General features: G+C 42.1%; 5 protein-coding genes and 1 non-coding gene across 7 annotated transcripts; 4 read left to right on the forward strand and 2 right to left on the reverse strand.

Moving 5' to 3' along the window:
- The first annotated feature begins 1,103 nt into the window (after positions 1-1,103).
- On the forward strand, positions 1,104-1,236 carry LOC125006012. The gene has a single exon (XR_007112515.1). It is a non-coding gene; the product is annotated as a small nucleolar RNA SNORA31 (small nucleolar RNA).
- A 1,730-nt stretch (positions 1,237-2,966) lies between these two features.
- On the reverse strand, positions 2,967-8,957 carry gtf2f2a (general transcription factor IIF, polypeptide 2a). Of its 2 annotated transcripts, XM_047581037.1 has the most exons (9): positions 8,802-8,957; positions 7,853-7,926; positions 7,698-7,722; positions 7,039-7,177; positions 5,885-5,938; positions 4,573-4,654; positions 4,374-4,473; positions 4,021-4,164; positions 2,967-3,684 (listed from the first exon to the last, which is right to left on the reverse strand). In XM_047581037.1, the coding sequence occupies exons 1-9, from the start codon at positions 8,865-8,867 to the stop codon at positions 3,562-3,564; spliced, it is 807 nt and encodes a 268-aa protein (XP_047436993.1). In that variant the 5' UTR covers positions 8,868-8,957; the 3' UTR covers positions 2,967-3,561. The 2 variants fall into 2 exon arrangements, with proteins under 2 accessions (XP_047436993.1, XP_047436994.1); XM_047581038.1 differs by lacking the exon at positions 5,885-5,938.
- Positions 8,958-9,243: 286 nt separating this feature from the next.
- On the reverse strand, positions 9,244-11,577 carry gpalpp1 (GPALPP motifs containing 1). The gene is made up of 7 exons (XM_047580619.1): positions 11,372-11,577; positions 11,148-11,277; positions 10,984-11,067; positions 10,636-10,891; positions 10,347-10,511; positions 10,157-10,258; positions 9,244-10,058 (listed from the first exon to the last, which is right to left on the reverse strand). Exons 1-7 carry the CDS (start codon positions 11,454-11,456, stop codon positions 9,840-9,842), a joined length of 1,041 nt encoding a protein of 346 aa, XP_047436575.1. The 5' UTR covers positions 11,457-11,577; the 3' UTR covers positions 9,244-9,839.
- A 559-nt stretch (positions 11,578-12,136) lies between these two features.
- ercc3 (excision repair cross-complementation group 3) lies at positions 12,137-21,258 on the forward strand. Its single transcript, XM_047581569.1, has 15 exons — positions 12,137-12,300; positions 12,727-12,926; positions 13,019-13,255; positions 13,369-13,418; positions 13,510-13,645; positions 13,990-14,160; positions 14,478-14,682; positions 15,615-15,929; positions 16,039-16,223; positions 16,544-16,746; positions 16,839-16,935; positions 18,107-18,224; positions 18,370-18,488; positions 20,341-20,490; positions 20,579-21,258. The coding sequence occupies exons 1-15, from the start codon at positions 12,273-12,275 to the stop codon at positions 20,714-20,716; spliced, it is 2,352 nt and encodes a 783-aa protein (XP_047437525.1). The 5' UTR covers positions 12,137-12,272; the 3' UTR covers positions 20,717-21,258.
- Positions 21,259-22,640: 1,382 nt separating this feature from the next.
- Positions 22,641-30,462, forward strand: LOC125005862 (cytochrome P450 27C1). Its single transcript, XM_047581500.1, has 9 exons — positions 22,641-23,083; positions 23,894-24,084; positions 24,370-24,569; positions 24,813-25,022; positions 25,587-25,750; positions 28,050-28,216; positions 28,490-28,568; positions 28,777-28,980; positions 29,286-30,462. The coding sequence occupies exons 1-9, from the start codon at positions 22,793-22,795 to the stop codon at positions 29,424-29,426; spliced, it is 1,647 nt and encodes a 548-aa protein (XP_047437456.1). The 5' UTR covers positions 22,641-22,792; the 3' UTR covers positions 29,427-30,462.
- A 1,825-nt stretch (positions 30,463-32,287) lies between these two features.
- rbm26 (RNA binding motif protein 26) lies at positions 32,288-43,674 on the forward strand. Its single transcript, XM_047581113.1, has 22 exons — positions 32,288-32,704; positions 32,862-32,980; positions 33,085-33,203; positions 33,311-33,402; positions 33,488-33,759; positions 34,051-34,329; positions 34,431-34,670; positions 35,830-35,970; positions 36,049-36,189; positions 36,363-36,471; positions 36,596-36,752; positions 37,430-37,615; positions 38,896-38,994; positions 39,117-39,185; positions 39,274-39,372; positions 39,464-39,538; positions 39,677-39,844; positions 39,951-40,055; positions 40,173-40,376; positions 41,321-41,407; positions 41,510-41,623; positions 42,582-43,674. The coding sequence occupies exons 1-22, from the start codon at positions 32,646-32,648 to the stop codon at positions 42,669-42,671; spliced, it is 3,024 nt and encodes a 1,007-aa protein (XP_047437069.1). The 5' UTR covers positions 32,288-32,645; the 3' UTR covers positions 42,672-43,674.
- The last annotated feature ends 26,777 nt before the right edge of the window (positions 43,675-70,451 follow it).

The raw sequence follows: 70,451 nt of genomic DNA on the forward strand, positions 1-70,451 counted from the left end.
ACATCAGTCTACACTTTAAAGAGGTATGGAAGCGAATTGGCTGATTACACAAGGCACAAAAACCAGTAGATGTAGTTTTCGGGGATGTTGGCATAGCACCGGATGGGCCTCATTGCTATTAGATGCTAATGCTGCCAATGCTAGCCTGAGTTTAATTTGTTAATCGTAAACTTATCATCCAAAATTTTACAGTTTAACTATTAGTTTAGAGTTTGAGGTTTGTGATTTATTTAACACCATACCAGTCGGCTGAAATAACTTGTGTAAATTTTGTTATCTTGCAGTTTGCTTTAGCACTACTTTTGCCTCATTATCTTTAAATTAGGAAATCAGTTGGTGTTGGGTTTTGTTTTGAGTTGAACGACAGTTTTCTGGCTTGTCTTTCATTGATGTAGTGTTTTTTGTTGAGCAACACGTGCCATGTAAAACTTTTTATAAAGTGCACAGTGTCTCTATATTGAATGGAATTGAATTCAATGTGGTTTACACAGATGTTTATGTTAACGAAACTTTCTTCTGCACTGTTTTTTAGTGGATCATGGACCATTTGGTGGACACCTGTCCTAACCAGATGGGGGCGGATGGCTGCGTTTGAGCCTCAAAGACTCCATAACGCCACATGCTGCTATAGCGGCACCATTACTTGAGGGGAAATACCCCGTGAGATGGGTGATCCGTTAACAGGACGGCTATCATATGTACGTATATAGTTTACCTTGTGGACACATGATGTGATTAAATCTGTTTTTACTCATCTTAGTTGCATCTTTGACAGCCTGGGCTCTCTGATGTGAGATATCCTGGGTTTTAATATTTCAGATGCAATATTAAATGTCCCCGCGCTTTCTGCTCGCCCTTCTCCCATGGCGTCTCGGATTGAAGAGGGGAGGATAATTATGTAAACCAGAAAGTCTGTCTGTACGCGTGCTTAGAAGGAGTCTGAATTTTTTTTATATTATTATTCATTTTAGTCTCATGGTTTAAGCTCCGAGATGAAACCAGAGGATTTTTGAACAGCAGTTCTGAGGTCCTGTCGGAGAGGCTTGGTCGATGCATAACCGTCAAGGTGAGCATTTGAAAATCTGTTTGCGTTTAACTTCAATTTGCATCCACTGATAGACCTGAAGCAGGCTCCATTGGCTTCTGGGTTTGCATAGAGATGCTAAACTGAGGCTTCCTCGCGCTTTCTAACTGCTCCATTTCATAGCAGCACAGATTGAATTGAGGAATACATGAGAACATGTTTGGCATAGCTGGATTAGCAGGGGAATGCTCAATGAGATTTAGTGTATTTCAGCGACTAATCACGCCTATTCCTGCACATAAAAATTAGACCAATTTGTATACAATATTCACAGCATTTTTTTTTTAAAATAAATATGGTCATTGTGTTGCCAAGTTCTGGACTGAATGTTTTAATTTTCTTGCAGGTATTGATCATGACACTACAATCCCTGATGAAGCCTGGGCCTGTTTTTCTTCAGAGATTTCTCCAATTGTCCTATTTAGTTTGCCTTATTGGTACATAAGCTACATTGCAAAAACAAAAATCACTCATCCATCCAAATAATTAAATTTAGATGTTCCAGTAACTTCAATGGCCACATGTGTATAAAATCAAACATTGGTGAAAGAATGGGTCGTTCTCAGGAGCTCAGTGAATTCCAGCGTGGTACTGTGATAGGATGCCACCTGGCCGACAAGTCCAGTCGTGAAATTTCCTCGCTACTAAATATTCCACGGTCAACTGTCAGTTGTATTATAACAAAGTGGAAGCGATTGGGAACGACAGCAACTCAGCCACGAAGTGGCAGGCCACGTAAAATGACAGAGCGGATCCAGCAGATGCTGAAACGCATGATTAGTGGAGGCTGCCAACTTTCTGCAGAGTCTATCGCTACAGAGCTCCAAACTTCATGTGGCCTTCAGATTAGCTCAAGAACACTGCGTAGAGAGCTTCAGGGAATGGATTACCATGGCCCAGCAGCTGCATCCAAATGCAATGCAAAGCATCGGATGCAGTGGTGCAAAGCACGCCGCCACTGGACTCTAGAGCAGTGGAGACGCGTTCTCTGGAGTGGCGAATCATGCTTTTCTATCCGGCAATCTGATAGACGAATCCTGTCTGACTGCATTGAACCAAATGTGAAGTTTGGTGGAGGGGGAATCTTGGTGTGGGGTTGTTTTTCAGGAGCTGGGCTTGGCCCCTTAGTTCCAGTGGAAGGAACTCTGAATGCTTCAGCATACCAAGAGATTTTGGACAATTCCATGCTCCCAACTTTGTGGCAGCAGTTTGGGGAGGGCCCCTTCCTGTTCCAACATGACTATACATCAGTGCACAAAGCAGGGTCCATAAAGGCATGGATGAGCGAGTTTGATGTGGAAGAACTTGACTGGCCTGCCCAGAGTCCTGACCTCAACCCGATAGAACACCTTTGGGATGAATTAGAGCGAAGACTGCGAGCCAGGCCGTCTCAACCAACATCAGTGTCTGACCTCACAAACGCGCTTCTCGAAGAATGGTCAAAAATCCCCATAAGCACATTCCTAAACCTTGTGGAAAGCCTTCCCAGAAGAGTTGAAGCTGTTATAAATGTAGAGGGTGGACTGACATCATATTGAGCCGTACAGATTAAGAATGGGATGTCACTGAAGTTCATATGTGCGTAAAGACGAGCAGCACTACATTCTATGTTTTTATACATATTTGTGAATATAAATTCCTTTTGTATGTAATTTAAGATTCTATTAGATTATGTTTGATCACACAGCTGCCTTTTTAAAATGTACTCTTATTAGATAAGCAAACATGTACTGAAGGAATAAATGATTGAGTCAAAATGGAAATAAAACCAGCTGAGTCTTAAGATCAACCTTTGACTGTGTGGCTTCTTATTACTGACTTGTTGATACCACTGTTGAGTCGTACATATTGGGCGTGTTGCTTTTCAAATACCAAGAGAAAATGGTTATTGAAACACATTTATTGCATAAGTCAATGTAAAATCCAATATTCCACATGCATTTGATCATACAAAACAAAGGTTGTACTGTCCTAAGGCCAAAGTTATCATGGTCCTTGAAAATTTCCAAATTCAATTTAAAAAAGAGGGAAAAAAATGAACAGGAAAAAATACATTTGGATAAAGGAGTCATTACTCGTGTCAGAGTCCTTACATAGGTTGTTCCTTCTGAACATCAAACCTCTACTGATAATACTAGTAACAGAACATTAAAAAATACTATTGTGAACACAATTCATCCATACACTTGCCACACCATCAGGGTGAGCAGGAGCTCTGAAGAAAGGAAAAAGAAGGATCAGGAAAAAGAAGGCATTTTCTAAAGTGTCAAAGCTCAGTGTGTTTCATGTCGCTCCGACAATATAAGATCAACTACACAAACATCCTCTCCCAGTGAAACTCCACGTGTGCTTGACTTCTTCCAGTGCAACTCTGATGGAGGATATCAGGAGAGAACCCCAAGGTCCAACCAAGTCCTGGTCTGGTAGGGACCTCCTCTAATGAGAAGGTGGTCATGGTCCCTTGGGAGGGTCAAAAACTATTCGTCAGTCTTTTCCTCGCCCTGGTAATGTCTGTACTCTGGCCTGAGCTCCCACGTGTTTTTGTGCGTTCCCTTTACGTTGTAGATGCCGATGTCACGCAAGATCTCCTTCAAGTAAATCTGGGAATAAAAAGACAAATGTAAAACTAGCTATAGCACCAAAAGACATCTACCGAACTAATACATGAAGTAGTAATACAGTAAATGACAGTTACTATTCCAATATATAACCCTAAGACTGGCACATTTACTGTAGCCAGAGACAAGTTTTTCCTTTGAATGGGAAATGTGAGTCCCAGTCAAGAAACAAGTCTGAGTCTAAATTATTTAATTGCTTTTTTTGGTGTGTAACAAACACCGTCTATCAAATGTTCTGCCCTTCATCGTCATAAATGCAGTTTCCTACGCTGTCACTATAAACAGAGCCAAAGCCCTCATGCTGCCCTCCTCTCTTACCACAGGCTGCTTGGTGATGTCCACCAGGTCTTTGATGTTGTAGTACTGGTGCTTCTCGAAAGCCGAAAACAGCATGTCCAGCACCTGCTGTTTGTCGGCTCTCGCTCTCTTGCCCTCCTCCTTCTTTTTCCTTTCATACTCGCGCTGCAGCAAAAGATAAACAAAAAAAAAAGATGTGCTGTATTTCATATATAGGCCTACAGCTTCCAGAGCAATAGACATGACAGTATAAAACATCTGTAGTACAAATATAAGCTACACATTTAGAGTTGCACAGGCTTGAGGACACTTGGCCCCAAACAACAGTTCACTGAGGCAGGATGCTCAAAAATGAATGAATTAGGATTTCTTACGTTATTTTCATGGTCGGTCCTAGGTTTGAAGTTGGTTGTGACAGCTTTGTCCAGCTGTTGTGACAACCTGGCTGGCTTGGAGGACTCTTCAATCTGTAGCCTGTGTAACACACACATGAAACGTGATGTCAACATTGCAAATAAAATGCCGATATCTTAATATACTAAACTGTGTATGCACATTTTTCAAAACACTTACCTCTTCAGCCTCATGTAGCTCTCACTAACCGCAGGCCTGCACTCTGCTCTCTGCACCACCACTCCCTCCAAGGCTATTTTATCTGTAAAAAGATGCGAGTTCATCAAAAACCTCAATAAAATATTCAAGTCCATGTGACTAGATGTATTTTAGTGCATGCTTTCACAAATGTGGAGCGTCGAGAGAAGGGATGAAAGCAGACGATGTAAGTGAACAACTGGGAAATGTGTTTAGCTGTAAAAAAAAAAAAAAAAAAAAAAAACTTTGGCTAGTTAAGAGAATCTAGTTCAGTGCAGACTCTCCTCTGAAGTTTCAAGATGTTAGAAAAATCAGTGGAAAAGTTTTTCTGCATGATTTTGCATGTGCCTTTTGAGGACTTGTCTTTTTTAGTCACTTAGATGCTGTAACTGAGTGCAGGCATCATAATGTGATTCACTGCAAGAGAGCAAACACACACACTTTCCGCAGTTAATTCAGATCCCGTTAACACATTTCTCTTTCTTGCAACAATCCCCTTTCTTTCTAACATTTTCCAAAGCAGTCAATATAACCGGCTTCTGGCACAGAATGTAAGTCACACAGCTTTGATGCTTGTCATCTACCTAGGTCATCTGTACCACGTTGGACTTATTATTCGAGTCAACGAACAAGTTTATGGCAAATTACACTGCACTATACTGTAAGTATGCATTTAAGTATCATGGCCAATAACTAAAAACTATTTTAACATTTCTGCATTTTCTTTTCTCATTTTCTCATTTACATGTACAATGTGCAGGTATTTAAGATTTAATATTATAAACTAGGATTCAATTATAGGATAAAACCAAAAAAAAAGCTTTATTAGTTTCACCAAATGAAAAGAAAATCATGAATCACTGGTTGGAAAAAAATGAAATAAAGCAGAACCTCCATTTTTCAAACTCATTGTTGAAAGAGACACTTTTTCAAGCCAGTGGAATTATGTACATCATAGATATACAACCGAGATCACGGTCAGATATAAACTGTCTTCACCAACAATGTCACAGCCGCACTGATGTAACAACCACAACCACTTGTGGTCAGCACTCGGTCGCATCACACAAACTCATCTCCAGGCTCTGGTCAAAAACACAAACTGTACAGAACCATACAATCCGTGTGTCCACTTCAAAACTGAGCGTTACATGGGAAGATTGTGTCTGCGGTTATATGGCGCATTGTTGTGACGCCACAGGTGGTGTTGATTAAAACAAAACAAACTGTCACTCATTGTGTCCGATTCCCACTGAAGCAACTTTGTCACTTGCCGACAAAATGGAGGACTCACCTGGACCTGCCCCCGAACCTGAGCAGCTGCCATCAGATCTCTCTTCTGACTGGCCTACAGGGAAGTAGGGAGGGATGGATGGTGAACATGAAAATACAGGGGATGGAAGACGGAGGAAGGAGGGGGATCGAACAATAAAAACCACACCCAGGGTTTAGTTGCACACGAAAAAACCTTAACTCAAAGAGAGCTTCTTGGCATCATCTCTGACAAGAACACACGCAAAGCAAAGCAAGCATGGCCTTATAACAAGCGAGCACAGAGAACCTGTCCCACCACTGATACACATCCACAACAGGGCTGCACAAATACTTACTATGTGAAACTGGTGAATAAATAATAACAAAAAAAAAACTCCTCCATGCCACCAAAGTATTTCATAGAAAAAAAAACATCCTCCATTTTTCTGTTGGTACTTCAAATTTTATATTTTGTGAAAATGCAGATCATAAAAAAATATATATGCACCCTTTTAACTGTGCAGCCCTAACACACACACACACGAAATATGGTGTTAAGCGCTGCAGCACAAGATCACCACCAACCGTATAAAAATAATAATAATAATAATACATTCAATGTCAGACATTCAACCTGTTAAGGTTCAAACTATACCAAAGAAACCCATGCAGAAATTAAATCAACTCCAAATTCAGCACTGATTTGTGTTGACACTCATCTACTCTATGTTAAGTGAATCTCCAAATGGGGCCATTGAGCCTGATCATGTACCCAATCAGCTGTGGTGATTGGCGGTGGACTGAAAAGGTCGACCCGCAACAAATAACTGACAGACAATCAAACACCTAAGCTGAAATGTTCTTACGTGTAGAGACAGAAGCAGACGTTTTTCTACTGAGCGTTCACTTATCCACTAATGCACTGTACATTAATGGATGAAGTGGAAAAACCTCACGCTCTCGGAAAAGTCAGTGAAGGGTCCATAAAAACACGCAGAGACAAGCAGGGCAGGCAGATGAGAGCAAGCTGTGAAACTTACCCAGGAGCTAGTAAAAAAAACAGGCATTTCACATCACAGAAAACTGACGATGCAATTTATGGACTGTTACGAGCACCTCGTCTTGCAGCAGAGGCTTTCAAAGCGGATGCTCGGTGTCCTCTGGCTGGGCTCAGAGACGAAAACCGGAACTCACCTGACGACGTCTCCGTGAAGACCGCCAACATCTGTCCTCCCACCGACTGCATGGTGAATGGGTGATCGCGGGGTGCACATATTGTCTTATCTTCAATACCTTCAATCACAGTCAGCTCTTCATTCAAAGTGAAAGACACCTGAAGAGAATAAAGCCGGTCACATTTTATCTTTTCAGTAGCGTTATAAAAGGAGATTTTATAGTGGATAGATTCACACAATGACAATTTCTACACTCGGACAAAATGGAAATAAATGGAAATAAATGTAGTGTTATATATATGGTGTATGATGCGATTATGGACACAAGTTCTTGGAAAAGAAAGTCTAAAATTAGCACAATGCACAGTTAAAATAAACTTCTGATTGTAAACATTCTGCAGGTATGGGAGATTTTTTTATTTTTTATTTTTTTTACACATCCCATGTGTATTACAACATAAGGACCAAAAAATATGTGTGACCCTTACTTACATGGAAATAAAGTGTAATGCAATCCATTGAGCAAAGTCCCAATAACCATAATCCAAATAATCATGATACACTGGCTCAAAATCCATCTCAATGTAAATAGAGAATAATGAGCAAAGGGGACCTGACACACAGACTCGTTTTCATATGAAACATACTGTAAGAATGCGTAATGCATATATTGCTTACCTCTGGTTTTCCCTGGTTTCCTTTCCTTATAAATAAAAATAAGAAAAATTATCAAGACTGGCATGAACAACGAGGTATTTAATAGCGTAACATACTCTCATATCACAAAACATAAGGTACACTTGTGAAAACTGATGATCAGTCAATCCACATACTTGCAAATTCGAAGTTTTCCAACTTCTCCTCTGCCACCGGCTTTTGCCCATTGCTGAGAGACGTATTTGGGCACCTGGAAGAGGAAGAAGTTAACTTTTTAAGAAGTCTGCTTTCACATCTTGACAAAGACTGCTGTGGTATCAGCTGTATGATACGTATTTTGTATATCGCCTAATTTATCATCTGCCACTTCGTCTAGTGTGTTTGTATGATATCTGTATAATATGTTCATAGTACCTTAATCAATCATTGTTTATATGTCCTTACCTGTACTATGGACTTTCATCTATACATATTGTCCATGTGCTGCAAAAACAGCCTGCACTATACCGCTTATATACAACACTACCTATGCTACATGCTCTTACTGCTTCTTGCACTTCTGGTTAGATGCTAAAATGCATTTCGTTGCTCTGTGCCTGTACATGTACAATGACAATAAAGTTGAATAGAATTTAATCTAGTGTATGTGTATGGAGTCATATTTATTTATTCATTCATTCATCACAATGCTGCAAATGCTGGCACAATGACTTAACTTTCAACTCTACCAACATAGGAAAATTAATGTTGCACTGACTAGTTAGGCTGTGCAGACGCTTAACAGTTATTGGGCTACATGTTTTACAGTTTAGATTTGCTGCCCCAGTGGCTTTCTGAGTTATTACTCTGTTACTTAATGTACCCAGATTGGCTATATCGCCACATTATTATAGTCTTAAATTAGGTTCATTGTTTGCTGGGTGTTGTGCATCATAAATATTTTTACCACGTGCAGTTGTGACCAGTTTACCAAAGCCTGCTAACAGTTAATGAACTTCGCTAACGTTAGTTCATTCGACTACATCGTCTATGCTAAGCTACATCGCTGTTAGCTTTAGCTATATTTGAATAGTAACAGGTCATACATCGCGTTAAACAACGATGTTATTAGAGTGGTATACTCACCTTAACAAGCCACACGCCCGTGTTCTGTTTGGCACCAGTTAAATCAACCTCTCCTTTCTCTGACATTTTAAAATCTTTTAAACGTTTCTGCTAAAATATCAACGCAACTACCACCACACGCATGCGCACAGGATATAAGCAAGTACGGCGACTCCGGAGGTCCATACTAGTGAAATTACTCTCCACCGAGATTTGAACTTTTCACACCTTCATCTCTCAAGCGCTCAGACAACAACGCAGACATACTATTTTATTTTAATCTTATCTATTTCATTTTTACTTTTTTTGTTTTTGAGTGTTTCTTTCATGTGCAACTGGGCTACTGTCACCAAGCAATTCCCCTTGTGGATCATTAAAGTGTAAAAGGACTATATTAAAACAAATACGTGGATAGACATTAATGGACACATGCATTTCACATCAATCTGCACAGAATGGTAAATGTTTTTAAAAGGTTTTACTGGAGCACACAGTTTTATGTAATTGATTGATAGTCGGATAAGGAGCAGTCAGGTTTAAGAAAAGAACAAAGGTTTTACTCAGTAAATGCAAACATACAAAAGTATACCATATAGCTAAATCAAGAACCACAGTCGACACTCTGACTGTCAAATATTGGCAAAATTATCTTATAATGAAAAAAATAAAAATAAAAGAGATGGAAAGGTGCAGCATTGAACCAGTCAGCATTACACAACTGCCATTCATTTATTTACACATTGTAACTGTGATGTGGGACTAACAAAACTAGCCAAGTGTTTTCCCTGAATTATTTCAGCATATTGAATAAAAATAATTTCATTACATCAGTTTCAATGTGGCTGTAACACTATCGACATAAATTTAAATCTAACAGATCTTGGGTTGGTGATCTGGATGGTAGCCACAGAAACATCATCCAGTCTGGAAAGATAACCCGGTGTACTGTACACGAGTGAAAAAATATTCATATACTACAAACCATGGAGGAGCATCTTTTCCCCACATAGAAGTGGTGGTCTGCACTTCCAAATACTTTGATTACGGTTTGAGAATATGCTACAGGAACATCCGGTCCTTGCTGTGCGAGAACCGCGTGTTCAGCTCTTGAGACTTCTTCAGCAGCCGCTGCTTCTGTGCTTCATCGAAGCGGTTCACCTGCAGGTCTGCATCGCGATCGAATGGTCTCCTCTCCACTGGCATGTCAGCTTTCTCCTTTGCCTTCTCCTTAATCGTCTTTGTGTGCAAACTCATCAGAGACTCGGCACGTTTAGTCTCCTGATAACAATGAGAAAGTACAGAGATTTTAGTTCACTGTGAACATTTGGAAAATGTGGACGTTTAGGAGGACGGAATAAAGAAGGCGATCCACTTACATTATACTTGGACACTTTCTCTGCCATTTCCAAGTCTTTCCGGGGAACTTGTGGAGCGCTGTCTTTCTCAGCCTCTTCCTTCCCCTTTCCCTCAAGGCGTTCCTATTGATGAGACACAAGGATGTAGTATGAAGACAACAAGGAGTTTGATAAGAATTATCAGAAAGTACAAATATACTTGAATAACTACCCTGGCCTTGCGCTCCCTGTCTGCTGGTGTGTCTGTCCAAATTGAGCGATCCTTCTTCTCTGGACCTGATCTCTTCTTAAAAGTTCGAGCCCCTAAGCCAATGTGCTGCAGTACTGGTGGGAGCTCCATCATCCACGTTTCTCTGGCCAGCACCTCTGGAGTGTCCTGTCCATGAGACACAAACCGAAAGAAGCGGAAAAAAAATTAAAAGGCACAGAAAAGAAGACAACCTACCGTCTGGACATATATCGTTAGAAATGCGGTATGTGGGTGGGAGGGTGGGACTCACATCTGTTGTCAGTTTCTCTTTCATCTTCCGTGCTCTGCGCTCAATGTCGTCAGTCACAGAGTCCTGAATAGGCCCTTTGGCCGGCATGGGTCCAATCACGTCCTCGTCCTCTCCCTCGCTGCTGGAAGACTCGGCCTGGTAGCCCGGGGGGAGGGCAGGCCCTGGGAAATCCTCTCCATCTTCACCATCGTCATCATCGTTTTCATACGCTGCTCTGCGAAATCCAGGAGGCAGAGCCGGTCCCAGAACAGGTGGTCTGAGGGGACACTATGAAGTTACATCTTCTGTACTTAACTGTGTGCCCACACTGTTACCCCCCAAAAAACTATGAGGGTTTCATTTGTTCACCTCTCTGGTGAACTCTGTTGTTTCTTAAATCCTGGTGGCAAGGCTGGTCCAAAGAAACCATCATCATCATCATCTTTGTTCGCCCTGTTCAGAAGACACGTGTTAAAATTGTTTTCACCACTTGTTTAATCCATTAAACAAACGGACCGTGAACGTGAACCCACTCAGCGTGATGTCCATCTCCAGGTGAATGTCCTGTCTTGGCTCTTTTGACCGTCACCTCCGGTTCACTCTCATCTGAGGAGCTCGAGGGTCCCCCCCGTTTATAACCGGGAGGCAAAGCAGGACCAGCAACTACACGGTTTAAGAAGAAAAATATTAACTTCCACAAAATATAAATACAACAACATTTACATCGCAAAAAAATATATATAGATGATTGTCTTACAGCCTTCTTCATCATCGGAGTCTTCGGGGCTCTCCTTTCGGAACGTGGGTGGCAAAGCTGGGCCAATTATTTTATCAGACGACATACTAGATACTAATTAATTTATCAATTCTGACAGTTTTAGCGATTTTTTAGTAAACCAAAGTAAGAAAACAGCTTCAGAAAAACAAAAAGGGACGGATTTGACCTCTCACACAGGAAGTAACTCTGACGTTATCTGACAAGTTAGCTAAACTAAAGCACTGAAACCGGACGTAGACTATCTATGCTCCTCAAGAATAAAAGTTTTTTTTTGATAACGTCATCACATTTTTTTAAAGGACCATTTATGAGTGTTGATTGTTTACTCAGACCATATGTTATTTGGGAGTTGTACAACCTGAGATTTCTAATTAAATATTATACCCAGTAATGAAATATCAATTAACACATTTGAATGTTGTATTGCTATGTCCCCAAATTTTAAACGGAGATCCAGGCCCCACCTGCAACCTATAACCATCAATGAGTGTAGAAGTGTGTGTGTATAAGTGGCTGGGTCCACATCTGGATCACACACTGGACTGGTCTTCAAACGTAGACTCAGTATATAAAAATCTATCTAAGATTTATGGCTTGAATGAATAAATTGACATGCATAAAAAAAACAATGGTCGCGCTTTCTCAAATGAATCATCCACTGGCGAAAATCTTATTCTAAACGTATCTTATTCTGAAAGTGTAAACAGGAAGTTATTCTCCGTGTTAGTTTATCTGTTTTGACGGCGATCCTCTGCCTCTGTGCTGTGTCGTAGTTTCCTCTACACCACCAGTCAGTTTACGGTTGTGGGATATCAGGAAGACATCTAGCTGTTATGACGACATGTTATTTTGAGATATTACCCATTTAGACGCGTTGAAAATGGGTAAAAGGGATAAAGGAGACCGGGGTAAGTTGCTAATGCTAACTTTTATCCTACTAGGCTAGCCGTTAAGTTTGCTAACTCAGCTGGAAGACAATGATGCTTCTGACAACAGTTCAGTTTATACCCACGAGTCTTTAAACAGAATCACTAAATACTCTATGCATGTGTAAATGTCAGTAGTTCCACTAAAGCGGTTGTACCACAAAGAGTGAAAAGGTTTCCTCTTATTGAAATATTCACCACATGCTAACGCGTCACGATGTCCTGCCACATTCTGTGCTTTGTAGCATCATTCACATGTAGAAATTATACATGAGAAGCACTCAGAGGTGTGTATGCCAGCCACAAGTACTTTCACCTCCTAAGAAATAAGATTTCTGACTGACATTTCTCCTACCCCATCACTGAGAATGTTTTCTGACTTGTGTGTGTGTGTCTCTTGGATTTTAGAGAAGAAGTCCAGCAAGCGTTTCCATGAGGAGGATGAGTATGAAGAAGAGGCCACGGGCAGTGAGTCTCAGGAGGCCATACCCGCTGCTGCAGGAAAACAAGTGGATGAGTCCAGCACAAAACAGGACGAGTATGGAGCCAAAGACTACCGCTCTCAGATGCTGCTCAAGAACGACCACACTTCACGTCCACTTTGGGTGGTAAGAGGCAAATCACCTCGATTTGCGTTTGAGCTCGCAGCGTGTATGGGTCGCTACAGCTCTCTCTTTTTCTGTTTTTTATTCCCCTCCAGGCTCCAGACGGACACATCTTTCTGGAGGCTTTCTCCCCCGTGTATAAGTACGCCCAGGATTTCTTGGTGGCCATTGCGGAGCCAGTGTGCAGACCTAACCATGTCCATGAGTACAAGCTGACTGCCTACTCCTTGTATGCCGCTGTCAGCGTGGGGCTACAGACTTCTGATATTGTGGAGTACCTCCAGAAACTCAGCAAGACCTCTGTACCTGATGGCATTGTGCAGTTCATTAAGGTACGATTGAGAGCAAATCTGGTGGTTATTGCAATATTTCCATGTGTATTCTTTATGTGTTGTGCTCATTTTGGTTATTTAATCACTGCATTTGATCCCTCCTCTTCTCTCAGCTCTGCACCGTGAGTTATGGCAAAGTCAAGCTGGTGCTCAAACATAACAGGTAGAATTGCTTTAAAAAGTTTTTTCCTTCTGTTGCATGATTAATCAACCCTTCGGCATCGTCTTCAACTGACCTTCCCGTCCCAACACAGGTATTTTGTTGAGAGCGCCTTCCCGGATGTGATCCAGCGCCTTTTGCAGGACAACATTATTCGTGAATGCCGTCTCCGTACCGCAGATGGAGCAGACACCGAGCTTATTACTGAAGTCATCCACAGCAAGTCAGCCGTATGTCAACCAACATGGGATTTTTATTTAAAATTGAATGCTAATGTGTAAAATAATAGTATTGTTTTTCATCAGTACTACCCAACACTGAGTGAAGTCATGATATATTTAAAGAACGACTAGAAGTGTGTTGTCTAAAATAACCTGCATTCTCTATGTGGAAACGTGTCTTACACTTTTACCGATACCCAGTATGTATTACTTCATCATGACAGGCCTTGGGAAAATGGTTAACTACCATATCCATGTGTTGTGGAGCATTGCACTACAGGGCATTGTGATAGGTTAAAGACAACTCATGCAACTACTGCTGGATGGCCAATATATGTTCTTCTTCTTCACAGATCTCCAAGTCTCTTCCGGAGAAGGGGGACACTTCCACCTCACAGCAACCCACCGATGGACAGACTTCTACCCAGCAGGTCCCTGAGGACATTTTCAGCTACTATGAGCAAATGGACAAAGAAGAAGAAGAGGAGGAGGAGACTCAGACAGTGTCCTTTGAAATTCGCCAGGTACACAACTTATTTTGCTATATTTCACGTTCAGTATTGCTGGCCATTTTTCAAGCATATTACATTAAAACAGCATCTGTTTTTTTTACTTTGATGATCACTAACGTGAATGATCAAAAAATAACCAAAACATTTCCAAGTGTCCATGGTCTTTAGCACGATAGTTTTAATCCAATTAGTAGCCAAACAAAAGTGAAAGATATTCACATTACATGGGAATAAAACAGAAGAAAGGTGGAAAATCTTCACAGTTTGTGTCAGTAGCAAGATTTAAAATGAAATGTTTAACCCCTTCTTGGAAATCTTGTCTGTCACAGGAGATGATAGAAGAGCTGCAAAAGCGTTGCATCCAGCTGGAGTACCCCCTGCTAGCGGAGTACGACTTTCGCAATGACACAGTCAACCCGGACATCAACATAGACCTGAAACCCACGGCCGTGTTGCGGCCCTACCAGGAAAAGAGTCTGCGCAAGATGTTTGGAAACGGACGTGCTCGTTCTGGGGTCATCGTGCTGCCCTGCGGTGAGACAGCTGGTTTATTGCAGTGGAGGGAGGATGGATGTTAAGTGGCGAAACATAAAGGACGCCCCAAAAGCATTTCATTACAGTTGTCATTACAGATATTGCAGAATGGTGGAAGATAAAATGTAATGTTAATAACATACAAGTAAAAAAATTACTTAGTCAGTTCTCCAAAGCTATTGAAAATATTTTAGTTAGTGTAATGATTGTACAGGAAGATCATTTTTGATTTTCTAAACAACCTTCACCCATGATGCAACACATACCTCTACCAGAACATGGACAAACATACAAACACTGCAAAAAAGGACAGAATAACAGTTATAAAAAAATCTATTTATATATAAATATATTATTGTTGTACGTTTCTCATAAAATACCAAGAAGGGGTGCCATATTTTGTCGAATTATTTCTCTGATACCCGCATAGTGTATCTGATCTTTTCTAGATCTATGCAGGACATCATGTCTTTGAGCCAGTATGAATAGGAAGCAGGATCCGGTGAGTTAGTAAAGAAGCAAAAGTCAGAAAGCTGAGTTTAGCTTTAGGAAAACCCAAATCTGGAGCAATGCCAAAAATACCAGTCAAGGGACTGGGCTCAATTCAACAATGTTACCTATAGAGTGACACGTCCAATACATGTGATGGAGTGAGGCTGGTGCGCTTTTACATTTATCACATGTAGGGTCGACATCTGGGTACATTTGCGGTAATTCAGTTTTTGATGTGTGAATTTGATGCGCTACTTTAAATTGCAAGAACGCATGTCAAGAACACATAGAAGAGGAGTGTATCCGTTCAAGCCCCATGTATCCTCTGTAAAGGTATATAGGTCTTGTTCAGAAGCAGTTCTCATCGCTGCCTTTTAAGAGCTGTGCAGTTTGTAAATAAGATTGTCTTTTAATTTCTTTATCCCTCCTGTGCTTTGAAGGAGCCGGTAAATCACTGGTGGGAGTGACGGCGGCGTGCACGGTGCGTAAACGCTGCCTGGTGTTGGGGAACTCCTCTGTGTCGGTGGAGCAGTGGAAGGCGCAGTTCAAGATGTGGTCTACTATCGATGACTCCCAGATCTGCCGCTTCACCTCCGACGCCAAAGACAAACCCATCGGCTGCTCGGTGGCCATAAGCACCTACTCTATGCTGGGCCACACCACCAAACGCTCCTGGGAGGCTGAAAGGGTCATGGAGTGGATGCGGACCCAGGAGTGGGGGCTCATCATCCTGGATGAGGTGCACACTATCCCTGGTGAGCTTTTACATTATTTCAGGTTGTTCGCCACTAGATGGAGACGTGGATGCTTTCTTTGTGAGACTAGTTTACATCCTAACAATGATAATTCTGTTTTTCTCCACAGCTAAGATGTTTCGTCGGGTTCTGACCATTGTTCAGGCCCACTGCAAACTCGGACTCACAGCCACGCTGGTCAGGGAAGATGACAAGATTGTGGACCTCAACTTCCTGATCGGACCAAAGCTGTATGAGGCCAACTGGATGGAATTGCAGAACAATGGCTATATTGCCAAAGTCCAGTGTGCAGAGGTTAGTCCTGCAGACATCTGAAAATGAGATAGTTGAACAGAAACTTTAATTAAACTGATACTTGATCAGTTGACTTCTGTTTATTGAAGGTCAACACTGAAGCTTAATGGGCAGATTGTGTCTTTTCTTTTTTCTTATCTTCATTGCAACTGTACTAATAATTTCTCAGTTGTAATTGATATTTGGCTATTTTTGGTTTATCCCTTATAAAGAACCGTTCCCCCCGCTAATGTAAATCATATTGGGTACCTTGAAATTTGCTATAGATATTCAAGTTCTTCTTCTTAAAGGTAAAAGACTTAACCATGTGTGTTTTTCAGGTGTGGTGCCCGATGTCTCCGGAGTTTTACAGAGAGTATGTGGCCATCAAGACAAAGAAGCGCATCCTTTTTTATACAATGAACCCCAACAAGTTTCGTGCTTGCCAGTTCCTCATCCGCTTCCACGAGCGACGCAACGACAAGATCATCGTCTTTGCTGACAACGTGTTTGCCTTGAAGGAATATGCCATTCGTCTCAACAAGTAGGTCGTCTATTAAAAAAAGCAGCCGTTTACATTCTGTCCTTAGCCTTTTGAGATAAATCTGCTCTTTACTTTTTATTTTTCCTCTCAAGGCCTTACATCTACGGTCCAACTTCACAAGGGGAGCGGATGCAGATTTTGCAGAACTTTAAACACAACCCCAAGATCAACACAATTTTTATCTCCAAGGTAACACACTATAATATGTGATATGGACTGCGCTCGTTCAGCCAGCATGTACCACTTAGTCACCAGTAGGAGGCACTCCAGTGTTCCTTCTCTCTGACTGCTGAACTGAGATGGAGGCTTTTTCGTTTGTCAGTGTGTTTATCAAGATTCTACTAACAGGAGGACAGGGACAAAAGGTTTAGTGGTCACACAAAGCCGGTTTCACGGTCCTCCTTGCAGAACAGCCTGACACTGTTTGGGAATTCATCTTTTTCTCTAATGCTGTGGTCAAACCTTTGTTCATAATTCAGCCTGCAAAGCTTTCAGTATCTATCCACAGTTTCTTTTTTTCTCCATTGCCTGATTTGTTTCTGCTTGCACCCCCACACTTTGACACTCTTCAGGTTCTCCGTTGATCTTTGAGGAGATCTTTGCTGCTTGTTTTGCCTAAATTCACTTCAGTCTGCTCGTGTTCTTTCTGGGTTTTCCTGTGGTGCCTCTGGTCTCAGTCACATGTCTTTTATTACTGATAGACACTAAACCCCACAAATAGATGGCAGAGGACTGAAATTGTTCAAATAACAACATTTGAGTTTACCTCACTTGTTTTTTTGTTTGTTTGTTTGTTTTTTCCATTTTTACAGTTGCTTCTAATTTACCTGGGACTTGCCCAAAGTAATTAATGGCAAATGTACGATGTCTGTTTCTCCACAGTAACAAGAAAACAGTATATGTGTAATTGGCAACCTGAGTAATTTATTTACGCGTATTTACAGTCTGTCGAGGATTCAGACCTTTATATACACACCAAGCCAACAGTCGGTTGTTGGCATCGCAGGTGTTGGGCAGTCGGTAAGCGTTTGTAATCCTATTTTTGGCCACTTTTACCGCTCGCATGACCTCTGTTACCCACATTTCAACAAATTTGACGTCACAAAAGCTGCAGACATACTGATCAGTGGGGATCTGGAGAGGCCACCTTGGTACAACGCGTTGGAGCTCTTAATAGCCTCCAAGCTAATTCCGTCTCTTCCTGCTTCTCATTTCGAATTCTGAGTCATCCTCGTCCTGACACAAAACCATATGTGCCGGCTGGGCGTTTGGCTGCAGAGTTTGCAGAGTTTTCATGTGCAACTTTTCGGTCCAGACACAGAAAAAACATTGCATGTCTGTGAATCCTTCCACCCAATAGGTTGGAGACACCTCCTTTGACTTGCCAGAAGCCAACGTACTGATCCAGATCTCTTCACATGGTGGATCACGCAGACAGGAGGCCCAGAGGCTTGGCAGAGTCCTGCGAGCCAAGAAAGGTCGGTCGGTCTGTTTGAGTGGAGAAAACACTTGCACAAGCATTTGTTTGTGTGTGTGTGTGTGGCACATGCTTACTTAACTGTCTCATTCACCGCCATCTGTGAACAGAAAAAGTTATTCTCCCTCCCCTGTCTGCCCGTTTAGGAATGGTGGCCGAGGAGTACAATGCATACTTCTATTCACTGGTGTCCCAGGACACCCAGGAGATGGCTTACTCCACCAAGAGGCAGAGGTTCCTCGTGGACCAGGGATACAGCTTTAAGGTGCACTCATCCCTGCAGCATCTCATCATCTCAACACAGTCTCACATTGTTTATTTATGCCCCTTCACAGACCTGCACCACTATTCCCAGCCTGTGCATATTGTAGATTTCATTGGCTTGTATAAATCACCCCGGACACAGAATCTAAATGTGATAAAAGTTTATTTTTCTTAGGTTTAAAACAACATTCAAATATAGAGGGCCAAATTATGTTGCCTTGCCTCTGCTCCACTGGGTATTATAACTTTAATAACTCTCTTATTCAACATTTAGTTCATTAAAATTTCTGAAACAAATAAAGCTTGTTCTCGGGGTTTATCTTCCTTGATCTAATATAAATTGAAAGCCAACCTGGCAAAGCATCAGCACTGGCTTTTCAAGCACACTTAAAACTCCGACTCATGTCTTTGTAGTTTGATTTTGTTCTTCTTTTGAGTACAACTCACCATTCGTTCCAAAATCCATTTTATTTGTATTTCTGATGTCCAGAACCTTCTATAGTTTTGGTTCCTCTATGTTTTTCTCTTATTGCAGACGCTCTTCCACATGCTCATAGACTTTTCTCCTCTTTTAGGATTTTGGGAAATGGTTTAGTTTGGAAGCTGCTAAATGAAGTCATTATGAGAGAGATTAAGATTAAGAAAACAATTGTTGTGATTGGGACATGTGAAGCAAACCACGTAACATACTGGTGAGAACAGGTTTTCTCCAAGACTTTTTTTTATAGTTATTTGTTTATTTAAAATGTGAATGGGATTTTAATTAAGGGTTTCTCATTCTTGAAAATGAAGGAGCATGTTGTCCTCTCCCTGGCCCTGGCACTTCCTGTCACGTTTCACTCACAACTATCCTATAAAGGCACAAAGAGGCCATAAAAACAAAAAAGTCTTTTTTTTTTTCCCTTAATCCATTGAATAAATAAGTATTTTTACAATTTAAATGTGTTTGAGCCAAATTCCTCTGGACGTAATCATATTTAAATCAAAACTCCTTGTAGTCCCAGTTACCTCAGCCACCCTTTTGGTAGGCTACAGGGCACGATTCACCCTGAAAGGCCTCATCAGTCTAATCGCTGTTTTGTGTACTCTGGGGCTTAAGGGTTATTGGCTTGGAGGGAGTAAAAGTAAGTAGGTAGGTTTGCCAGTTACCTGAAGTACACCTTTGACACATTGGAGAAATGAAGAAAAAAAAATGCACACATTTTATAACATTTTTAATCATTTTGGTCTTCATTAATGAGGCACTGGTTCCATATATCATTAGCCTAATAGCAAAACTACCTAAGTCAGGGGTCTTTGATGTTTTTCAGACCTAGGACCCCCCAAACTGATTGAAAATTAAGTAGGGACCCCCTACGTACTCCATGTGTTCCATATTAAATTCAGCCTAGCGCTGTTTATAAATATACATTGTTATTATTATCATTTAATAATTTAAAATCATTAATTTCAATATTAAGCTATTTAAATAATACAAAGCTTCAAATATTCATTTGTTTTATTTCAAACATGTGCAACAATAGGATGCAAATAATTGACAGATTCGAGTTTTAACTTTAAACACAGAGGAATGTAGTAGGGACGGTGCCATTTTGGCCTCAGTTGGCTGAGAAAAATTAAAAAAATTATATGTGACGAAATGTCTAATCAACGGAAGATTTTGCAGCCCCCCTGCAGTACCTCCGCGGACCCCCTGTTGAAGACCTATGACCTACGTCACGCTTGAATGTTTTGGGGAAAAAAGAAAAAACGCAGTTTTTAGAAAATAAATTGTCATTTTTAATGATATTGTAACAGGAAACTATGGTTTTAGACTAAAAACCATGACTAAGTTTTCATGTTCCTCCTCTTAGGTGATCACAAAGTTGGCAGGTATGGATGAAGAGGACTTAATGTTTTCCACGAGAGAAGAACAACAGCAACTGCTTCAAAAAGTCCTGTCCGCTTCCGATCTGGATGCCGAGGAAGAGCTGGTAGCCGGAGAGGTGGGCTCACGACCACAGGTGAGGACGAATTTTTGGAGTTTGAGCACCTCGTAACACGTTTCGTAAATTTCTCACCATGTTCCCCTTTTCTCTGCTGCTTCATCAGGTCTCGAGGCGACCAGGCACCATGAGCTCCATGTCGGGCGCGGATGACACCATCTACATGGAGTACCAGAGCCGCGGCAGCAAAGCCTCCGCTGCGGGCAAGAACATTCATCCACTGTTCAAGCGCTTCAGAAAATAGATCCACGGACTTGAACGCTGACATCTGAAGACTTACTCTGTCGTAACAGGGCAATAGGATGACGTTTTCTTGGGGGCAGTTGAGTGTATTGAGCTGCAGGTTCAGGGAGTCCATCTGGTCTGGTGATCAGAGGAATGATTGGAGATAGCCTGCAGCAGCATATGAAGGCCTCTGACAGACACATGTCATGTACATGGGATAAGTATGAACAGCTGCTTCAATACGTCAGACAGGTTATGTATGCCTCTTCAGTAGCTAAATATAAGTTCAGTTCTTTTGAAGTGAGAGGAATAACATGCAGACCAGTCCCCCCCTCTGTATGTTCTACTGTTAGTGGTAGTTTGATTGGAAACTGTAAACAAACACATGTATGTTGGATGTAATGTAATAGCAGATTTTTTTTTTTTTTTTTTAATGTGGCTACATTGGACATTTGCTAGTTTCTGAAAGCCACATCGGTGTTATTTTTTTACTCATGTGTTCTGTTACAAAACATCCCATATACAGAAAATGCTCTGTAAAATAAATGGTTTTGTAATTTCCCTTTTCTAATTCACTATTTCGTTACACTTCAAAATGTTTCACGCAACAAGAAAATGCCAAGTTTCTCAAGATGTCATGATGTAAGAATGAAAGCTCTATTTTTGTTGGCCTTTTGGGAAAACTGCTTATGTCACCATTACCGTATGAATGTCATCCTCCTACGAAAGAGTAAGATGACACTCACGACTGGCTACTTTTGTTCTGGTAAAGCACATGTAGCATAATGCAGAAGAACTCCTTTACTTGACTGAAAGGAGGGAAAACATAGAGCCTTATTTGGACTTGGCATGAGTAAAAGCAAGGGCTGTGAGGGGCGACGAGGGGTTTACTTCCTTTGCCTCTTGGCTACATGAAGATATTCCAAAAGGAACATCTATAGCCTGCTGAGACTGCAGCCTAGTGCAAGCTGCAGTAAGGGCCGAGTGTGGGAACATACCCACCTCTGCCCAGCCACCCTTTTGAGCGAGGTTTCAGGGCATGGTTCACCCTGAAAGGCCCCATCAGCTTAATTGCTATTTTGTATCCTCTTGGGGCTTAAGGGTTATTGGCTTGGAAGGAGTAAAAGTAACTAATTAGGTTTTGAATTCACGTGTCTGTTGAGAAAAGAGAGATTGGGCCAGTTGCCCTAAGTACCCTTCAGAAGCATTCGTGGAAAAGGAAATAAGTGCGCACACACCAGAAAGTCAAAAAAAGAAGGATACTCATTTACGTCCTTACAAATGACGCCTGGGTGGTGCGCGGTGGTTATTCGTTTATTCATTTATTTTTTTTAAAAGTCACAGTTATAGAGTAATGAAGGCAATTATGGATTTAAAAATAGAGGTGAGTTAAGGGCGTGAAATCCATTTCAGTTAGTGAAAATGTACCATACCATGTAGTGCTCAAACTTCTGGAAGGAAAAAAAAACTTAAAACTTTTACCGTCTGTCTCCACAAACTGTATAAAATCTGTGGGCATTCAACATTTAAATTAAACCTGTAACATACTGGGAACATGCATACGGTCTGTTTGCAATCTCACCTGGAAATACGGACCACGCGCTTCCGTAAGCTGTGTCCTGTGATTCTCTTTTAAGCTTCGTGTAACGTCCCTGAAGTTATTGTTTATTTAGTGTTTGTGTGTGTGTGTGTGTGTGTGTGTGTGTGTGTGTGTGTGTATTTGCTGGGGGTGGTGGTGTGTGCGCGTAAATAGGGTGATTGATTGCCGTGATGTAACTGAATTTTCGCACGTTGCACTGCGCCCATTTTCCAATAAAAGAATGGCTCCAGCAGTTTTGTGAGAAACGCCCACACCCAAATACAGAGTCATCCCTCCCTAACTTTGAGGCGCTCACCCAATCCTCTTCCACCGAGGTTGTACAAGCAACTATTTAAAAGCGGTCCATAACGCAGTCTCATCTAGCATTATTGGTAGGGTGGTTTCTACTTGCAAGGAAGATGCATTTGCAGGTGTGAACCATACGCTTCAGTACTTTGCAAAAGATTCAGTTATACGTCGTCCTTGTTCACTGAAACAGCGGAAGGCATCTCAATAATGGCAATCCTGAATAATTTCTCAAAAACATGCTGGAAGGGGTTCCACGCCGACCGGACAAATAGGCAGCTGCTCTACGTTTTACGCGCCTTGCACAAGTCCGCAGCCAGCGAGGCTCTGGGGATCTCCGCAACCGCAGATGAGGCCATGTCTGACAGAATGATCACACCGGCAGATGTCGGCGATAAAACGAAGATCAAGACTCTGCAGGAAATGCCCGGACCCAACACCCTATCCAACTTGATCGAGTTTTTCTGGAGGGACGGGTTTAGCCGTATCCACGAAATTCAGGTAATCCCATCAATACACTTGCTTTTGTTCTTACACTCGTTTTATTTCGCAGATCAAATTAGTTCCTGGTGCTCCAATCAACGGCGAAGAGCCCCCCGTATTCTCAGCGTCAGCCGAATCTGCCACCTATGCGTAAAATGGCACAGGCTATTGCGTAAAAGCGCACCAGCAGCTCTGTTGCTGCTCAGCTTTTTTACTCCAAGGCAAAAGTTTTGTAACAGTCCCAGTCACATGAAGAAAATGAAAGCGTTTTCTTCAATAGGCGTTGAGAATGCAGCAGAAAAAAAAAATGTTACAGACAAGAGCGGATAAAACTACTGTTGTTGAAGTATTTCTTGTGTGTGTCTTGTCGCTCCTTGGTCGAGGAGAAACAGCGTTTAACACCTCTGCATATTTCCTTTGACATACTGTGGAAGTGACAATTAACACGACTTGAACCTTCAGTGTTTACAGTCCTTTCATCTTCAAAGCCAAAATGTGGGAAATGTGCAAATTAGATGCATTTAGTGTCATCACCATCAAGGCTTTTGTTATCTTTCTCACAAGTACAAAACAGATGTGATTTTCTAAATTAAGTGGTTGTGACTGGTGCTGTCAGTCAAGCGGGTGATTAGCCTTTTCTCCAAATCACATTTATCTTAACTACTCTAGTTTAATTAGATTTCCTTTTTTAATTTAATTTACAGATTAGTGATATAAATTGGATATGTGCCTCATGCGTTTTAAGCCGTCTTCATGTCTGCATCTTCAGTCTTTATTCTTTAAGTGAAACGAATGAAGAACTGTTAATTAATTATCTTTGTTTTACAGATGGAGCACAGGAAGAAATACGGGAAAATCTTCAAGTCTCGTTTTGGACCCCAGCTGGTGGTCTCAATTGCAGACCGTGATCTGGTGGCCCAGGTGCTGAGGGCAGAGGGTGTGGCCCCTCAGAGAGCCAACATGGACTCCTGGCAGGAGTACAGAGACCTGAGAGGCCGTTCCACAGGCCTCATCTCAGCGTGAGTCCCCCCTCTTTCAGCTTTGCTCTTCGAACCCTGACCACACCCTCCTGAACATATCTCCTCTAGAAATAACCGTTTGATAATTTACTTTACCGCGGGTAGATTCGCACAGCTAGATGCTTGTTTTATCTGTTCCAGAATCAGATCACATCTAGTGTACAGGCCTGTACTCATAGTGCACACTGCACTTAACAATTCTTCATTAAAAACAAAGCTCTCTCCTCTATGTGCAAATAACTCATTGGCCAAAAAAATAAAAAACATTTATTCCCTGTTTCCCAGTGAGGGAGAAGAGTGGCTGAAGATGCGGAGTGTGCTCAGGCAACTCATCATGCGCCCCCGGGACGTAGCAGTCTTCTCCGACGATGTTAACAATGTGGTCGATGACCTGATCAAGAGGGTGATCACTTTGCGCTCCCAGCATTCTGATGGCACAACTGTCTTCAACGTGAATGAGCTCTTCTTCAAATATGCCATGGAAGGTTAGTACGGATCCTTTCTTCACACTGGCTGTGAAGAAAGTCAAAGTTTGGGGTTGAGAGGGAGAAAAGAAGTATTTGAGTTATTTATTTTTCAACTTTAGACATTCAATGGAAAACTACTAAAGCTATTGTGCGCACGCTTTTGTTCGAATCAAGGAACACTTGCATCAACAAAAAAAAGCGATACTGGATCCTTGCCACAGCTGAAAATATGATTGTTCCTCTTCGCCTTTGTCTTCGCAGGTGTGGCTGCGATTTTGTACGAGTGCAGGCTGGGGTGTTTACAAAATGAGATTCCCCAGGAAACCCAAAACTACATCGGCGCACTGAACCTCATGTTCAGCTCCTTCAAGACCACCATGTATGCCGGAGCAATTCCCAAGTGGCTCCGAACCTTCATCCCCAAACCGTGGGAGGAGTTCTGCCAATCGTGGGACGGCCTGTTCAAATTCAGTAAGTGGATAACGGCTCGTAAATATGAACCACGAGTGACGAATAAATAGCTTTTACTGTAACGTACTTGTTTGCTCCGAAGAACTGTCAAATTATATTCCAGCTATTTAGTGATGCACTTCAGAAGACTTGTTAAAAGGAGCGACCTTTTATTCCGACGTTTTCTTTTATTTCACACACTCAAATGTGATACTTTGTATCGTTTCTAGATGTCTTTAGTTTGCTGGGTTGATGCCAGATCTTTTTTCTTTTAATGAGTTGTTAGCTCTTTACTACTTTCTGTAGTATTTTTTTTTTAAAAACAGTAATGTACTTGCAAACCCTTTTGAATAAATTACCTGACATCAATAGTAAGGAATGTTGATTTGCATATAAATCTCTACTGCTGTAGCGTGGTCTTGTGGGAGTATGAGGTCCCTCTCTTACATAACATGCTCTCTCTTTCTATTTTCCTTTTCTCCCCTCAACCCACTCCCACCCCCCTTTTCTTTTTTCCCTTTTTTTTTCTTCTTTTTTTTACATTCATCCCAACTTCTGTCTTTCTGTCTGTTTGTTTAATTCCAGGCCTTATTCACGTTGATAAGAGGTTCTCGGAGATTAAGGACCAGCTGCAGCGGGGAGAGGAGGTGAAGGGGGGGCTGCTCACCCACATGCTCGTCACCAAGGAGCTGAGCGTGGAGGAGATCTACGCCAACGTTACGGAGATGCTGCTGGCCGGAGTCGACACGGTGTGTGTTTGCGTGCTCGTGGAGAAATGTTGAGCAAAATGCGCAGACAGGGGGGTTTAAGGTGTGTGTGTGTGTGTGTGGAGCTGCAGAGAGTTTAGCACAAGGTGGAGGGGCAGGGAGTCGTATGTGTTGAGTTTCAAGGGTTGGGTTTCTGGCGCCACATTTGTGCCTGTGTAGCTGTGCCAGCGTCAGGTCAAAGCAGTGAATCGGGGGGGTTACACAATATCCCACTGACAAACTTGTTCTCACTCAGATTCAGTTTCTTGTCGTTTGTTAGATCTACGCAGGGGGGTCTTTTGTCTTTTTTTTTTTTTTTTTTCTCCCCTCTGCCAGACATCTTTGTTGTGCGTTCATGTATTTCCACAATAGAACTTAATGAGATGAACTTGCAAATAAGCATAGCTGGGGATTTGATGTCAGCGACGGACCATTTCTCTGGGAATTGTTTAACCGGCACATTAAGAAAAAGAAATAATGGGAAATAATGGAAAGGAAGCAGGGCGGAACGACGTACGACAAAGATCTTGGGTTAGTTTTTGCCTTGGGAAGAAAATTTTCCTCATTTTAGTGCATTCACCAAGCGGAGTCATCCCCTAAATATGTCGCCAGATGCCCACTGAGTACGATTTCCGTAGATTTGTCGAGGACATGTGAGCGTGCTTGTGCAGTGGCGTGCATCGTGCACATGTACGTAGTTACTTCTAATTTGTTTGGGGTACTGTCAGATTAATAAGAATTATGTGGGTAGAGTGGATTGTGCTCAGATTGGGGCCACGGGATAAAAGGGTGTGTGTGTTTTACTTGAACTTGTTGAATCGGCCACATCCTGGTAGGAGGTGGACTTAGCTGAGCCATTACCTGACCCCATGGTGCATTTGCCTTTAGTCGGCATACACAAGAGCTGTCAAGACACATTAGCCACAGCCAGAGTTATAGCACAGTCTGGGCAGAGGTGAGGTGGGGGTGGTGTGCGGTGGGGGAGGATAAAAAGCGCTGGGAATGAAGAGTGGTAAATTGGCATATTAAGGTGGGAGAAGGATAAAAAAGAAGAACTGGGGGTAGGATGGATGTTACGAGAGAAGTTTTCTGGAATGTGAGGGAGAGGCCTGCGAGGGCTTGGACGAGCTATTGTCATATGATTCCTCTCTGGCAATGTCTGAGATGTTGCCAGGAACTGTGCCAGCTGGGGTTGATTAGGGGCAAGTTGGTTGCACGGGGAGGGAATAATGAATGGCAGGGTGGGAGGGACAATCTGAGGAAGAGTAGGGAGAGAGCTGGGTGGAAGACAGTGAAAAGGATCGCGGAGCGTATATGAGGATAGATGCTCTTTGGAACATTAATAACTCCACCGGGAGAGTCTGACCTTAGACGGACCTCGGGCTCTGTTAACTTTGAGGGTGGCCCCCCAATAACCGCACATGTCATGAAATGCACTGCTAGGAAAAGGGATGGGGGTGGATGGAAGGGATGCCAGGAATAGAAGTAAGATGTTTGCTGGAGCAACAAGGCACAGGAGAGGCTTTGAATACAGGGAAGATAAAAACCCATTTTCATATCGTAAGGTCATCTGCCCGCCTCCCTGGAAGGAAAATGTCAGTGAAAGTGTGACGCAGACAAAGGACAATTGAGAAAGAGGAGATTCTGATTTCAATAAAGGAAGTGGAGATAAAAAAAACAAAGGTCAACTTGTGTCTGATGCAAACGGGGAAGCAGGAGAAGTCTGGATTGTGTTAGTGGTGTGGTGGAAAGGTGGGGTGGAGAGGGGCATCGTGAAGACAAAAGAAGCAACTGGATTGGGCAATAAAAGAATGGATGTATTAGAAATAGAGTGACAGTGTACAGTAGTACAGTAGTTTATGTAATGCCATTCCTCTTCATACAAGTGATTGGCTAATTAATCAGAACTATTTCCCTGTTTGTTCATTAAATTTAAACTGTTGACATAAACCACTGATGTGTGAAACAAGTCGATCAATCAAGGTACAGTTGGATGGGAAAGGATGTGGAGGGTCGGTGATGTAAGACGGGGCCCAGAGTGCAGCTGGTGGACTGAATTTGAGCGTCTGCCCAGCATGTGGAATTAGCTTCCTCTCTCCCTCAAACCCCCCTTTGCTATTTCCCAACGCTTGCGTAACATTATAGAAACTCTTATATCAGCTTGTATTGCAGTTCATCATGTGGGAGAACGTCAGCCTCAGCAGAGTTTTAAGAGAAGAGCTAATAAACTACCCAAACATAACATATTCCCAAAGGTCAATGTATGGAATCTTGATTTTTATCTTATTTTTTTCCTCTCTAGACGTCCTTCACTCTGACTTGGGCCTGTTACATGTTAGCACGACACCCCGATATACAGCAGCAGATCCATGCTGAAGTTGTAAACACCCTGGGGCCCGGGACAATCGCCACAGCTGACGATGTTCCTCGTCTGCCTCTCATCAGAGGCCTGGTCAAAGAGACTCTCAGGTACAGGCTGCACACATTTTTACGTTTCCATCGTGCTGTCGATGTTTTCCCGTTTGGTTTGCTCTCGCTTACAGAGTTTGAAACTAATCCCCAACAGCTCGATAGATTTTAATTACTCACCTTTGTCTAATACGCGCACATGAATGTATTGAATTTGTCGCCTCGGCGCGTCGCCTTCACTCATTTGATTATCTCGGAATCAGACTCTGTGAAAAGATTCTCGCATTGTGCAGTTGAATAGCAGTCTTTGTGTGTGTCTCTCCTCGGGGGCAGGCTTTTTCCAGTTCTCCCAGGCAACGGACGGATTACTCAAGATGACTTGGTGGTCGGAGAATACTTCATCCCCAAAGGGGTAAGACACTCCTACAGTGTGCATGTGCTGAAAATAAAGTGTGACTGTAAGAGTTCGCCAAACGCATTACAGTGGAACCAGATGTAACATGATACTGCATTACTCACATGTCACTCTGTGTTGCTTTATGATGTATGGATGAACAAAAGCCCAGCTGTTTTCATTTCAAAAATAACAGTTTTGTCTTCTTCTTGTTTTTTTTGATCAGACACAGTTGGCCTTGTGTCACTACTCCACATCTATGGACGAAGAGAATTTCCCCGACGCTTCCGAGTTCCGACCGGATCGCTGGATACGGAAAGATGCCACGGATCGCGTTGACAACTTTGGCTCTGTTCCTTTTGGCTACGGCATCAGAAGCTGCATTGGCAGGAGAATAGCAGAGTTGGAGATGCATCTGGCTCTCACAAGGGTAGGAGACGCAATGAAAGAAACAAAAAACAGTTAATAACACTTACAAAACTACATGATACTTTTTTGTCTGACACTGCATTGAACAACAGTATTTTCACAATAGTAATTTTGTCACAACTGAATCGGCAATTATCCATCAGCTCTGCCTCAGTTTCCTCACTCGGATGACTCACAAGGCTCTCACAATATTTGAATTTGTCAGCCAGAGAAAGCTTTCCTGATAAACACCCTCAGAAATCTGGTCATAGGGCGACAAGTCACCGTTGAAATGAGACATCTTTTTTTTTTTCTCTCCCTGTGCAGCTCATCCAGCACTTCTACATTGGCTGGTCTCCTCTCACTGAGAACATCAAGGCCAAAACCCACGGCCTGCTCTGCCCCGGCGCTCCCGTTAACCTGCAGTTCATCGATAGAGAAAAACTAAGCAAAAACTCCTCTCCTTAAGGTTAATGTACTGGAGGCTTTTAAATGGCCGATTCATTTGGAGTATTTCTTCTTCTTCTTTTTTTTTAATGCACTACTTTCAGTACAACTCCCACTGTTTTAGATACCAGACTGAGACTGAAGTTCTACTCAGGCAGGAAATGTGTCTCATGTGTTTATTAGTGATAAATTGATACAAATATTGTAAGCTGTAAAAACTCTTTGCTATATATATATATATATATATATATATATATAGATATATATATATTGTTTAAACTCTGACTTTTATTGCTTCCATTCTTGCTATTAAAAATAGTGAGGGAACCAATCTAAAGACCCTAACTTTATATTCTTATGTTTATGCGCATGTATAGAGTGTAATAATTTGTGCAAACTGTTTAATACATAATCACGCTTTTGCTGCTTCCATTTCGAAGGGCAGCTGAATGTACCGAAAGTGAGCTGTCCTTGGCTGAGCTGTACACAATAAGCTTTATTCAATGATGATGTCATCCGCGTTGCAAACCAAAATATCCTAAAATTTTTATTTTAGCTGGCAGCGTTCTTCAGATTTCATTCGTGCAAGAGGCATTACATGATTTTTATCTGTGTTCTGATTGTTCTTATGTGTAGGAAAAAATGTGTATTTTATCTTTTTATAATAATACGCTGTAATTTGATTACCAAGCAAGCGGAGTTGAGGAATTTACCGTTAGAAACTAAATGTACCTGCAAGTAAAATATTAGTCTGACTAATGAAATGCATATGTGGTTTACACAGTATATTTGGGTCAAAGAATGTGTTGAGTGTTTTGGTTTATTTGCCATTTGTGTAAAGGGATATCAGTTTTTGAGGGAAAATGTATGTTACAGAGCAGTTTGTTTTGCAATGGGAAGAGACAAGTTGTCGGACTGTGGCTGTTGTGACTGCACTGGTTGGCTGAAAATGATAACGCTTGTGTAAGTTTTATTTTTTCTGTTTTCCTACTTTTTTTTTCCCTGTAGCTCCAGTGAAACTGGGGAGAAATAAAGATAATTTAGTTATTACTTTTAATACTGTGTGCGTGTGTGTTGTTCCATGTGAGGGTTCACAACAACTCGGTGAATTGAATAGTGGAACAGTGGAAGAGAACCGGGACTAATTGGGTTATGGTAATGTTGAGAGATAAAAACCTAAATGCACAAAGCCGTTACTTTGCACCCACGCACAAGATCCCTGATATCAAACACGACCACATCAAACGTATAAGTAGCCCCACAATTGGATTTTGCAAACTGGCAATGTACTGTACATCCAGTGGATTTCATTATTGCAGAACTTTTTCTTTAAGCCTTTCTCTCTAACTTTAAGCCGCTTAAAGGAGATTTACTCAAAGGTTTCAAGGGATCTGTTGTCACAGCTTTTCTTCAAAGCATTTCCCAGAAGAATTTAAAAAGCCAAGCAGATCTTCCCCGTCATCTTATTAAATGCTTCTGCTAAATCGAATAAAATCTAAACAGGTTTATGCGCCATGTACACCAATGCGACCACCTTCCTGATACTGTGTGGGTCTCCACTGTGCCTCCAAAGCAGTTGTGACTCATCAGAAAATGGACATGGGCCTTTTGAGGGGGTCCTGTGGGGTCTGACAACAGAAAGTTGTTTTATGGATTGAGGAGAGGGGCCTCTGTGGATCATTCCACAGATACTTGATCAGTTTGGGATCTAGTGAATTTGGAGGTTTTGTTTTTCTTTCTTTTTTTTTTTTAGTCGTTCCTAAACCGTTTTGTGTGTGTGCGCGTCTCTGTCGGGCCTCATCCTGCTGGGGGTGGCTGCTGCCATCAGGGATTGTCGTTGCTTTGGGCTGTGGGTGTCTGATCCGGTCCAGGTGGGTGCTCCATGTCCACGTAACATCCACACGAATGCCAGGTCCAAAGGTTTCCCAGGTGAACATTGTATTGTCACAATATGGTCAATGTTATTCACTTCACATGTCAGTGGTCATAACGTTACGCCTGATGATGGGTATACGTACGCTAATCCGTTCTCAACATGGGGCACATTTAGAGCAGACGGCAGACATGCCAGGGAGTTCCTAAGGGGCCAGTTTGCCAAAGCCTTGGCAGGATCATGGGTATTCTCAAAAGTGATTAATCAGCGATTTAAAAACAACAAATTGGATTACAGTTTGTTTGCATGTGACATTTGCTCTACGGCACAGGTGTCAACGGCCTGCGGGCCAAAAGCGTCCCGTCTGAGGGTTTAATCTGGCCAGAGGGATGAATTTGCAGAATGCAAATATTACATTAAAAACTAGAAGCTAACTACATTTTTCAGCAAAAGTAACTCCTATTCCTCAGGTTTTAGTAAGAATTGTGGACACAACACAACAGTGAAACCTAGTAATGAACAAAAATTACCATTGTTTTTCTTAAGAAATGTCCAGTTGTTCATTACGTGTTTTGTAAAAGTACAGTTCAGTAAATGTAAACACTTTCACTTTGCATTAATCGGAATCACAATCAGAAGAAGAAATTGGAGTTGTTGTTATTTATAGGTTAAAGTGTTGTTGTGTTACCGGTCCAGCCCCCTTGAAATGAAACTGGGGTATGTGTCCCCCCCCTACTAAAATGAGTCTGACACCCCTGCTCTAAGGCGTTGACTCTAATGAAAACATTGATCTGACAGCCAAGTGTGCTTCGGCATTTGCGGTGCATATATAGGAAATTCGACGCAGCATTGTGTGTGCTTCTGATTGTAAATCAGTTTTATCTGCGCTGGAGGAGATTGGAGGGAGGCCAGTGCACATTTTGAGTGAGCGTGTGCACTGCGCAGCGATGTGGACCACGTGTCGGCCTCGCGAGACTTGGATCCTTCGCGAATTTTTCCAACGAGAACACGAGCGGAAGTAAATATTCTCCATGGCACACTAGTGACTAGAGAGAGGGGACGAAGTAGCAACTTAAGCGCGGATGCTACTTGTTTTTTATTGAATTGAAATCGCCCAAACTCTTCAGAGTTAGTAGGTTCCGCGTCGAGATACGACAGACTCGCTCCGTCTGCATTTTGACAGCGGATACTTCGCGGGTATTGGGGAACCGTGCAGCACGTTTGGGGCCTGGAAAGACGTATGCTAAGGTAGCTAGCGTAGCGAACGTTAACGCGGTAGCTCGGCCAAAGACTACTGAAAGGGGGGCACCGACCCAATTGGTTTTTAACTCTGGCCGCGGTGGAGGGAAAGTTCGGCTGGACCTAAGATGATCATTGAAAACCTCGATGCCTTGAAAACATGGCTGTCTGAAACCCTCGAGCCCATGTAAGTGCACGCAGCTGTCTCCCTCCACACAGCTTAAATTATTAAAGCTCAACTCACAATACAGCACAGTGGAAGTAACCATTTACAAATGATATTGTATTTTGCACGCTTTTATGAGTCTCATGGGTTATTTTTTTTTTTTTATCAATGATTGCAGTTGTGATGCAGACCCCTCTGCCCTCGCAAAGTATGTTGTTGCTTTGGTGAAGAAGGACAAAACTGAGAAGGAACTGAAAGCCCTGTGTATAGACCAACTGGATGTATTTCTTCAAAAGGGTAATTTAAAAAAAAGCTAATTAAAATCCACATGCATTATTATGTCATCTTTTGCGTTATTGTATTTGTGTGTGTGTTTAATCGACACTGCTTCCTTGTTTCAGAGACCCAGCAGTTTGTGGATAAGTTGTTTGAAGCCATTAGCAACAAAAGCTACCTCCCTCAGCCGGAGCAACCATCCGCTGTGGTCAAAGTTGAGAAAGAAGAGCAGAAGAAGGATGAGGTTACCTTCTTTTAAAGGCGGCATAACTGCATTAAGATCCTTCTCATTATGTGTGCACCAGACAACATTTTGAAACCACTTGGGACCATTTTTTTTTCTTTGTTTAGGCAAATCGGGAGGAAGAACGAGACAAGAAGTTTTCCCGCCGAGTGAATCACAGCCCGCCACAGTCGAGCTCACGTTACAGTAGAGATAGCAGGTGGGTGTGTGTTCGCCCCCTTCCACCTTTGTTTTCTACTTGTTTTTGCTTTTTTTTCTTGATTTCTTTTTGTGTATATTTCCAGGCGAGGAGATGACCGTAAGAGAGACGATCGCTCCAGGAAGAGGGATTACGATCGCAACCCGCCACGGAGAGACTCGTACCGCGATCGATACAATCGCAGAAGAGGCCGGAGCCGCAGTTACAGTCGCAGCCGCAGTCGGAGCTGGAGCAAAGACCGCGTCCGAGACCGCGAGAGGGACAGGGACAGAGAAAGGGACAGAGACAGAGAGAGGGAACGGGATCGCAGCAGGAGCCGGACCCTCAGCAGAACTCGCTCTAGGAGCAGGAGTAGAGGTAAGGACTTGAGTAAGCTGGGGGGTCGAAAGACCACTCTTTTATATTCACTTCAAAGTCCACTTCACCTGGACAATGACCCCGTTTATCCCCGATCATTCAAAGTGCGTCCTGTCAGCTGTAATCTTACAAAAAAGCTCCTCAAACACAGTTTCCAGAGATGCTTCTTTGTTTGATTATGAATTAGTGACCCTATATGATAAAACTAAATGATGAATAGAAATAAGATTTCTATTTGATAATGTTAAAGGAGTCTAGTGTCTCAAACGTTCAGTTTCTATTTATTCACAGAACGGGATTCGGGGAAACTGAAGTATGATCATGACCGAGCGGACAGGCCAGAGGGCGGCGACGGCTACGCCCCGACATCCCTCGTCTCCACTGCGACTACTACACACTTCCCTGTGCCGACGTTGAGCAGCACCATCACAGTTATCGCCCCCACTCATCATCACAGCAACAACACCACTGAAAGCTGGTCAGACTTTCACCCAGAGCCCCCTGTGGACCGTGGACCTTTTATTAGGGGACCACCCCCTCAACAGAGAAAGCGATGCCGCGACTATGATGGTATGAAAAGCTGATTGTAATGTATTTATTTATTTAAGTGTGTGACGGTTGTGTGTGTGATGTTTACATGGGTTTGTTGTCTTTTTCTTTTTTTTTTTCAGAAAAGGGCTTCTGCATGCGAGGGGACATGTGTCCTTTCGATCATGGGAGTGATCCAGTTGTAGTGGAGGATGTCAATTTGCCCAATATGTTGCCCTTCCAACCACCAATCCCAGGTGTGGAACCACAGCCGCCCCCAGGCCTCCCACCACCGCCTCCTCTCATGAACCCACCACCCGTGAACCTTCGGCCCCCTGTGCCTCCGCCGGGTGCCCTCCCACCGAGCCTTCCCCCTATCGCAGGTAGGAAATGGGAATTTACCCAAAGCAAGTAGTTGTGTACACGCCCTGACTTTTATCAAATGTAAGACATACGGCACACATTGGATTTCATACATGTTAGAACTACTTCCTGTCTTACAATCAGACATCATCAAACCACACTTAAGGCGGATGAGGATACATCGCTGCACCACTCAGGGTTTCTGCAGAGTCTAAAAATGTCTAAAATTTAGAATAGAATAGAAAAACCTTTATTTGTCCTACAGTTGCAGTTTGCAACAGCGTACATAAGGGCAGAATACTAACAAGAATAAAGAGTGGACTGTGTAAAAGATAAAAAAAAAAGAAGAATGAAGAATAAACATACAAACAATATTGAATTGCAACTAAAGTAACTGGATTGTAACAAAAAGTATTGAATGACAAACACAAAGTATTGAATTGCAAACAGATAGCGATTGTCAGATATTGCACAGGGTTGTACACAGTACAGAGTGTAGTGAAATGGTGAGAGTGTTGTATCTTGGGGAGTAACAATAAGATGAAAGTTGCTACAATAATTTTTTATTTTGAAAGTAATTCTGGGACTCTGATTTTCTTTATTTTTCGTACTTTGTGTAAATCTTAAATCAAACCAATAATGGTCTTAAAAATGACTTGGAAAGTCTTAAATTTCACTTGTTTAAACCTGAAGAAACTGTCGTTGTATGAAATATGTCACTTCCTGTTGCCAGTGATCAAATGTGTCACAAAAACACATCTTTCATGGCTTAAATTTAAAATGTTCCTGAATTAAAACTCAATATTACAATTTATTAGGGCAAAAGTCTTTAGATCAGACCTATATTATGTTTAATTGATAAATGTACAACTATAAAGAGTGCAGACACTGTAAATTGATAAAGTTACATTTTTTGCTTATTGTATCAAAACATTCGTGTCCATAGGGGATTAAATCTAAATTCGTCCTTGTTGGATCTGAGTGACATGTGTGGATTCTTCAGAATGTAGTTGCTAGACAACAGATGTGCAGGAAACAAATCCACACTGAATGTTGACATTTGAAACCAAAATAATAAAGTATCTTTAAAACCAAAAATGAAAAAAAAGCTGAGCACATCGGCAAAGATCAGGTTAAGAAAATTGGTGAGACGATTTAGTTTTTCTCCCTCTTGCACAGGTCCTCCGCCCCCGCTTCCTCCTCTGCAACCAGCGGGCATGGATGCGCCTCCTAATTCCATGACCAGCTCGGTTCCCACCATCGTCACTTCGGGGATGCGCTCCTCCCTTCCTCAGGCCTCGGTGCCGCGCTTCACCCCTGGTAACGTCTCATCTAAAGCGTGAAATGTTATATTTTAACATGTTTCAGGAAGTAAAATATCTCATCTCTGCTCAACAGACCGCTATGAGACAGATGTGTACAATCCCGAGGCTCCCAGCATCACTAATACCCCGAGGCCGATGTACCGCCACCGAGTGAACGCCCAGAGACCCAACCTGATTGGCCTCACAATGGGGGACGTCGACCACCCTCAGCGAGGTATTGGTCACGTGTTTACGCTCTAAATCCTTAGGTCCTGTGTGTCTGATGCTGCCCTACAGACTAAAAGATTTCTTCTGTTCAGTATACAGCACTGTATTTATGTTTTGTTTGTCCTGAACTCTGTGTTGTAGTCTTGTAATTGACCTCTATGTGTGTGTGTCTCTCACCAGACAAGATTCCCAACAACAGTATGAGAATCGTCATGGAGTCTGACCCAAGGAAGAGATCAGCAGCCTCCCATGATGGAGGCCTCCTCGCAAAGAAACCCTGGTTTGATAAGTAAGACACTCTTTTTCTGTAATATAACATAAAACATATTTTTATACATTTGGCAGGGGTATTTTTTCATATATACATATATATGTGTGTATACCATTTTCACCTTTAATTCTTCTGTGCTCAGATCCAACTTTAACAGACCAAACCACCAGGGCTTCCACAAAAGGCCTCAGTTCTCTCAGAACGCCAAGCTGCTTGTTCGGCAAATTCCCCCTGAGCTCAACAACATCAGCAAACTCAACGAACATTTCAGCAAGTTCGGCACCATCGTCAACCTGCAGGTACAAACACTGATGGATGGCAGTAGCTGTATATCTGGTATTTTAAAATGCTTGACATCCAGCTTGCGTTGTAGTTTAGACTTAGACTTAGACAGACTTTCATGATCCTTTGAGGGAAATTACTTTGTTGCACATAAAAGTAAACACTCATAAAAACCACAAGAAGGATAAATAAAATTAGATTAAATTAAAGTAAAGTAATCAAAAAAATGTACAGAATTAGCATTGTGAAAATGTACAAAAGTAGTTGGCAAAATAGTCTCCAAGGTGATGTGGATGTTGGGTCAGTTGCGTAGCAACAGTGGTGTGGATCGTGTTTCCTTATCAGCTGAGGGAGGAATGTAAACGCCAGCGGAGTGTGTCCGCCCGTAGAGTCCCAAACCTGGGCACAGACGTTATGTGGTCCTATGAACCAGGTCTCCAAAGCACTTCACACGACACACTCCCTCTGGGTCCCATCAAACGCACATAGTCCATCGATTCTGCTGCCGAAACCTCACGTTCTGGTGTGACTGTTCATATAACACTAACTCAGGGGCATCTGTAAACGTCAAAAGTTGAGTTATGTGAGCAATAGTTGAAGTGATATGACCGCTGGTGTTTGCTAGTGTGCGTGTACCACTGCTAATAAAACCACCTCAAGACTTTTCTTTCTTCTTTCCAACTTATTTTTGCAGGTGGCCTACCAGAACGACCCAGAGGGGGCGCTCATCCAGTTTGCCTCTCCAGACGAGGCCAGGCGCGCTGTGCAAAGCACAGAGGCTGTGCTCAACAACCGTTTCATCAGGGTGCACTGGTTCCGTGAGGACGGCAGCGACGGGCAGGGCCAGGCTCACTCACAGCAGCAGCCACAGCCGAACACGGTACAAGTTGACTTTAAGACACGATGCCTCTGTAGCTCACCTAACGCCCTTCAATAAAAAGAGGAGTAGCACCGTTAGCTTGAAACTTAGTTTTATTACCGTCTAAATTTAAATACTACATAAAAAAAATGGGGAAGAGCTGTTGTGCAATTGATCGTACCAACAGATTTGAAAAGCCGTCAGGGTTGTGGGCCAAAATGTTAATTTTGCAGAAGTTAAATGTGGGTATATACAGCATGCATGTGCAAAATAAACACTATAACAAATTCATTTTTTAAAAATGTATGATGACACAGGCTTATTGTGCTTCATGTTTATGTTTAAAAAAAAAAAAATACTGAACATCTATCTGGCTTCTTTAAATAAGAAAAATAATAAAACATACAGACATAGAACATTACAAGGCCTATATCTTCAAATACCAAGATATTTATTACAATAGAGGAAAGTAACTTGGGACAAAACAGGCCCCCATTAATCATATTGAATCGACCTCAGTAAAATGATAGTTGTTTTCCCAACTTTTTTTGAATTTGTCTGTGTGCCGCTACCTAACACGCTCCATCTGCATCCTCTCGCTCCCTGCTGGTCTTCTCCACCTCCCAGGATTTGAGCCAACAGAAGCTCAACAGCGCCACCTTACCATCAATGTATCATAATGTTACTCGGTGGTCAGAAGTGGAAGTGCACCAATGAATAAATAATATTTCATGAGAAAAAAAGCGCAGATTCCGAGTGGGGAAAAAAATGATCCAGTGGGCAAGACACAGGCCCCTGTTTGGACAGCTGGGCTCTAGAGCTCTCATCACAGTGGCACAGGTTCAATTGCACCCTGTGCCATTTCCCCCACGTCCCGTCTCTCTCCGTATCATTACTTCCTGATGAATATCAAAGCACAAAAGGTCTCCCAGGGAAAAAAGAAAAACGTTGTTGTCTCTCTTGGCGCAATCAAAAAAACAATGACGATATTTACTTAGGTCAGAAATCCTCAGGGAGTAGCTCTTTTTTGAAGAAAGCTGCAATTAGTTTTAGGGAGGCTTCTTTTCAGCATATCTCATCCACCCATTCTCCCGACTTTTCTTTTTCCTCTCTGCAAAACTCACTCATTTACAGATATAATACAGAGATTGACTTTCTCTTTGAGCACTGACTGTAATTATAGGAGACAGCAAACGAAGTGCACGATACACTTAAACCTAAAAGATCAACGCAACAAGGCATCTGTGGGACTACATAACAGAAGCGTCCGTTCTAATCTGATTCACTTTGTCCATCTGCAGCCTTCAGCCACCTCTCTGAAGCAGTCTGTTAAAGATCGCCTTGGACCGCTTCTCCCTGCGAACTCTGAGCCTTCCCAGGATTCCAGCGTAGCTTCTCAGGTGCATGTGGTGGGCATCCTGCCAACCTTTTTTTTCCCTCACCCTTTTCACATATACTTGTTAAAATCCACTTGAAGTGTGTATAAATAAACATGATTTATTCTTTTCCACTGCGGGTGCAGAATTCTTCTAAAGTATCAGTGAAGGACCGTTTGGGTTTCTCTGCCAAACCGACAGCTCCCGTTGAAAAGGTAAGTGTCCCAGCTGTGTCCAGGATGATGAACCGCCTCCATCCGAGTGCTTGATTATCGGTGCTATCGCGTTCTCCTCGTTTTTCAGGTGTTTTCGACGTCCACGGGCCTGACTAAGACCGTGTACAATGCTGCTGCGATGAAGGCAGCCCAGAGGACCTCAGAGGAAGCCCTGAAGAAGAAGCAGGTCAGAAACTAATAAAAATGTGGAGGGAAAAAAAGTGGGACTGGAAGGCTTTAAAAATTAAACTGAAACGTATATTTTTTCTCCATCACAGGAAGCCCTGAAACTGCAGCAGGATGTAAGGAAGAAGAAGCAGGAAATACTGGAGAAGCACATTGAGACTCAAAAGGTAAGATAATATTCAAGTGTCCCTATTTCCTGGGTGCATTTGAAGTTTTGAACCTCTCTACACAAATGTAAAAAGGTCTGACTCATGATTTCACTCCCTAAGACGGTTCACTATATTGTCTGCTCCTCTCTGCTGCAGCTCCTCATATCCAAACTCGAGAAAAACAAACCAATGAAAGCAGAGGATAAAGCCAAGATCATGGAAACGTTGGGCATGTTAACTAAGAGCATTACCAAACTGCAAGAGGAGATAAAGGGGATCTCGAGCAGCAGCAACCTGCTCCGGACAGCCAAGAGCAAGGCCCAGGTATTTACACGTTGCACAAGACCTTCTTTTGTTTTTTTGTTTTACTTAGTGGTAGTTTTCCAACTTTTTGCTCGTAGCTTTGTATTCAACCAGTTTTCAATCACAGGCACAGAAAGAACTGCTTGATGCAGAGTTGGACCTGTATAAGAAGTCTCAGGCTGGAGAGGACACTGCTCTGCTGAAGATGAAGTATACCCAGCTGCAAATCGAGGTATTGAACCGCAAAGAGTTCAAGTTTAAAGCTGCAGCTCGCAGAGCCTCCACAAGAGGGCGCTCCTACGTTGTTGCGGTTTTCATCTCCGCATGCTCTGTTTTTCTCCGCCTCCAGGCTGCCAAGAGGGGAATCCTGTCACCAGGCCGAGGCCGAGGCGCTCACCCTCGGGGCCGCGGTGCCGTAAGGGCCAGAGGACGGGGCGCCAGGGGCCGCGGCAGAGGTGCAACGGTGCACGCGGTCGTGGACCACAGGCCGAGAGCGCTGGAAATCTCCGGGTTCACGGATTCGGACCGCATAGACTTGCTGCCACACTTTGCTGTAAGTCAGTCTAAAACTAAACTTCTGAGAACGTGACATTGATATCCACAATTTAACCTTAAAATAACATTTTAAAGGAAGCTGTACAGGAACAGTGTAATCAGAGCCGTATATTAGAGAGAGTCTGGCCAGTTCAAATCATGGCCGACATGTTCGATACATCGGAAGGAAGGTTCTGCAGAGTAACCCTATGAGGCGGATGTGCTATGTTGAAAAAAAAATGTCTTATTTTCACCATTAACAGGCCTATACATGTTATTGCTAACATCTGTCATCATGTAAAAGTCCCTCACTTAAATATCTCAGCGCCTACTTACTTTAAAGATCTCAAATGAGCCTGTAAAATGCTTTGTAGCCCAGTCACCTCATCAGTCATGGAGCTGTGTTTACCTTCTCCTCAGTCTCTGTATTCATCTATCACGTTAAAAGTTTGAAATTACTCACTAGATATAAGAACTTAGTACTGACTGAGGCAAAGTTACATGTCAATTAAATTTGTCTATCTACATGGACAATGCACAATGGTATGACTTTATTTTTCCTGTATAAAATCTTAACAACCGTCAAAGAGAGACATACTTTAAGTTTTAATCCAATTTGGGTGAATATTGGTTAGATATATCTAATATGGCGCCCATGAAACACGTGACTATGAACATAGCGAGACGGCTCAGACGGTCCATTCCCTAGTTGGACAGACTCTCTAATACACGGCTCTGGAAGAAATGGTTCGACAGTGGCCTCTGGTGGTTATATGAGCACAGTGCATCCAACCACCAACACACAATAAATACAAATGACACGGAGTTAAAATTGAAGCATGAGACTGTGGTAGTCCACCCAGATAATAACTATAACAAGTGCTGTAAAAGATCCGTTAGATGAGTTTTCTATTGAAGCACAGGAAAGATTTGAGTTGATGTTGTGTTTTTACCATTTTGAAGCAATTCGGAGAGATTGAAGATTGTCAGATCGACGAGAACAACCTGTCTGCGGTCATCACGTACAATACGAGAGCAGAGGCAGAACAGGTGACGCTTTTCTTGATTCTTCGCACATCCCAACCAGCGAAACGCACTTTCCATACATTGTGTTCTGCTCGTTGTTGACGCTCCTCCTTTGTCCACCTGTAGGCCGCTCTTCACGGTGTGAGGCTGAACAACCAGACTCTACGCCTGGCTTGGCATAAGCCCGTCTCGACTCTCAGCACCGCGGACGCTGACGAGACTGAACCAGAGGAGGATGAGGTTTGTGGACATTGCATCTCGCATTCATCTGCTGATATTGTTCATTGGATCACAATTAGCTGTCACCATGGTGACGACTATTCTTCCTGGGGTCCCTTAAATATTGCAGCATGCGCCTGGGATTTCACTGGATTCATGTTAATGTGTATTTAAAGAAATTTAAATTTGTACTGGAAAAATTGTGGGGGTTGTATATAAAAAAATATACATTAAATGTCTATTCAACCAAAAATTTCACAACCCCCCCATGCAGTACCTCCACAGACCCTCTAGGGGTCGTCTACCCCCTGTTGAAGACCGATGATCTAGACGGTGTTAAAAAAAAAGTACTCGTAACAACCAAAACATCCAAAAAAAAATAGATATACATTTTAAAAAATGATCCAAAAATGCTAGTCCTTACAGCTCTAATACATGAACCTCTTTAATAAAGTTCCAATTCAACAACAACATCAATGTAAAAACAGAGCAACGTGAACCACACAAAATTCACATTGAGTCCAGGTATTTCATTAAAGGACCCCAAAATTGTTTCCATTTACACCTTAAGTTTTTAAATCGTAGTTTCTCTGTGCGAACAACTGAAACAAGCTCATGCAGCCAGTTTCTAAAGCAATTCCCGCTGTTTATTTAGCGAAGGCGTTAATCCACCTGAATCTGAAGCGAGGCTTATCAAACACCTTCCTCTTGTTGCGTTTAGAGGACACAAGAGGGAGCCGTTACGCATTACAGCAAGGGCCGCCTTGTGGCTTTTTTTTTTTTTCCTTTGCATGGCCGCTCAAAGTTTCATTAAGCAGTCAGTCCGTCTGCAGGGTGATACTCTCAGGTTGAGGATTTAGCTCCTCCCGAGACCCTTTAAATACACACTGCAGTAAAAGGCACTTTAAATTGCCTTTTGTTCTCATTTTAATTATCGGATGTTTTTCTTTTTTTTTCCTCTCATTTTTCTTTTCCTCAGTACCCAGAAGAGTCGCTGAGTGACGACGCGTTGCTGCAGGATGACGACGAGGAAGAGGACGACAACGAGCCCCGGTCCTGGCGCAGATGAAGCTCAAGTCAGACACTCCTTCCTGGTGGCGCCGCCGCGGAGGACGACCTACAATCCAGCAACGATTTCAATGCCTGTTTATGAATCAGTAATAAGGCACATTTCAATTTGGCTTGACTTCTTCCTCTCTAAACATATATATACATACATGCATATATATATATATATATGTGACTGGCAGAGGTACCTTGTGTGAGTTTGATTAGTTTTATTGTGCATACCAGATGTGCTGAATTTTTTTAATGCTCTTAATGTAGTTTTTTTTTTTCCCCACTAATACAGATAGCTTGTCTAAATGTGTGACAGTGGATCACTCACAGACACATTTGTTGACCTCTCAGTTTAAAACAAACAAAAAAAACAAACCTGTGTTGTAATTTCACTGACAGACTGTAGCATTTGCAGGATAGTATTAGGTTGACTGGTTTCAATGCTTGTGTGTAAATATTTTATGCCTGGGGTTTAAATGATTTGTATGAAAGCTTGGCTTCTCAGTTCTTGGCTTTACTTTGGATTGTACAAAAAAAAATAAAGAATTGAAATGGTCTCAATACCCTGCCAAAAAAAAAAAAAGAAAAGAAAAAATAATTAAAAAAAAACAAACAAAAAAAGACAAATATCGTGGCAGTGGGAAAAAAAACAAATGAGCCGAAAAAGACCATTTCAAAAAAATAACAAAAAAAAAAACTTCATCTTCACCTAAAGAGCAACATTCCTGAAAAAAAAAAAACTTTTTATTTTTGGATCGTAAGGTAATGAAATCTAATCCACTGATTTCCATGACAAGGTAAGAACATGAGGTCAATATAAGAATTTCTCTCCTGAGAAATTAATGCACGGTAACTGAGAACATTTGTCCTCTTTATTTTCAGGCGCTGCCTCCGGCCACAACCCTGCTCTCTCCAAGAGGCTTTAACATGTTCAATATCATAATATCTGTATTTTTTTGTACCAAATTCAAATGCTGCTGTATGTGAATACAAATATATATTTATTTTTTTAATTAATTGTTCATTCTGTTTGCTTGTGTGGAACATTAAGGCTGCACTGTGCTAGTCTTACTGTGTTAGACGTGTTTTAAGCCAACGAACGTGCTTTAAGAAAGGTTTCCTAAAACCTTTAACACATAAGTCACATGTAGTTTTTGTAACAGTTGTACAGTTCATTCATGTAATGACAGAATATGATGTGAAAACATGAAACACTTAAGTGCAGTTATGTGACGTGTTTCTATGGAGGAGTTTGTTTTCATGATTTTCTTTTATAATAAGTACTTCTGGCATTTTGTCATTCGTATAATTCCTTTGACATACACTGGTCAGCCACAACATTAAAACCACTGCCAGGAGAAGTACATAACATTGACCTGGTATTCATGTAGATGTTACTTAGACATGTAGCACCCAACCCCATAGTGATGACACTCCTTCATGGCAGCAGCCTGACACAGACACTAATAAAAACTGTTTAGGAACAACAACAAAAAACACATGAAAAACAGCGCAATGTGTTGACCTGGCCTCCAAATTCTCTAGATCCTAAACTGATCAAGTATCTGTGGGATGATCCACAGAGCCCCCTCCTCTCAACCCACAGGACCCAAAGACCCCCCCCACTAACAACATCCTGCTTCCAGACACCACATGACACCCCCAGAAGGCCCACGTCTATTCTCTGATAAGTCAGTTTTATTTTCAATGCACAAGGGAGACCTACACGATTTTAGGAAGGAAGGTAGTCATAATGTTATGGCTCCTCATTTGACCTTATATACAGGTATCTCTTTGACCACAACAGGAAACCCACAGGTGTTGCTGATGAAAGGTGACAGAATCCGGTTCATCCCGCCTAACGTCGACATCTGGCCGCTCTTCACTTTCTTCCAACCTTCCGCGGGCGCGTGTTTAAAGGGGCCTTTGCTTCCCGTAAGGGGTCAGCGCGCCACACCTGCAGAGAGACACTCCTCCGACGATCCCTCAGCTTTGAATACGCGAGGACAAATAATCCAATCAGTGTCCACCGGTTCATTGCTCCCGGACCACCCCCGGAGCCTGTCGGCCTCGCGGAGATAATTGTGAGAAATCAGATTTCCTCTCGTGGACTATCTGCTGTTTATCATTTAAACCCTTCTCAAGCCCCCAGCTCCCCCTGCGCCGCCACCAACACCACCTTTTCCTCATCCCTCCGTCTCCCAGTATGGGGGAGTTAAAAGCCCCCTCCTGCCGTCTAATTTACCGTTTGCACAAGCTATTTCTTTCTTTCTTTTTTTTAACACATGCGCTCTAATCATTTGTCATGTTGTTGCTTTGATTGACACAAATGTGTGCATTTCACAGCGGATACTTAGTTGCACTTGCTTGGAACGGCTTCACAGCTAAAGGGAAAGTTCAGGATTGCGTCTAATGTTGCGCGCAGCCCGTGGAGGTGACCAGCGCGCAGGAACGTGTCTCCGTGGGCAGAGCGCGTCGGAGAGCTCCGTGTGAGCTCTGGAAACACGGGATAACAACTTTACAGCCTCCGTGTCATCCGTTATACAAATCTTTAGTCTCTGATTTGTGTCAAGGAGATAAATGGCGTCAGGTTTTTGAACGTGCCGCCGTGACATTGTTCTCTGTGGGTGCACAGACTTCGCGGATGAAACTGAAAGTGTGTTTATCGGAGGGGAGGGAGAAGGGAGGGTGGGGGGAAAAAAGAAAAGGATGCACGAGTTGAAAGTTTGTTTGGATGGAGGTTTGTGAAGCCCTCGGGGGGCCTCAAGAAGTCGGTCATATGCTGCGGATACGCAAAAAAAAAATAAAAAAAAAAACGCATAACATTACGCACTTTTAATGTATTCGGATTAATTTGAATATTATTGCTGCATTTTCACAACACAAAAACACCGCTGCGTGCTGCCAATTAATACCACTTACTTCTGTAAACGTGCCAAAAAAAAAAAAAACATCTCGATGCACGGATAAACTGAGAACTCCATTTCTTTTTTTTTTTCTTTGATCAGTTTTAAGGTATGAGGAGGATGTTTCTGATCACATATCAGCTGTGGCCCCCTCCCGACGCACTGCTCCGTGCCTTTCACACAGCTTGGCCCCGTCGCTACAATGCCAGTTCTCTGTAAAGCCATTAATATTTTATGTGATCATGGGCCTCCATAAGCAAATTTCAGTCCCTAGCAAGTTGAGCCAAAGCATGATTAATTTAGTATTTATACCCCGACAACCCTTTAAACAACACAGGGCCCCCGGTCACAAAGCAAGGCGCAGTTTGAAACAAAACTAGCAGCCTCTAAATCATAATCAGCGCAGTCGTTCAGCATTATTTGAGTTTGGGGACACATTTTTTTTCTTCTTCTTCTTTCTTTCTTGTAACACCAGCTGCAGTTTTTGGTGTTGGAATCAGTGTGAGGATGACAGCTACTGGCAAAGTGTCACGAGTAAAATTTAGTTTTACGTGAGAGTAATCTTTACTATTTCTCAGCTGTAAGACACAACACTCCTAAAAGAAAAGGAGAAAAAAAGAAGCTGCACCGTTGTGGGTTTTTATACGGCTGTGTTAGACCCAACAAAGCCCTTTAACCTTGTCTGTTGACTGCAGATTACAGGTAACTCTGCGAGCAGGGAAGTGTTATCAATAAATCAAGACAGAGCTGCCCTGAACCTGCTGAAAGCTCCTTCAGTCAGAGAGCTGCAGCTAATCTGTTTACAACAGAAAATCCGACCCAGCTGGGAGAAAATACGTCCTGAATTTCTACTTTCTGGTTTCAGTCTCCCTGGAATATGCAACAACCTTCCATTTTTTTCACGTCTTAGTTCCCAATTTATGACGTAGAATCAATGAGAATATCAATTTCTGTCATTTTTGTTCATTTTAACTATTAACAAATGCATTTATTAAGACATTTATGATCTGAATAGAGCCACTTGAGCCGTCACTTCTTGTTTGCATCGTTCTTTATTCAGGGAACTGTTCATTGTTATTTCTAAAGTTTTACAAACACAAAAGAGTCTTAAATCCACGTGTTGTTTCACATTTCATATGTTTTTGCAGAAGTTGTCTTTATTAATTAGCTCGACTATTGCAACCGATCACAAAAACATAAAGGATTGTTGTTGTTTCTGACACTTTAATGAATGAGCAGCGTTTTAATCCCATGACGGATCGAGGTGGAATACATTTTAAATATTTTTGCAGGTTCTAGTAGTTAAATCCCTGACAAAGCACAAATTCAACTGATTGATTTTAGTGAAATGTCACAGGTAGAAACAGGTGATGTCGCACAAATATTGTACTGCACAAGTTAGATTCTGAAGCAGTAAATATCTACATGTACCTTAAATTCATATATAGTTATTTCTTGTTTGTTCTTTTTACTCATTTTAACTTTTTCTATAGTAAACTACAACTCTTATAATACAACGATGGTGGTGAACATCCATTTAAGTGCATCCTAAAAACTGACCTGAAACCATCATTTACATATAGATACCTGTGTTTTTAAAGCATGTCAAATCCCTTCAAAGGTAAAGTGCTGTTCGTGCTCATATTTTAGTGCTACATGGAGCTACAGTATGAGGCCAAAACAGAAACCACATAGAAATCACGTGACTAAACGCCTTGAGGTGGATAACTGTGTGTTGCATTCTGAATCTAGTTAGACTACACACTAACATGATCACCGTACAGTTCAACTTCATTAAAGGTGATCTCTGTGCAGATGGAACAGAGCACACAGCAGCCCCCCCTCCTCCGCATCCCGCCATTGATCAGGGTCGATGATTTGCAGCATGTAATCCGATGCTCTGTGACAGCTTGTAACTGAGGTTAAAGATGTCAATTTAATTATGTGTCAGAGGTCACATTAAAGTCTGACCCCTTGACCCGTCGACCGCACGACTTTGCTGATTAGTGATAACCTTGTGTTATTGTTTAACTGACAAATACCACGACAAAATATGGAGTACAGTGGAGCTAATTCCCACGCTTTAAAAACGCTTTCTACGAGGCAGCTCTGAAACTGAAAAGTTTGGAAGGCGTCCATGGACAATATTAAAGCTTTAATTTCCCCTCTTAAAGGCATCCTGGATGCAATGGACCTCAGCAACTATGTACCTGATACACATTTACCTCACAGCCCCTCACAATATTCTAACCTTTCACTATTTCAGTCTATGCAACTGCAAAATGTAAATGACTGTTTGTTTTGTTTTCTGTTAACTTAAAACTAAAAAAACAACTTTTCATTAAATAATTTAATTCACAGCTTTAAGTCACACTAATAATTCGTTTTTTTCATGTGCATGTAAACACACTGAGAAAGATGCTTATCTTGAATCTGAGGAAATGCTTACTTGCTCTCTGGGTGACCTCTCAGTCACAAAACAGGAACGAATCCCTAAGTCGCGTTCTTAGAGAAGCTCTAACTTTCTGCACAGATTAAACAAACAAGACATAACGCTCCAATCAGCGAGCTTGTGAAGGCCCTCGTTAGATTTCCCAAGCTGAAGCTAACGTAGCTAACTCCGCTCCCGGCTGCGGCTTAATATTTAACAGACACGAAGGCGGCATCAATCTTCACATCCATACCCTCCTCCCCCCTCTCCCCTCCTCCCCAAAAAGTTAAACATTACCTTAAAGCTCCCATTTATTGCTCATATTGCTCATACGCCTCAGTGGATAGATGATCCAGAGTGAAGATGTGACAACTTTTTAGTAGCTTGTATTGAAAAAAAATGCAGTTTAACGCTGGGGCTGTTAGGTCTGTTTAACGTGAGGCTGAAGAGTAACAACATCAACAGAAACAAGAGGCATGTGAAGGAGTTTTATCTGTAGCAGACCTCAGCCTGTGAGATACCTTTTTGTTTTGTTTTTTTTTTAATAAAACGAATGCATCTCTGACTTGTTTATGATGATGTGAATGAGCGTGTCGGGGCCCCGGGGTACTGGCGCCGTCTAACATTTCTATAGCTAGCTGCATATGCAAATGATAGGGCAATTGCAGATATACAAATATGTACCCATGGTCCGTGCGGCCTAATGGTCTCCCTCCCTCTGGCTAGCTCAATGGCTCATTTAGATATCTGCTTGGTTTATTATGTGAATAAGTCACGCCTGGCTTGTTACGACCCTCTAGGTTCCTGTTTCTGCTGTGTAGCTGAGATGTGTGGTGCTCAATTAGGCTGCCTGGCTGGCAGAGTTAACCCTTTGTGCCAGATAAGCTTTTTTTTTTTTTTTTTTTTCCTCCTCTCTCTCTGCCTCAGCCAGATGGTTTTTTTTTTGTTGGTACAGTATGTGGGGGTTCCAGGCAGGGATCAAAAGATCAATCCTAATACAGTGCTACCGAGCTGACCTCTCAGATGTAATAAAGGCGCCGTCGTTCACCCTTGGGGCCTATTCAGAGCCTCGCGCCCCATGAACATACCTGGTATCTTTAAATTAGCTGACTTGGTTGCCCTGCAGGTAATTGCATTAGTTTATCAATGTTCAACACAATTTATTACTTACCCCAGCACCAGTAGGATCCCGGTGTTAATGTCCTCTGCGAGGGAGACGAGAAAGCGGAGCCTTTTGTGTTTGTGTGTCTTTGCAAATTCAGAGAAATAACCACAGCGACAGCGAGGAATGAAGTTACAGCTTTATTGACACCGTTATGTTTTCCCCATACAGGCATGGACTTAATGACGGGCAAGGTCTTTTAAGACCAAATTCTAACCGTACGAATTCTTCGCTCCTATTTATTGTATTTATTGGTGACCTTGCTGCTGCCTTTGAGGAGTCAGATTAGCTCCTCTTTTCTCCTCGTCCATCCATCCCAGCTCTTCTCCGCCCTTGTCAGCGTTCATCGTCCCCAGCTCTTCCTTTAAAACTTTATACGACAATCGACTCATTTGCCTTAATAGGTGCTTGAATCGGATTGTCTTTCATTACGCTAAAAACAATATTACTGTCAGTACTTTTTCAATAGAGTCCTCTGGCCAGAGGCGCCTCCCTCACATCTGTATGCATTATGGATCTGTCGGAGGTAATAAACAGACACTGCTCTTATTCCTGCTCACTCGTATCATTATTCCTTGGCCCTCAGATGGATTATAGCCCACTACACAACGTGCAGATGAGTGGCGCTCCTCTGATTGCCTTATGGCCATCAGGCTTTGCATATTTACTGCCCATGAATCACGGTGTGCAGAAAAACCCTCAGCAACATATTGCGGTCGTCCTCCCTCCTCCACTTTTTTTTACCCTCCGCTCTGTTTTACGCCGTCTCTGTCATCGGGCCTCAGTTCTTTTTCCTGAGCCGTCTTTCCTCTCGCCGCCTCTCTCTTTTTTCATTGTCTGTCTCCCCCCACCACCCCCCCGCTCCTTCATCCCGCTCCGTGCATTCCCAGCTGCTTAATTAAAGCATGTATTATTAATACAGCTATATCTTTGTCCATCTTTCTTCCCTGTTCATATGACTGCTACATTAAGTGTAAATTGTTTCTCTGTAATTCCCTTTTAATGTCCCCGTTATAATCAGTGTTTCTGGTGGTGCCGAGGCAAGGGAGGACAGCGAAGTAGAGGGAAATGCAACTGGGATCACAGGCTTTTACTGTAACTTACTGTTTGATGTGTGGCTCGCATACCACTGGTCCCCTAATTAGGGCTGTTTTGCAAGTCAAATATATATGGCGGCAATCTGCAAAATATGAGATTAATAAAGGAAAGTTGTCAGATGTGGCTGGACGTGGTGCGTTGGTTGTCTCTGATAAGCCCCAGGGAGGGAGCGGCACACTTGAGTGCTTTTATAAGCGCTACCCACTATCCTGTGAAAAGTGAACATAACCCCCGACTGAAAGACCTGCATGATTTATAACTATCTGGGATCCAATTTGACATTTTATAGCTAACCAGTGTTAATATTTCCCTTTGGAGATAACGTATCTGTCATATGGCGCCAACTTCCCCTTCTTAGTTTGTCAAAATTGAGAGAAATAAAAGCTTGTGTTCTATGATGCCCAGGTTTGGTGGGGTCTAGATCTATTCTACAATGCTGGTGTCATTTGTGGCCCCCCCGCCATTAAGTTAAACTACCATCTATTTCCAGAAATAACAGTATAGATTTGCCCCTGATCTGTCTGCGTGGCTTCATATATAGCATTGTTGACTTTGGCCTAGTCTGGATCGTCTCAAAAACATCTGGGTGGACCTATATCTTATCAGAAGATGAATCCACCACTTACTTTTCCTCCTCCACGATGTAGCTGATTAAAGAGACATGTACCAAGGCATGGCTGTACTGACATGTTGTGTCATGATTAATCCTAATAACTATAGTAGTTATTGAACAGATTTAATTTAGTGCCATCGTCTACTTCTGGGTTTTATGACTGAATGGCTGCAAAATCACATCACCACACACCTAGTATTTACTTTTAGGTGAACTGTTTTGCAAATTTTTGGCATGCTAAGACACTACAGTCGCATGGGCTTGTTTAGCATCAGACTGGTAGTATTGTCAGTGCTTTTTCCTAAGATTGGATTATATTTGGTGGTGTAGCACTGATGCGTCAGAGGTATGTACGGATATACATATGGATATAAATTTAATTAAAACAGGCCGTGTGTGTCGTTTCCAGTGTACACATCAGGTCATTGCAGCAGGATATTTACAGTACTTTGGTTAATGGAAACTATTGCAGTTACAGCAGGATCTGTGCAAACTACGATTAATAGAAACTATACTACAGCAGGATATATGTAAGTTATGGCTAACGACTGTCTGAGTGGCAGTGAAGTGTCAGTAGTGCAAAGTTCTGGAGGGATTATCAAATCTAATCTTTGGTGCAAATGAAGTTGAGTTCACTTTTGCTGTATGAGAGTAACAGCAGAGATCTCAGGGATGTACGGAGCGAGCCGAAGCGTCAATGGAAGTCGATGCTTTTAAGTAAATTGCGGGACCTGATCCAGCGGGTAGGTCCTCGCAATTTTGAAGCACCGAGCAGCGTGTATTATTAGTTCATGCGATTTCCGCCCTCGCGTCAAAGGCACTTTCCTCTGCCCTCCTCGAACCATCGCGGCGAACGAAACGGCGCTGATGCTCTGCCATCTATCAGCCACGGAGCGCTCGGGCCAACGTTATTGATTTGAGAAGGCCAATTGGCTGGGAGGCCGCTGTAAACTGGGCGATTTAAAACCCACATCCTTCAGTGTCACATGATGGGAGCGGAATGAGATTGTAAGAGGCCAAATGAGCGGAGAGGCAATAAATAAAAAGGGAACGGGAAATATAATGTGGAGGACGGACAGCGGCTGTCAATAAGTCTCTGATCCCTTCCAAGCGATCATCAGGGCAGGAGTGATGAGCTGAGGCGTGAGGCGCTGGAGAAGTGTGCGGCTGGGACATTTCCTCCTTGCGTCTGGGCTCTGTCCTTAGCGAGACAGATGCGTGAGTAATGGCACAACTATCATGTCACGCGGAGAGCGGCCGGCCCGATATAGCAAGTAGGTAACGGGGAGAGAGTGTGAGGGCCTGCTAATATCGTAAAACAGTGTTTAAATATTTTAATTTCATTTGTCAGAGGGGCCCCTCCCTTTGCACTCCATTACCCTGACAACCATCCTTCATCAGCTGAATGAGTGCATTATTCATTAGCACTAATTATTTTCACATAATGTCTGCCCCGATATATTTAACCTCCACATTACACCCAGGGTAATGGCCTTGTAAAATTGAATTGCGAGAAAGAAGTGGAGTTGGAAAGCTCATTTAAAGAACATAAGAGTGAAGGGGGAAAAGGAGTGGGGGTGTGTCGGGGGGAGGACATGGAGGGTTTTTTTTTTTTTGAAGCAGCAGCAGCAGCAGCGGGGTGACAGGAAGAGTGTTAAGCACTTTGGGACATGGAGCCCCAGAAGTGACGGGACATTTGTTCCTGTCTCATTTGCATGCTAAGAGAAGAGCCCGGTGTTTCTCTGTTGGGTTGATACCTAAAAGCCCCGTGGGTCGAAGGTGCCCTCCAGCCAGAGAGTTGAGATTAGCTCCCCCTGACCTGACACCTGAACTCCACCATTAATATAAAAACACCCGACCTGAGACAGCGGGGACAGAGAACAGAGAGCCGAGTCTCGTCTCTTTCGCCTGACTCCATCTTCCCTTGTCTTCACCTCCACTCTTCCTTTCCGTCTCCGTTTTTTCTCTCCACCACACATCTCTCTCCTCTCCTTTCTTTTCACTTTCCTGCTCAGTGACTTACCTGCACCGCTGACTGAAATGGGAGGACTCCTCAGTCTTCTGCTGATATTCCCCACTGGGATGTTTTCCATACGTGGGAAACTTCAAAACAAACTGGGAACCAAGGAGGGCTTCATCCTGCGTTGCTTATTCATGAGATTGACATTTGCCAGCTTGCAAAATTTAAACCCAAATGGGGCTTTGCTGCTCCACTTGCTTTATCTCTGCTGTCTTCTGGGTAAGAGCTGTGACCCCCGTGCCAGTAACAGACCCACAGTCCTAGCCACGCACAACTAAACTAAACACAGGCTTAAATTAACACTTGCATGCACTCGTTTCAAAGGGAAAATATATATATATGTTAGTGTCACAAAGAGGCAGCAGGAGAAGTGAAAACATATCGTGCCTTAACCATTCAACATGTAATAAACTGTTTACAACACACAATGACACAGTTGTAAGCTCTTACGCAACAATCAGTGGTTTTGTTGCATATCTCAGACAATATAAGGCCTCATATGGATGATGTACAGGCAGGAAATAAATGACAGTGAAGTGAATCACTGTTGTACTGGCATAAATACTTTTAACAGGAGAAATTATATTTGCCAATAAAATCAAGAATCAAAACCAAGTTGAGAAGGTAAAGTCTAACCATGTGCTTTTCTATCCTGCAAATACATAATAATAATGATAAAAAATGACAATAAATGCTTAAATGTGTCTCTAAACCCCATCCAGTAATTATTAATTGATTGATTGATTTTTGAAAATGGGACAGTTTGTATATTAATGGGCATTTACACATAAATTCAAGAGATTATAGCCATACGGCTAATTTACATCTCGAGTCCCACTGGCAGGTAACAAAGTAAATTACAATGACTGAACAAAAACATACAAAAGACAAGAAAAATGAAGAAAAAACACCACACATGTCACTACACATCCTCCACATGCACACTGCACACAGCCCTACCATCATTACATACATTTACATTATAAATGTCCCTTAACACTATTGCACATATCCTTACCATCAATGCACATAACCCATTATCAATACTGCACATATCCTGTTATCTCTCTCTTTCTCTCTCTCTATATATATATATATGATAATGTAAGATAAAATAAAGAATCAATTTGAATAGATGAAACAATTAAATGTTTATACTTTTTTGGAAATAGTGCTTTATCCTAGTTATCTCCACTTATTAAGCATTTCTCGCATTAATACATAACATCTCAGTAACATAATGCACACAACAATAACACAGCGAAATCTCTAGTTTTTTGCCGTGACATTAAAGAAATGCAATTTTTTTTTCTTTCTTTCTCTGATTCCCTGACTAATGTTGTAAACAGTGGCCACGCTTCCTCTCCAGGCTATGTGAGCGCGGACCGACTTGAGCGCTGCTGCTTTATAAGCTTGATGACGGGTAATTGCAGTTCATTTCATCTGGGAAAAAATATTATTCTCACGCCTTCCTGTGTTACGCCCAGAAGGCAGCGCACTCTATGTGTAAAGTATCTGTCTCTCTGACATTTAGATTTGCCTTTTAAAGATGGCATTTTTCAAAACTGCCATTTCTTCATACGTTTTCTAGAGGCGACAAAATGATTCTTTTACATCCCAGTCAGAGCGTTCGTGTAAGTGTGTAATCCATCCACGCTTAAGTTGTTTGGTTGTTTTGATGTTGATATTCGCCGTGCTATGTACTAAAAGCGATCATTGTCAGACGCTGTTATTACTTGTCTGTACATTATGTCTCTGCACAATTTTCTAAAGTAGCAAATAATTTTTTTTTGTTGTGTTTCAAACCAAAAATCATAGATGAGGCTGTGTTTGAGTTACCATGTCCTTGGTTTGTGTCCGAGCTGAGTGAGGCTGGGGGGGGCTCATCTGCAGAAAATGACAAATACAAAAAGTTCAAATTCACATATTTTGTACCAATGTGATATATGTGTGATATAAGTAGGATACAAGACAACAGCATGACTGGTTTGCGTGTCAGCTGGTATTTTTTTGGCCGTTCGTGTGCACAGTTATGGAGCAGACATGGCGCTCGTCTCCGAAACGATTCCTCTGAATCACGAGAGCTTTCCAATTACTGCACTCTGGTGACTCGCAATGAACCTTTATCCATTCTGCAAATGAGCATGCTATCCCTAAATAATTTCCTCAACAAAGATGGTGCTGCGCATTATGAAATATTCAGAACTCAATTTTCCTGCTCTATCAGTCTTTGGAAAGATCCATAATTACATGATAATCCACAACGTAATTCATTTTGGGTACTTCAGCAAACTGACTTCTCAAAATGTTTAATATGTTGGTGAAATGGGATGAAGCGTTCTTTGTGACTTTTTTTTTTACATTGTTTAAATGGATTATGTATGACAATCCTGTTTTACCATTACTTTTCACTGTGCCGATATATCTTCAGGGTCAGCGAGAAGGTCCGGACTAATGAGATATCGTAGCCAAGCTGCTGATACACTGGTGAGGTATATTACAATCATACAGTACATAACTGAGACTGTGCACAGTTATGACCACGAGTGCGGAGCTATCGAGACGCATAAACCGTCATCACAAGTGGCTGTAATATTCCAAGAGTGGCATATTCTACATTTACACATCACACAGAAAATCCTACATCCTACTTTTGCATTAATTTCAAATATGGCACAGTGGTAGCAGCAGTATTAGAAGCCAAGAGGACGGTGTTAGATTACGGTTCACTGGATGAAAATGTAAGGTTAAAGTTCAGTTAATGTGCAGGATAAACTCTGAGCTCATAAGAGGCAGTTGTGCGATATATTGGTGTTTTAAAAGTAAACAAAACAAGCTAGTCGTGCATGAGACAGATGGATATTTGGCCGTCGTGGTTGTTTCCCATCTGTGTGAGCGTGCGGCGCTCCACAAACGAGGACAAGTGCATTATCTGCACAGGAATTTACACTGAATTGTGTGCCATAAAGAGTGAGTGTGTGCTTCACGTCCCTGTGTAGCTCCTGCTATGTACTTGCACAAGTTTATAATGTACAGTACAGTTTAGACAGCACTATCTCGCAGTGAGATATTTAAGAAAGTGGCTCGTTAAAAAAAAAAAAAATCTCTTAGCCACTGGCTTTAAAACCAATAAAGTTAAATGGAGCCGCTGACATTTTTAGTACTGCGTTATTGCAAGTCAGGCCTGCGACTGCATGTATGTGTGTGTGTGTGTGTGTGAAGTGGATGAGGCTGAGTGTGTCAAAAACAGCTGTCAGTCACTGCGACGCGACAACGACGTTAATGACACACTTGTTAACATGTGATGATAACAGTGCTGAGCTTAAAGGCCAAAGCTGTCACCGTGGCGGCGAGCAGGGCAGTGATTTGGAGAGAGGAGTGAGGGGAAGGGGCTGGAGCTCAGAGACTGAACCGGTGAGCCGCATTACGCTTTCTCTGGTGTCTCTCTTGACCATTTACATGATTTATTATATTACAACAGAGTCAGTTCTCTGCAGAATAATAATGTACAGGCGTAATATACACCGATCAGGCAAAACATTATGACCACCTTCCTATTTTGGAAGGTAATATTGTGTAGGTCTCCCTTGTTGCCTCCAAATCAGTTGTGACTCATCAGAGAATGGACATGGACCTTCTGAGGGTGGCCTGTCTTGTCTGACAACAGAATATTGTTCATGGTGGGCCTTTGGGTCCTATGGGTTGGTCTGGTCTGGTCTAGGTGGGTGATACATGTTTAAGTTACATCCACATGTTTCCCAGCAGAACACTGATTTGATGGTTAATGGTTAATGTTGTTTACCTCTACTGTCAATGGTCATAATGTTATGCCTGATCGGTATATATATAACTTATACAACTCAACTTTTAAACACAGTTTTCATTACAAGGTTCCACAGTCTGATTACATCACAGATTTTTGAACATCAGACTAAATGCTATGCTCCTGCACATCATCATACCATCCCCACTGTGAGGCATGGTGGTGGTAGCATCATGTTGTGGAGATTCTTCTCTGCAGCAGACAGCGTAGAATCTATGCAGATGAGGTAACTTGTACAGACAAATAGCAACATATCACCCACTCGAAGAGCAGATTGGAACCTCAGTGTGGCAACTTTGGTGGTTTCTAACTGACACTAAAAACACCCAGACCATTAATTACCATATTTCCTCTAATAGTGGCCAGTGTTCAAGTAATAGCCATATCTCTAATAATGGCTGAGGCATGGTTTACACAAACAAATAGAGGCCGTGCACTAGTCAGCCAATTATAGATGTGGTAACACTACAGCAGTAGCTACATTTGAAGTGCTACATGATTTTCAATGAAACGCTGTCAAAACAACAGAGAGCTTTAGCATAGATTTATATTGAACTGCGAAGAATAAGATGTTCTGACACTGGGACGGTTCCCCTCTGGTACGCTATGGCCATTTCAGTTGCCGTAAAGTTTTCTTGTGTGTGTACGGTACCATTTTAAAACCTTGTCACTTGGTTCAGTTCAAACCGAAACCACGGAAATACCATAAAAGCCCGTCTCCAGTAATGACCGGGTATTCTGGGCGGTTGACTAAATAAAGGCCACGGCCACTTTTAGAGGAAATACGGTATGCACAGCTTAACTTGACACCATTTAAATGGGTAGGTGAAAAGAAAATTCACTCCATGCAGAGTGGCCATGAATTGGGAAATTAACTACGGAGACCAAGACAGCTCTTTTTTTTTTTGCACCAGGCTGTAAACATGTTTATTTCTACTGTAAAGTTTTGGTCTGTGGGGATTGACTCACTTTTTGGAACCAGCCTCAGATAGAAATCTGAGGAACTTATTTTTTTGGTATCTCCGGGGCTTGTTTTAATTTTTCCAGCCCCAGAGGTTGCAGGTTGGCTTTACTTGACTGTGGAAATGTTCTCAGTGGAGTTAGTTATTTCTCTTCATGAGCTACTCTCATGTTGATTCACTTCAAGGTTATAAAAAAAAAAAAAGCAGTCTCAAGAAAGTGGCTGCAAACACAAATGACACATGTCAACACCCCATTGTTTGTCTTCTTGCCCTACGATGACATGGATCTAGTCCTATTTTTTTGTACAATTTGTCTAAATCTCTTAATATTGTGTTGAATCCCAGTGCCTTAGTGGTCATTTTTGGGGAGACAGGTGATTGAGCCGCTCTAACTAAAAGGCAAAGAGATACTGTGGCTTTCACATCTCTTATTGCTTGAAGGTGTACTCTCCTTCTCACATTCCAGCCTGTGTCTCTTATTTGATATCACATTTATGCTATGAGGGAGACATCCGATAACTTCAACAAGACACTACATGCCCTGTAATGGCTCACACCAAGTGGCGCACCGCGTTTAATCTGTTTGCAAATCAATCAGCTTGTTTGGTGCGTACAAGATTATCCGGTTATAGTGATTTTATTTAACGCTACCGTCTTGACTGCATTTAATTTGCTGGTTTAGGGTTATGGTTGTGGTTGCATTTTGAAGGAGGCTTCATACAACTTGACAGATGTTGAGAAGAACGGGACAAATCATAGTGTTCGGATTGAAAAAATTATACTAACGGTGCATCTACTACACACTTGCTTGAAGGAGGTGAATATTTATGCAAAAGAACGTTATATATCTTGCATTTATCACACATTTAGATCCCTTTGCAGAGATCTGTTTTCCTTTTGACAGTCGGGGTCTTTATGCACTGATTAGTGCTGCAAAGCTGCATTAAATTCACTTTGATTCATCACCTGTACATCAGATGCAGCCCGTGTACAATAAACTGTGCACCTCAGTGTGTTGTTAACAACATTAGTCATTTCCCTGTTGGGAAAAAAAAAAGACATTTTTGTCAGTGTAATCAAACCCTGATGTCCCTCATTTTCTCAACACCATTTTGTGATGAATTCCCATCTGCAAAGTATTTCCGAAGACTTTGCCCAAGGAGGTGTAATTTAAATAATATCAGTCACTGTGCAGCAGCCAGAATAAGAATTATGTCCACACTAATATCTCATCTGACACCGAGTAGAGGAAAGACTTTCCTTCTGAATAACAAAAGTGCAATAATTCACCAAGCGTTATTATCAACCTAATTATAACGGGAAATCTAGCCGAGACCCTTTTCCTGCTCGAATTCAGAACAAATTAGCAAAACGATCAGTTATTTTGATCCGGTTTAAAATAGATGGCTGTTACAGACAAAAGCCGCAGCTAAGATGTTTTTTTTTTGTTTTGTTTTTAATTACCACAGTAATGTTGTAAACGGGGGCCACAAACTAAAACGCACGCCCAACAATCCTTTCCCTCTGTTCCCACTTAAAGGTCACACGAACCGTATAAATATTAAAAATTCATATCAAATTTACCACAGTATGCAAACCAACCACACACCACGAATCATCACATTTTCCAGGCATATTATCATAATCATATCACTATAACAAATTTAATGAGAGCAATCAGCTCTGAACATTTTTGCCTCCAAGGAAGCAGAGGTCCCAGTCAGTCACAGAGCCACTTCTTGGTCATTCTCTATTAATTTGCAGAGTGTGTTCTCTGGGTGTCAGGGTCCTGGCAGTGTCGCTCCCCGATGACTCGTACCTCTAAGCCCGCTGCATGAGGGGGGCCCTAATTAGACTCTCATGTGTATTTAATGGACTCACTGGCTTTGGTCCTGCAAGGGAGAGCCTGATGCTACAACCTCTGTATGAAGGGTCCTTCACACACGGGAGATGGACTTTGGAGGGGGACTTGACATGTAATGTGTGTGAGTGTGTTTGTGCGTGCGCACACTTAACTAGGACCAAACCTGAAGCCAAACTTTCTGTGTCATTCCACTGTCTTAGTCCATTATTTCCGGTGCTACACAAGAAAATACATATATAAAAACGTATTTTTGGCCTAAAAACAAAGAGCGGGAATGGAGTTTCATTTGTAGCGCTCGCTCTAGTACATTTTGTCTTAAAATTCAACAGTAATCTGTTTTATTTACATTTCACAAAAGAAGCTGTCTGCAGGGACTCTTTAGAATGAGATTGCACTCACGAAAGCACGCTAACAGTAAAGTCCGTGGATCATCCAGGTTAATTGGGGCATTGCTTAGCCAAATTTTTTTACTACGCTTTCTCAAAATGTGTAAAAATAAAACGCGAAACAATCTAAACACACCGCTGGGACCGAGTAAGCACAGGAAAAATCCACGTCCAAATCCTCATCCCGCGTATTTACCAGTCTAACCGTAACACGGTCGCCGTGAATGGACTGGAGAGCGGCTACTTTCAATGCTCTCACTTTTAGAGAGGCCTGTTCTAATGAGGGCCGACATCTGGACCGATCTCACAATGCGTGGCTGTGATGAATGTGACCCCTGCAGTCAGCCCTTGGCCCCAAACCCACCAGGACACATAAAGCTGCAGTGCAGCCCCTGTTAAAGGGCTGCACCGGAACATAAATCGGTCCTGCCGCTTCTTAACTGTCCAATTTGCATGGCCCCTACACAAAGAGGCTAACGATGTTTTACAAGACAAACATGCATAAACACGACCACGGTAACGCAAACATGCATGCATGCGGCTAAAAAGGTCGGGGTTGTTAGAAGGGTGCACGTGTGTGTGTGTTTTTTGTGGACATTGCGCAGTAGAGCTTTTGTGTATATAAAATTTAACCTTGTTTAATGAGAAATTACAGACAGAACTTGTGGAGGGGAAAAAAAAAACAATGTTTGAGAGAAAGATGGAATCTTTGAGAGAAAAAAGAAAAAAAATGATTTCAAAGTTGATGAAAAAGGAAAACACAAAGACGGAGGAAATACAGACTGCCGATGGGAAAAGGCAAGATGAAGCGGGTGGTGAGATGGGAGTCTGGCTAGTTTTATCTGGTGGGCAGGGAGACGGTGGCGGCGGGATCTGTCTCTGTTAGAGAGAACACGGCCCTGTTATTAAAGCCATTTATCACTGGCTGAATATTCTCCCTTTAATAGGCTCTGTCGTTAATTACCCAACTTTGTCAAGATAGGGAGTCAAGGCTCTCTGTTTTCTCGGTCCGTACACAGACAGGCTCACAAGTACACACACACGCACTCTCTGTCACACATACACACACACACACATGCTTGAACACACCACCAGGTGATGGGACACATTTTCACAGACGGGGAGGTAGGACAACGCATCTACACTGACACATCTGAAGAAATGCTTTTATCTTTCTTTCCTACCGCTGCACAGAATAGTGCGAATATGACCGTTGTGATGTTTGTCCATTTTTAGAGAGAGGTGTTGATTCAAGCCAGAGTTAATAGTGTTGTTGTATTGGGCTGTATTAAACTGCAGATTGCAAACTTTCATTCTTCCTCCGTGAACTGAATACAGTGCAGCAAAAACAATGAAGGAAATGATTTGCCAGGAAAGAGAATATTGCAAATATTGTTCAATTTTTGATCATTTGAATACAAAAATCTCCAAATTGAAGTCATTTCTAGTTATGTTGATCTTCTACGACGGTGCATGTGTTGTTTTTTTCATTTTATGCTGCTTTAAACTACTATTAGTCAGCATTTAAGATTCAAGATTCAAGATCACTTTATTGATCCCCACAGGAAATAACATATGTATATATATCTATATGACATAGACATAAAAATAAAATAAAATAACAGAGTAAGAATGAGGTAGTACAGTATTATAAAAAATGTACAGTCCAATCTACATGAGATATAAAAGCATTTATATACAGACATGAGATATAGTGTGAGGTTAGAAAAAGTGTCTTGTGTGCAGATGTGCATCATTTAAGTGGGAAATACTGTAAATATACTATAACTAATACTACTAATTTGCCTTCTTAGGTACTAGTTATGTAATACAAGAAACATTTTATAGTTTAAACTACAAAACAGACCAAAAAGGACATGAGTGTGTCCGCTCATATTAACAGGTTCTATAATAACTCTGTTTCAGTGAGTTAGTGGTGCTGTTCACATGTCAGTTCCATCAGTGGGTTTGTGTTTTTGTTGGGTTAATAGTATCGACTCTCGTAGAAGGGCACAGGACCACAGCCGCCTCCTCCTCCTCCTCCTCCTCCTCCTCTTCCTCTTCTCCGTGTCCCTAATCAGACTCTTTTGTGGTGCTTTTTCTAATTAGCCTCTTGGAGCTGTGGCTGTAAAGCATTTACAAGGGTACTCGACAGGACACACCAGCAGCTTTTGTTTAGCAATTAGTTTGTCTGCGAAGGAGACAAGACAAATAGGCTGCCAGAGCATCTGGTGGCCGCGCAGATCTGGGAGCCCGAGGAAGAGAGAGACGTAGGAAAACAGAGGCAAGACGAGGAGGAAGGGAGCGGCTCGGAGCCTTTCAGCAACAATGAGGATCGTACCGCTAGGATTCGCTACAAGGGCTGTAAAGTTTACAGTCTGAGGAAACTGATCTGGAAATGAATAAAGCGTCTCTGACAAATATGATGATAAGAGACTCGGAGAGGCCTGTGTAATGGGGACCTATTTTTCGCACACTACTGATTAAGAACTGGCTAAGTGTCTGTAGAGATTCCCATGAGCACAATGCAGCACAGGCAGAGTTTAGTATGCGTCCCAGTAGGGTTTCCTTTAGTACCCAGTCATTTACATTGTAGTTATCCGCAGATAGAAGGAATGAAAGGCGGCGTGACAAGTGCTCCATTGATCCCTTTGGCCTGATTAGCTCACCAGTGTACCATCAAGGCAAACTAATCAGATACATTGATCATGGAATACTTTTTAACGCTTCCCCAGGCAATAATAAGATTTTTCTCCAGTCAAATTACTAGTCAGTTATCTGCGCAGATGTGCTACCAGGCGTTTGGGACATCAACCTTTCCTGTGAGATGTCAGTCAGGGGCTCCATTTCAAGCTCTGTTTAGCAGCAATTCTGCACCGACGATAAAATGCCATTTAATTTCTTGAGACGCCACCATAATTCATGCAAATCCACTTTGGTCGGACTCATTGTGATAACCCAGTAGGTGTTACTCACTCTTCTTCTTCTTCTGCTGCTGCTGCTGTCGGCTTCTCTACGCACACTCTGCTGCTTTCACTTTTGTCCAGAAGAGGCTGCTGTGTTCCCTGCGTATAACACAGAGGTGGGTAGTCATGAGAGATTCCCCAGACTTCTATCTGTGAGATAAAAAAAAAAAAAAAAAAAAAAAAAAGTAAAAGTCAATGAAAGCGCTGCAGCTGGGGATCCGTTGAAAGCAGCTTCACCTTTAATAGCAAATAAACACCCGGAAAACGTCCCAGTACTATAACATGAATATTTTAATGAAAGCAAGTTCCAGTGTGTTGTAATATTTAAAAGATAATTACTGGCTAGAGTGAGCCTCTCAAAAGGCTCCAAATGAGAAATGTTTCGTTAATAGTTGTCAGCCTGCAGCCCCTAAACATTGAACACTCACTAATTGATTATAGATGTCATTTTCATCATTGACAGTAGGGGGCAGGATCCATACATTGATTAAACTTCCATTATGTGCAGCCCAAGTAATTGTGCTGTGATGCCTATTAACACACAAGCTTTGGAGAATAATGTTTTTTTTTCTTCCTGTTGGCTCATTCACATTTATTTGCGTGGACTTGTGCTTTTAGTTTCACAGCGACGCCTGCCCCGACTGTATAATACGGGGTTTTTAAAAGAATTTTAGGTTATATCTTCAAAGCGGAATCTTCCTCGGCCCATTTACACTAACATCCAAACAAGCCCCGCGACAGAATCTGAACAGCTGTGAGAGATATGAGCCTCTCTGATACCTGTGTTCCTGTGATGCCGGTGATCAAACGCTGTGATAGCATAACATCCCTTCCTGTCTGTCACAGCCTCGGGCTAAACATCAGCAGAAGCTTCGCCTCGCAGCTCGCGAAAATGTTCTCATGACAAAGTTAAAATGTCTTGACTAATATCTGACTACTCTGCTTTTTTTTTTTTTTTTGTCACTTATCCGTGTCTCTGCTTTAGCTGCTTATATCCGTCATGTGATTTCTGTCACCTTGATAGTGCTACTGTACCAGCGGGGGGAAAAAGATTCAACTAGTTGTATGGATGTGATTCAGAAGAATAATGCATATGTTGCACCTGCAGTGCTTTGCTCAATACTGTGCAGACTTCAGTCCAGATTCAAAGGAAATTGTCCTGAGAAAAGATTAAAAAAAAAAAAAATATTAACCTGAATTTGGAATTTCACTGTTATAATGATTGAAATACTAATGGAGATATGTGTGAGGTCATGTAATAATGTTCTAAAGAGGAAGAAAAAAGTCTCTAAATGCACATATTTAAGACAAAAATGTCTTTTTTTTTTTTTGGTGGGTGTTCCCAGACAAAGCAAATCACAGATTATAAATTTATGTTAATCATTTTTACTGGCTGGGACCTTAAGTGTGTGGTGTTTAAATTTGAGGCTAATTGTTGATTGTGACTTGTGACTTGTATGCATGCATGTGATTGACTGGTGACCTGTCCAGGCTGCACCTTCAATAGCTGGGATAGGCTTCAGTCCCCTGCGGCTCCTGCAAGTCCTTATATATAATGGATGGATCTGTGATGTATTTCACAGGAAAATAAGAAACCTTACAGAACAACTAATAATTTGATGCATAATACGTTCCGTGTTATCACATTAATCTTATAAAGGCGAACAGATTTATTTATTTATTTATGGATATCCCTTTTGCCTCTATTTTTAAGGTTATTTTAGTGTCCAAAAAAACCCAACCCGCCTGTAGCGCTTCTCCACCTCTACAGTTAAACTCTCATCCGTCCATCAACTTCTACCCGGGCCTCACGCTTGACGGCGTGCGACTTAAAAGCCCATCTAGTCAGACCTAATTAGACAACGCCTAATCAGGCAAGTGCTCGCGCAAGGACACAAAGTGGCTTGAAGGGAGCGGTAAAGACCCTCTCTGTGGTTGACTCAGCAGAGGAACACAAAGACTTAGAGGCAGATGTTGGACCCCATCTGTGCTGGGGTCACGCCACCAAGTGCAGTTTAAAAAAAAGGCCTCATGGTGTGATGGCAAGTCAGCTCCGTTAACTACGAATAACACAAATACATATAAGGGATCGTACTTATTTTCCTTAACAATCTTTATAAAATTCCTGTTCCTGTTTCCACATCTGTTCAATAGCCCCACATTTATCATTTCTGTTACGTTTTTACTGGACCTCGGAGACACCAACCTGTTTGAAATTTGATTAACGCTGTGTTTTAGCACAAGCTAATCAAACCCAGAGGAGGAGGCTAAAAAGGCTAATGTGGGCCCCCGTGGTACCGGACAGATGGGGAGCTGATATATGGAGACTAGGGATGGAAGTGCATCAATTCCTGCTCGCTTCATTATGGATACAAAAAAAAAAAAAGTTCTGACATGAAGATGCCGAGATGGAGAGGGGTTTATCTGAGGCGGTGTAACCTAAGAGAGGAGGACGGGAGAAGGGCCGGAGACCAGAGACAGGAGGAGGCAGAACAGCAGCACAGGAATGTCTCCTCACCCTGTCAGTCCCCGCGCACTAAAATATTGAAGGGCTTTTGTTTTGCCTAGTTAAACATGCGCTGATGTGACACAAGCTGTGAACAAAGCCATTTCACACGCATGGGAATCCCTTTTTCTTTTTTCTTTTTTTTATAATTTATGAAGGAGTGACGACTGCAAGCCGTGCTTCGCAGTCTGCTTTTCAACGTAATGCAGCTGGTCCAAACAGATTAAAAGAAAAACACCCGTTAGCTCACAACTGCCAGAAGGATTTCAGAAACAAATTAACAAAAAAATAACCCGATTCAACGCCCAGGTTGTTTGTCCTCCTTTGGTCAAGCCGGTGTTTTTAATTGTATTGTATACAGAGAGAACCGGAAAAGTTTACTTTAAAAAGGTGACTTTTTAAAGCCCTTCATAACTTTTTTTCCCCAACAGTGGCAGATTTTCTTGCTGAAAAGTGACCGCATAGTCGTAATATGAAACTCAGCTAGGTGCAAGTTCAGATGTTTTTTGAGCATATAAGTCAGTGTGTGTATAGCTCTGATTGAAACTGGTCTCATACAGTAGTTTAAGGAAAAACCTTGAGAGCCTATATTACGAAGTTACAACAGAGGCACCAAAGAGCAATTATCTTTTCCTTCCTTCAAGAATCCCCTTCCTCAGCTACAACACCAGAGAGAAGGGGACCATTATTTAGGGTGGCTTAATTTCACATTTTTTATTTTAAGATACACCTTTGAGTGTAGAAGGAGATCAAATGTGCTAAATTTCTTTCTTTATTTATCTATTTATACACATGCAGGTTATTTCTAATTATAAAAACATGAAGAACACCGAGAAAAGACATGCAGTAAGTTGGAAATGAACGTGGTTTTCTGTCACCAGAGGTCACAGCTCACCTGTGAAACCTGGAGCAGGACTCAGGTCCTGTCTGTGGTCTCTCTGGACCCTAAAGACACGGGGACAGAGATTCAGCAGAAACACACAGCATAGAAAACATTATTCAGAAACACACAGTCTCGAGCATGAATCATACATCTCTCCATCTCGAGAGGATTTTTATTATTTTTTTCCTTTCACCTCTATTTTCTTTTACCTCGTGTATATTTTTAGATTAGATTTTTTTCCTTTCTGCGTAAATCAACAGCAACTATTAAACTAATATAAGTTGACTTGATCAGTCAGCAGAAAAGGTTTTGAATTATCAGTTTCAGTGACATATGAGCAGGAGTAACGGCGGTGACTGATGAATGTAATTTTACCCGGTCATGGATACTTCTACGTCGATATCTACAGTATCTGTCTTTCCTTTTTTTTTCTTTTCCGTGTCCACGCGTGTAAATGCAAGCAAAACCGTTTTTTTGTGGTTTTTGATGAATTCATCCATTTATAAAGTTCGACAGTGGAAAAAAAAGAGACGTCTTATTTTAGAAGCTGCGCTGCGGTAAAAGGGTTTTGAACACATCCGTACAGGGTTTATGGTGAAAAATGCTCTAAGTCACGATGAATAAATGATTTCATCTTCACCGTGGGGAACTTAATTTCTACTGACATTCAACGAACATGTTTTCAGAAGATGCGGAGCTGTGGGTCAGCGAATTAAACTGCAGTCTGTGTGGGTTTTTGTGTGTGTGTGTGTGTGTGTGTGTGTGTGCGTTCACATGCCGGGTTGTGAGCGTGACTGTCTCAGATAAAACAAACCCCACACACGACGGCCCAGGGACTCTCCAACTATAATTGTGCAGGTGGCATTTTAGAAATACTCACACAACAGGGGTCAATTCCTCTTCAGGTCACTGAGAATGACATCATCAAACTACTATTAACTCTGCAAACAATCCTGGCCGCGCTACATCTGTATTGACAATGGATTCCTTCAAAAACAAACACGAGGCTCTGGGCTTTGCCCTCAATCTAAAACCATAACCTCAGAGTGAATAACAGAGAAATGTCCACCCAGACAGGAGAGCTAAAAATGACATGGCAATAAAATCTGAGCAACCACTCTCTCTCCCTCCCGTCACCTGCAGCCTCCCTTCTTCTTTTCTCTCTCTACACCTGTCTGCCACTATCTACTATCTACACACTGTACAGAGCGAGGCCTATTCCCTCTTTCTATTTCTGTTTCTTTTATTCAAATATAGCGGATCTCACATGATTAACATCTTAACTGGATGTTTCCATATGCCGACTGCGCGCCGTGCCTCAAATATGACCTATCCGCCGTGCCCTTGTTTGATCAAGACGTGAGCTCCACAGTGGTCTGGTGCGCCCACAAGGGCAAGGTGTGTATTTGACATACAAACGTCAGAAAAGTGTCCAGATGCAGTCCACTGTTTTTCTGTAATAATAGCTAGCAGCCCTGCCGGTAAATAATTGATGCGGTCTATCCAATACAAAGTGGATGGCATGCAGACTGCACTCCACTGCTCTCCATCTCATTCTGTATTTTCCCTGATGGACACATTGCGCATGACCGGGCTCATTTTTGTTTGTTTTTCTGCAGAAGCACTCGAGTTATATATTTTTGTTTTTTAGATTTTTTTTTCTTCTAATAAAAAAGCACATGTTATAAATAGACACTATTAAAGCAGTGGGTAGCTTTGCAATATCATGACCAACGTGCTCACATCCACGATGAAGCTTTCGACGACGGATCTTTGCTTCGGATATTTCTGTATCAAAGCTATTGATGCATGTAAATCCAGATCTTATCGACAGCCCAGTTAGTACAGAAGGATATGTTCTGTGACATAACCTTTGCCGAGGCCAAAGTGTTAATGAAAAAGCTAAAAAATTGATCTTAATGAGTGCACCAATCTGAACGACTCAATGCCTCGGCGTCGCCCCCTCATTGAGCACGCCTTGTTTTTCTCTGCTGTTTGTACAGCGAACAATCTTATTTGGCATTACGATGCAATAAAAGCACAGAAGCATATCGGAGGTTATGGCAGGAGCAGTCACATGATCAATACCCTCCCGACCCTCCTCTCCTTGCCCCTTCTACCACTTTTCTTCCTTTCTCCCCTCACCACCTTTTCCTCCCAATCAATTAACTTCCCCAAGTAAACAGATCTGTCCCCATGCACACTGCTCCCTGCTGTAACCGGATATTCCTCCTCCTCCTCCTCCCCCGCCTCCTCCTTCCTCCTCCTTCCTCGTCCCAGTCAAGTCAGAGAGAGAAACAAGACACCTGACAGAACGTTACTGCTCTCTGCTCCCTCTTCCAGTGAGGGATGAGGTAAGAAGGCTAAATAAAGACCAGTGACATCATACTGCTCATCATCGTGCCTATCACTGACATCGTGACCTCCGAAGGGTTCACGGATCAAACACACAGCACGACTGATGAAGTCAATACTCCATCCAAGTTGTCAACTTTTAAAAATGAGGCCTGTTTGGAATATTTTTATTTTTTTCAGGTACAAAACAAAAAGCTTAAATGTCTTATTTCTGACCAGAGCCATGCAACTTGGGTTTTTATATAAGATGTAAGTGAAATTTACTGACAACACATTAAAGTCCTGCAGTTTAGTACACGGAAAACTTTTCTTGTGCATACAAATCTTATGGTATTTTCCTACTTTATCACATTTCTGCAGTTGCTGTAGTTCTATATTGAGATTTTTCTATATTAAGACATTTTACTTAGAGCCAACCCCATATCTCATTACACTTTACATCATAGGTCTTCAACAGGGGGTCTGCGACCCCTAGGGGTCCATGAAGGTACTGCTGTCGGAAAATCTTTGGTTGATTGGACAATTTTGTATATTTTTCACTAATTTAAATTTCTTTAAATACACGACAACATAACATGAATCCAACACACACACACACACACACATAGTAAAGGGATGAGGGATAATGCATATTTATAAATTGCGCTAGGCTGAGTTTAATATAGAACACATATAGTAGTTGGGGGTCCCTACTTAATATCTCATCAGTTTGGGGTCCTTGGCCTGAAAAAGTTTGAAGACGCCTGCTTTACATTTATAAAATACTTTTACTGCCAATTGTTCTTTTACTTGAAGAACAAAAATGGATTTTTTTTTATTTTTTTATACCTCGTTACAGCTATTTATTCTAAATTAAATGATTCAAATGCATCTTGCAAGGTGTTTATGAAAAGACAGGTGTCTCCGTCACTGCAGCACAGATTCACAGACCAGACTTCTACTCTTTTATTTAGAAATCCAGCTGGAGAGCCAGCCTGTGCAGACAATGCCGCGCCGTTAGTTTATTAATGAAACACGTCCTTAGGATTACGAGTGTTGACACCAGAACAGATGCCAGCCATATTTGCATTAGATTTAAAACTGTGTGTAAAATATTGAGGGGAGCGGAGGAGGCGGCTAAAATAATCTCCACACACAAACACGCTTTGTTTTGCAGCTGAAAATACTCCAAATGAACCCGCCCCCCTCCCCTCCATTATCCTGCTCGTTCAATATACAAGGTGTCTACAAGAGGAATCCCCAGGAGTCCTTGAACATAAAATTGTTCATTCTTCCGACACCCAAGTCAGTGAGAGTGGAGATGCAGGCAGGACCAATCTATATCTCCTGTGACCCTCAGCAACATGTCGTTATACTTGCTAATCAGATTTAGAGACAACAAGTGGAAGGATGGCCTCTCTGGGCCGTTTGCTTTCACAAATGGATCTGCTTAATATAGGAGATTAATAGACTACTATCTAATCTTCTCTGTGATTGAAGCTATGATCTAGTTACGGAGAAACATGATGAATGTTGAGGCAGTGGCACATGCGAGTCACGTTAACCCTTTCGAGACAGACTGTGGGGCGGCTTTACACGTTATTGTCTGTTAAAAGGCACCGTGGAGCAGCAGCAGTCACACTAATGAAGATGTCTGCAGGGCTCTGGATTATCATTATTATTACTATTATTATTATCCTGCATGAAATAGCGTCTTTCAGCTCCCAGATGTGTCAAATTACGACACGAACTAATGAACTGTTTGGTTGCAACAAAAATAATTATGCCCATGTGATCCCCCGCCCCCCCAACTATGGCATTCAATAAGGATCCTTT

Source organism: Mugil cephalus, chromosome 3, assembly GCF_022458985.1.
Source record: "Mugil cephalus isolate CIBA_MC_2020 chromosome 3, CIBA_Mcephalus_1.1, whole genome shotgun sequence".
In the NCBI taxonomy this organism is placed as follows: Eukaryota; Metazoa; Chordata; class Actinopteri; order Mugiliformes; family Mugilidae; genus Mugil; species Mugil cephalus.

Coding starts and splice junctions, on each gene's coding strand:
- gtf2f2a (XM_047581037.1), bottom strand. CDS start 8,867: ATGTCAGAGAAAGGAGAGGTTGATTTAACTGGTGCCAAACAGAACACG. Junction 7,927..8,801: donor CGGGCGTGTGGCTTGTTAAG/GTGAGTATACCA, acceptor TTCCTCTTCCAG/GTGCCCAAATACGTCTCTCA. Junction 7,723..7,852: donor GGAAAACTTCGAATTTGCAA/GTATGTGGATTG, acceptor TTTATTTATAAG/GAAAGGAAACCAGGGAAAAC.
- gpalpp1 (XM_047580619.1), bottom strand. CDS start 11,456: ATGTCGTCTGATAAAATAATTGGCCCAGCTTTGCCACCCACGTTCCGA. Junction 10,512..10,635: donor AAGAGAAACTGACAACAGAT/GTGAGTCCCACC, acceptor TCTCATGGACAG/GACACTCCAGAGGTGCTGGC. Junction 10,259..10,346: donor ACAGGGAGCGCAAGGCCAGG/GTAGTTATTCAA, acceptor TCTCATCAATAG/GAACGCCTTGAGGGAAAGGG.
- ercc3 (XM_047581569.1), top strand. CDS start 12,273: ATGGGTAAAAGGGATAAAGGAGACCGGG. Junction 14,161..14,477: donor TGTCCTTTGAAATTCGCCAG/GTACACAACTTA, acceptor TGTCTGTCACAG/GAGATGATAGAAGAGCTGCA. Junction 15,930..16,038: donor TGAGGTGCACACTATCCCTG/GTGAGCTTTTAC, acceptor TTTTCTCCACAG/CTAAGATGTTTCGTCGGGTT.
- LOC125005862 (XM_047581500.1), top strand. CDS start 22,793: ATGGCAATCCTGAATAATTTCTCAAAAACATGCTGGAAGGGGTTCCAC. Junction 25,751..28,049: donor TGCTGGCCGGAGTCGACACG/GTGTGTGTTTGC, acceptor TTTCCTCTCTAG/ACGTCCTTCACTCTGACTTG. Junction 28,569..28,776: donor AATACTTCATCCCCAAAGGG/GTAAGACACTCC, acceptor TTTTTTGATCAG/ACACAGTTGGCCTTGTGTCA.
- rbm26 (XM_047581113.1), top strand. CDS start 32,646: ATGATCATTGAAAACCTCGATGCCTTGAAAACATGGCTGTCTGAAACC. Junction 32,981..33,084: donor GGATGTATTTCTTCAAAAGG/GTAATTTAAAAA, acceptor TCCTTGTTTCAG/AGACCCAGCAGTTTGTGGAT. Junction 35,971..36,048: donor GGTGCCGCGCTTCACCCCTG/GTAACGTCTCAT, acceptor TCTGCTCAACAG/ACCGCTATGAGACAGATGTG.